At 35.2% G+C, this 72,089-nt stretch overlaps 2 protein-coding genes and 1 long non-coding RNA gene across 5 annotated transcripts; 1 reads left to right on the top strand and 2 right to left on the bottom strand.

Moving 5' to 3' along the window:
* Window positions 1-11,812: 11,812 nt before the first annotated feature.
* LOC104898466 (uncharacterized) lies at window positions 11,813-15,080 on the bottom strand. The gene is made up of 3 exons (XR_007276275.2): window positions 14,938-15,080; window positions 14,218-14,831; window positions 11,813-12,152 (listed from the first exon to the last, which is right to left on the bottom strand). It is a non-coding gene; the product is annotated as an uncharacterized LOC104898466 (long non-coding RNA).
* A 20,317-nt stretch (window positions 15,081-35,397) lies between these two features.
* LOC104898465 (growth-regulating factor 3) lies at window positions 35,398-39,567 on the top strand. Of its 2 annotated transcripts, none has more exons than XM_010685553.4 (4): window positions 35,398-36,028; window positions 36,471-36,674; window positions 37,113-37,467; window positions 38,922-39,567. In XM_010685553.4, the coding sequence occupies exons 1-4, from the start codon at window positions 35,770-35,772 to the stop codon at window positions 39,370-39,372; spliced, it is 1,269 nt and encodes a 422-aa protein (XP_010683855.2). In that variant the 5' UTR covers window positions 35,398-35,769; the 3' UTR covers window positions 39,373-39,567. The 2 variants fall into 2 exon arrangements, with proteins under 2 accessions (XP_010683855.2, XP_010683856.2); XM_010685554.4 differs by having other exon boundaries at window positions 35,400-36,028; window positions 38,925-39,567.
* A 160-nt stretch (window positions 39,568-39,727) lies between these two features.
* On the bottom strand, window positions 39,728-68,940 carry LOC104898464 (1,4-alpha-glucan-branching enzyme 2-2, chloroplastic/amyloplastic). Of its 2 annotated transcripts, none has more exons than XM_010685551.4 (22): window positions 68,625-68,940; window positions 65,822-65,971; window positions 65,015-65,253; window positions 63,972-64,070; window positions 63,528-63,570; window positions 61,827-61,886; window positions 60,410-60,490; window positions 59,117-59,233; window positions 58,921-59,004; window positions 56,207-56,328; window positions 55,965-56,084; window positions 55,417-55,546; window positions 55,222-55,332; window positions 49,843-49,971; window positions 48,890-48,993; window positions 46,514-46,658; window positions 43,055-43,202; window positions 42,850-42,950; window positions 41,954-42,031; window positions 41,016-41,171; window positions 40,563-40,637; window positions 39,728-40,367 (listed from the first exon to the last, which is right to left on the bottom strand). In XM_010685551.4, the coding sequence occupies exons 1-22, from the start codon at window positions 68,691-68,693 to the stop codon at window positions 40,188-40,190; spliced, it is 2,541 nt and encodes an 846-aa protein (XP_010683853.2). In that variant the 5' UTR covers window positions 68,694-68,940; the 3' UTR covers window positions 39,728-40,187. The 2 variants fall into 2 exon arrangements, with proteins under 2 accessions (XP_010683853.2, XP_010683852.2); XM_010685550.4 differs by having other exon boundaries at window positions 65,822-65,976; window positions 68,625-68,939.
* Window positions 68,941-72,089: the final 3,149 nt, after the last annotated feature.

The following is a 72,089-nucleotide window of genomic DNA, read 5'->3' as shown; positions in this document are numbered from 1 at the left end:
TTTTTTATTAATTTCAAAATATCTCGTGCAAAAAATTTATCTTTCCCGGACCATCGATATTATCGCCCATCTCAATGGGAGCATAGAATCAGTCTATCCGGTGCAATATCTCTATATGTTAAGTTATTTAAGTTGGGTTCATTTTTTTCTTTTTTTGGCAAGAAAGAGAAAAGAAATAATAAATTAAAATAAAGATTGTAGGCTTTCTCATTAAAATTTTAGTGTTGTTTTATTGATATAAAAAAAACATAGAAAGTGGAACTTCCTAAAAAATAATTAAGGACGTTACCTAGGAAAACCTAGCTGAGTAGAACTTCTCGCGAGAAGTTTTTAATTTCCATGAACAACCAAATAAGTTTTGACACTTCTTAAAATTTGAAACTTTAAAAAAAAATACAATTTTTTAGGAAAAAAAGAACTACTCCCATATTCGACGAAACAACATTTTTATAAACTAGAATGCTAAACGTCCTGGTCCCACCAACAACTTTACTCTTTCTTTATTTTCTTTTCTCGAACCACCACCTCCATTCCCACAACCACCCCCTCCACCACCCCAACCCTTGCAACCATCACAAGCAATCCCTCCACCAGCAGCCCCCTACCCCAATCCTTACAAGCACCACGAGGCAAGCCGCAAAAACAAAAAAAAATTAACGCCTCCACCACGGAACATCCGGCCAGGAAGTTTCCACTGTAGAGGAAGTTAATTTTTGTTGGTCTCAATGGTGGTTATGCGTGGTTTAGTTGGTGGTGTGTGTAATCTCGGTGGTGGTTTGCGTGGTTGTGCGTGTGGTGGTGGTTGTTGGGTAGTGAGGGGGGTTAGTAATGGTGAGGATGAAAGAGAAAATAAGGTAAAATTGTATTTTAAATTGTAATTTGGTGTGAATAAGACTATGTTTAGTTCACTTTATTTTTGCTTATTTCAGATCTAATCAGATCAGATCAGATCAGAAAAAATAAGTTCAGATCAGATCAGATCAGTCAGTTTTAAAAACTCATTATTATTATTAAATATCTTTCATTACTTATTAGTAAAAATTATAATAATTGAATGTTAATAAAGTACTCATTGAGACGAATCAAACAAGACCCCACATGACTATATTTTTTCTTATAGATTGAAAAAAATCTAAATTATAAGATCTTGTAATCAGATCGGTTCAGAAAAAATAAGTTCAGATCAAATCAGATCAGAAAAAATAAGTTCAAATCAGATCAGATCAGATTAGATAAGTTCAAATCAGAAAATTTCAGGTGAACTAAACATAAGCTAAGGAGTTGTAGACCTGTTCTAATTTGACAATCTCCTTCTATAAATTTAAAAAAAATTGATGACGAACTTGCAAAAGTGGGCATTGAAATGACCCAACTGCCAATCAGTCACACAATGAGTGCGGTGCCTGAGTTCGTCCAAGTGTGTACTTACTATACTACAAATATCATTAATTCAATTTGTTTCAGAACTTCTCAAAAATAATGAAAAATGTTTATGCATCATCCAAACACTACCTGACACAGAAACGTTAAGATCAAAATAGGAACCCAAAACTAAGTCCGTACACTATTCCTCAAGACATCTTGTATCTATATATCAACCTACAAATCAAGCTTGCTTGGTGGAGGTGGCGGGGAACTCACCTTATGACTTTGAAGGTCACAAGTTCGAACCTCATTACTTACTCGTGCTTGGGAGTAGGGATTCTCTTATATCCCCTTTACTCTCAAGCGTTGATTAGTGAAGCTAGGCTGGCCGACCTGCGATAGGTGCCGGTCATGTAGGGTCTTTCTTCTTACCAAAGGGTCCCAATGGGGGGGCCAAAAAAAATCACCGTACAATACTTAGAGCACACAACTTTAACGAAAACGATTAAAAAATTAAAATCGACATAATAGTAGGACTGTTCGTAGGTTAGATTGGTGCAGTTTGAGGTTTAACCCAAACCAACCACAAATATACAATTAAATTTTTTTTCAAAACTAACTCAAACCGCATTGTGAAACGGTTCATTATGGTGCGATTTAATCATTTTTTATTTCATGATATTAATTTTGAAATCTAAGAATTAATATTTTTAAGATAATATTTGTGGACTATGGTTTGTAATATGCTATACAAGTTGGAAAGTAACTCATAGATGACTAAAATATACATCATAAAGTTGTTGAAAACTCAATACATAATTCTTGTAAAACTAGATGATCAGGTAGGGCCTGTTCTCTTTGGCATAAAACAGCTGAACTGAACTGAACTGAACTGAACTGATCAAAGCTGAACTGAACTGAACTTATCGGAGCTGAACTGAACTGAACTTATCAGAGCTGAACTGAACTGAACTGAACTGAATTGAATTAAATTGAATTGAATTATATTACATTGAAATAAATTGAATGTAATAAATATATAAATAATATTTTAAACAATAATAATATGAATATTAATTAATAATTATAATGATAAGTAATAATAATGAATAATAATATAGTAGTATTTTGAATATCGTTAAATGATAGTTATAAATAAATAATATTAATAATCATAAATTAATAATAATAATTAATGATAGTAATAATAATTAATAATAATTATTTTATATTATTTGTATTAATATATTAATACTTGACGATGATATATAATAACAATAATATCTAAGAAGTAAATTAATATTATTTTAATAATTAGATTAATAATTTAAAAATATTTAGTAAAAAAATAATGATTGGGTTGGCCGCGAAAATTACATCATAAATCGTCTTGACGCGATTTGATTGGTTTATGGGCTAAAAAAAGTGGGTTTATTTGTGCTTTGACCTAAACCATGTTCCTCCTAATAATAATAGTAATAATAATTAGTAAAGCTATAATAAAAATATATATAGAAACAACAACAACAATATAATAATAATAATAATAATAATAATACTTAATAGTAATGATATATATTTAAATAATAATAATAATAATAATAATAATAATAGTAATTAGTAAAATAAATTATACCAACATAATAATAATAATATTTAACAAAATGGTTATAAAAGAACTGAACTGAACTGAACTTATTGGAGCTGAACTGAACTGAACTTATTGGAGCTGAACTGAACTGAACTGAACTTATTAGAGCTGAACTGAACTGAACTGAACTTATTAGAGCTGAACTGAACTGAACTGAAAATAAGCTGGGGAGAACAGGCCCGTACAAAGAATCTAAATATCTAATGTAAAATAAAAAAGGGCTTGTAATACACATGAGGAGAATAAGATATGTGAAAGATCTAAAATAAATGAGTAAACCCTACCTTAATCTTATACCTTTTGACTATTGTATTTTTGAAAAATAATCAAAATAGATATAAACTTTATTTTTTCTAAAAACATTCATCTAATAGTTTTGCGGTTTGGTTTCACAAAGATTCAAACCTAATCTTAATTGTAAACCACAGTTTGCTTGAAATCACAAATAATCTACAATTTTGAAACTGCAAACCAACCCAAAATGCGAAAAAACGGGTTAGTTGTGAGTGGTTTGCGGTTTGCGTTTTGGTGCAGTATTTAAGATCATAATGTGAACAACCTTACAACGCGGATCAAATTATTGAGAGAAATCCAAACATGATAGACTATGAATACGAAATGAGACAAACTAAGACGACTCAACCCAAAAGTGATAAATATATCCCATAAATTTAAAAATTATCATAAATTGAAAAATATGCCATAAACTGAAAAATATACCTAAGTTGAAAATAATGATTAAACTAATAAATATATAGCTTAAATTTATATTAAAAAAAATGCTTTAAACCAATATAAAATGTAAGTGTCGTAAACTGAAACTAGTGCATGGGAATTAAGTGAAATTAAAGAGGAAAAGAATAAGAGTGCATGTTACACCATAACTTAGCGTTTTTATGGTGATTTGATAAAGATGACTATGAAAATATAATGGATTAGAATGATTATAGGCCCACAATTTAAAACTTGAAATCAATGTGGACCACTAGGTCCATACGGTCATCTTTATATATGATCACCAAAGAATTTTCAATAACTTAGCCTCTACTATTATTTTGATTGAACTGAACTGAACATATTTTTTCTCAACTTAAGTGAACTGAGCTTGATTTGTATGCACTAAAGTGAACTTATATTTCATGAATTGAATAGAGATTTTGATTTGCTTTCTAAAATCATAAAAGTTCTTTAATTCGTTACTCCATGATACTTCCTTCAATTTGTTCAATGTACTTTTTTTTTGTTGCAAATGTAAATTGTAATATATAGAGTTTATGCTAATATCTATGATTATTTATAAGTTAAAATTATAAAAAACCGATTTATAAACAAAATTATAAAAAGTTATTGTATCATTCATTCAAGGCATATATTGAGATGAATATAGCTAGATCCTGCATGACCATATTTTCTCTTGTATATAAATCAAAATAGATAGTCAAAGACGAGTATGTTTATTATTGGATGGATTGAATTGGACTTTGTTAAGTCCAAATCCTATTCAAACTTTTTTAGACTAGAGAAATTGAGTTCAAATCCAATCCAAACTATTCATGAGCCCAATATAGTCCAAACTTTTTCGCTCAAGTCACAATCCAGTCTAATCCAAAATTTAAATAATGTTTCACTTTTATCATTTTGGAGCAATTAATTTTTGAAAACTAAATAACCCATCTACAATAGATGGGTAGCTGTTCAAATTGAATTTGAATCATGCTGATCTTAGAAAACTAAATAATACTTCATATGCAAATTGAAATCGAATAAGTATATAATAAATCACATGTCTCTTAAAATAGTTATACATGTAAAAAAAAAAGCATGTAAAATAAGGGAAATTTATCCTATAATGTAAAATTCTTAACAATTCAAAAAAATTGTAGCCAATTCTTCAGTGACAACTGAAACTTGAAGTCGAGATTTTAATTTGTAAATTTGAGTCCGAATTCAATCCTAACTTTTTCAGTCAATCGAATTTGTCAAGTTTGGACTAGACTATGGACTTCGGGCCTGTTCTCTGCGGCATAAAACAGCTGAACTGAACTGAACTTATTGGAGCTGAACTGAACTAAACTTAATTGAATTGAATTGAATTGAATTGAATTAAATTATATTGAATTAAATTGAATGTAATAAATATATAAATAATATTTTAAACAATAATAATATGAATATTAAATAATAATAATAATGATAAGTAATAATAATGAATAATAATAATAGTATTTTGGATATTTTTAAATGATAGTTATAAATAAATATATTAATAATCATAAATTATTAATAATAATTAATGATAATATGATAATAATAATAATTATTTTATATTATTTGTATTAATATATTAATACTTGATGATGATATATAATAACAATATATCTAAGAAGTAAATTAATATTACTATTTTAATAATTAGATTTAATAATATAAAAATATTTAGTAATAAAAATAATGATTGGGTTGGACCGCGAAAATTACATCATAAAATGTCTTGATAGTATGAAAGTAAATTAATATTAATATTACTCATTATTATTACTATTATCAAGCTCGAATGTTTATAGTATGAAAGTTGAAATATTGCAATATTCATAAAAGGAAAGAATTAGTGTTCCTTTATGTTATTTTTAAAAAAATGGATAAAGTATCAAGCCAACCAAGAAAGACAAAGGAAAAAAAAAAAAAAGAACGGCTACTTGACTACTTGGAGACCTCGTGTTTGCTTTGATGAGTTTACAAATATAAAATCATTTATTGCTTTCTTTTTGTTTAATGCCTATAAATATATGATTGGATCTGTCACCCATGCGAGGGGCCATGATGCATGAGTCAGGCTATGTTCAGTTCACCTGAAATTTTCTGATTTGAACTTATCTGATCTGATCTGATCTGATCTGAACTTATTTTTTCTGATCTGATCTGATCTGAACTTATTTTTTCTGATCTGATCTGATCTGATCTGATCTGATCTGATCTGAACTTATTTTTTCAACAAGATCTTATCTTTTATAAAATATATTATTACTATTTATTATTACTTTGTAAATCATTATTATGCAATACATTATAAGATCTTCTTTATAGTGTTACTATTATTATCATTTTATTTCTATTACAACTTTATACAACTTTTATTATTATTAATAATAATAATTATTATCATTATTATAAGAACAACAATAATATTATAATCATAATTATTATTATTACTAAAAATAATTATATAACTCAAGTCATTTTTTATAAACACTTTTACAATGTTTCACACTTTCCCTTAAAAAAAAGTTTCACACTTGAGAAGTCGACAAACTGAACTCTTTTTTTTTTCCATATAAAATAGAACAAGATATACAAACAACTATGACTTGAGCAAAAAATAAATAAATATCGTGCAACTTCAAATAGCTAGAGAGATTTGGAATTCGGTAAGAAGAGGTATACCGAATCTAAATTTATAATTTGTATGTCACACTTAGCTTATTTTGAAATGTAATCCGAAATTAGTAGTTTCGTTGTCATGAATTTGAGATATCATATTTTATATTTCTTATTTTTGCGTCAATCTTATGTTCTTAACAGTGGCTTTTAATTTTCTATTATTTAATAACAACAAAATAACTTAATATATAATAACAATGACATTTATAATGGTAACACAAGATTAATAATAATTACCATATTAATAATTAATAAGTACAACAACAACAAAATTAATTCTTTTGAACAAATGTACTAGTAAATAATAATACCCCTTTGTATTTTTTTATCTTTGTCACTTAGAATCTTGACACTATTCACAATTAGAGATAATCTTTTAGATTTTTCTTAATATATAAGAAAAAATATAGTCATGTGGGGTCTTGTTTGATTCGTCTCAATGAGTACTTTATTAATATTCAATTATTATAATTTTATTAATATGTAGTGAAAGATATTTAATAATAATAAGTTTTTAAATATAAGCATGATATGATCTGATTGATCTGGTCTGATCTGATCTGATCTGATCTGATTGCGATCTGATCTGATCTGATCTGAACTTATTTTTTCTGATCTGATCTGAACTTATTTTTTCTGATCTGATCTGATCTGATTAGATCTGAAATAAGCAAAAATAAGGTGAACTGAACATAGCCTCATTGAGTTGTAGTTTTATTCCCTTTATCTTTTCTCCGGCGGAGGTTTGGGGGCTTTTCCAAATTTTATCTACGGTTAAAGAAAGATGAATCCTCTAAAAAAAAAAAAGATGAATAAACATTTCTTAAATAAATAAGGTAACTGTTACGCGGTGTTTTCATTTTAAGTCTATCTTTCGATTATCTCTGATTGAGTTAAGTTTGTAAGTCTTTTTTTTCTGTTGAGTTTTAACCTGTTTGTGATTTGTCTAATAGTTACTTATGATATGTGTTACAATGTCTCACCCCCACCCTAGCATGTTTTAGAAGAACGGACATTGTAACACATAACATAAGTAATCTACTAAACAAGTCACAAACAAGTTAAAACTCAATAGAAGACAATAGACATACAAACATAACTCAAACAGGAATAATAAAAAGGTAGACTTAAAATAGGAAGAATGTGCAAAGTTAACTTATTTAAAATAATTTTTTCTTCAAAATAATAAAAAAATTAAGAAAGATAAATTACAAATCTTTATTAGACGGAAATTATTAATCAAATTACCAGAAGTGACTTGTTAAAAATACAATCGCGCCTGGGCCCTGGAGCACGATCTGCTTTCTCATAATTTACAAGGATGCAATTTCAATTTGTAGGCCCATAGGGCCATAGTCATACTCATATGTTAAGATAGAAATATCTTCTAATTTCAAGTTCCTATTAATTTTCTCTAGTCCGTCTTATCAAGGTTCTTTATATTGTGAGGAGAGAAAGGCTTGGTAACCAACGGTTTGAGTCCAAAAAAGACTCAAACACCCAAAATAAAACACAATGGTACCATTATAACCTGACATTGGTATCAAATTGTTATTAGGACTGGTACCAAGGTATCAATATTTTCGGAGAATGTACCATTATAACCTAGCATTGGTACCAAGCAAATGTCAGCCACACGCGCGTGAAATCTTCCAACGCATAAAATGACCAAATTACCCTTGTTTGAGTCCCCTAAGAGACTCAAACGGTTGGTTGCCAAGACAAGCTCATTGTGAGGAGTATGTTTCAATTTGAATTACTGATCATATCATAATAGTAGTATATAAAAGTGATATCATTTTAAATTAATAATTTATGAAAAATATTGAATTCGGATTCTAAAAGACTGTTTGTAAAGTTGTAATCTTGGCCTATTGGGTATCGAATTTCATGCAATCTCACACCATCTCAAATGTCTGATAAGTAATCTATTGAAAACCCACGAAATATCTATTCTCGCTCTAAATCATTCAAATGTAAAACATAATTTTATACGGTTTTTTCACCATATACCCCTAACAATTTTTTTTTGCACGGTATACCCTTTCAAGTGTCCAAATTCATCATATACCCCTCACTTTTCGAAAAATACATCAACTTACCCTTTGACTAACGGTGTTAGGCTTCCGTTAGTCATTAGGTCTTAATCCTCTCCTAATCCTAATTAACTACCCTAAATCCTAAACCCTAAATAACCCTAATAACAATAACAAACCCTAAAAACCTAACTAACCCTAAAAGCCACCAACCCACCCCGACCACACCACACCACCACCACACCCAACAATCCCAACCCCACCAGACCACCACCCCCCACCCCAGCCGCAACCTCGCCCACCCCCATCTCACCGAACTTTCGCACCTGTGACCCCCACCCCACCGGATTTTCACACTGTGAACCCCACCCCTCTATTTTTCGAAGCCCACCCACCACCACCACCCCCTAAAAATCCTCGCACAACCCTTGCACCACCCTGAGAATGTTGCACCACCCTTGCACCAGCCCGGAAACCCTTCGCACCACCCCGAAAACCCCTAAAACCGTGCACCATCCTCGCTGTGGGGAGGGAGTTGCACAATTTTGCAAGGGAGGGGGGGTTGCGCGAGTTTGCGAGGGAGGTGAGGAAGACTTTTACGGTATTGTGGGGTGTCGGAAGGTGGAGGGGGTGCGGTGCTGCGGGCGGCGGAAAGGGGGGGTTGCGGCGCTGCGAGTGGCGGAGGAGGGGCTTCCGGGGTGGTGGGGATGGGGACCGCAGGGGTGGGGTTGGGGGTGGGGGATGGGGTTAGGGTATTAGGGAGAGGGTATTAGGGTAGGGTTAGGGTTAGTTAAGTAGGATTAGAGGATGATTAGGGGTTAATGACTAACGGAGTTTAACGGAGTTTAACGTCGTTAGTCATTAAGGGTAACTGGATGTATTTTTTCAAAAGTGAGGGGTATATGGTGAATTTCAAAAGTCGAAAGGGTATACGGTGCAAAAAAAAATTTGTCAGAGGTATATGGTGAAAAAACCAAATTTTATAAGATACTGAAAGTCAAGTGCTTGCGCATTGCCAAATTGAGTTCAAATCGATTGAAATTCTACAAAGATACTATTAACACAAATGACGCGTTATAACTTATAATATAGTCTTTCACAAAATCTTCTTATATATGTTTTTCACAAAACATCACTTTCGTGGTGCATTTTCTTCACTTTAGTTTAAAGTTAACATATAAAATCTATCTTATAACTTTCTAGGTCTTTTCTGGAATATTTTAACTTAATAAAACCTATTAGAACCCTAAAAAAATTTGTTTTTCAAAACTTTTTTATCCTGAAAAATCTGCTTTTAAGATGAACAACATACAGCCTTATCTGGTAGTTTTTTACAATTATTTCCTTATTTTTTCTTGATTGTCCAAACATAAAAATGAAAAAAAAGGTAAAATCACCCCGCCTAACAAACAAGTGATCAATGAAGCCCAAACAAAAAAGTGAATTAGGCCATCAACTAAGTGAAAACGAGCACTTATGAGGTCCACCCAAATGAAAATCGAAAAAATCCAAATTGCTTGTATTTCATATTTCTTCTGTTTTTCTTTCTTCAATTGCATCACATAAGGTTTCACATTTGCTAATGCGCAATTTTGACGATTGATATTTTCAATTATCTATAGGTAAAAGTTGTAAAAATCGATATTTTAAAAGTAAATATTAAGACGAATTTAACATAGTCCTACGTATATTTTCTTTTAACGTATAAATCATAAAAGATAATAAAAAATGTCTAAAACAGTAAATAATGTAAAACTCTAAGTTATGTAATAGAAAAACACCATAGGAACTAGGAAGTATATGGTTGGAATACTCGCAAAGTAACAAGGTTGGGCCAATTGAAACAGTCTGACATGACAAGCCATAAAATGGATGTTTTCTTTCAGCCAGTTACTGAACCTTGGCTGGGATGGTAGTTTGGGCCAATGCAACTCAACTTATTGCTAGAAGTTTGTCCTTATGGGAATTTCAGCCTTTTCCGTGCCAATTTGAACGCTTCGTATAAATGCCATCCAATGCAATTAGTAATTTTTTTTCTTTGTCATACTTATCTATCTAGATGGGTTAAAAATATACAATCCGAAATATTTGTAAATCAAAAAATTGAATCAGATATCAAAAATTTCAAATCGAATCAACGCATAATCGGATCAAATTATTCGAATTAGATCTTTTTTGCACATTACTACTTCACGAGGGAGAAAATCCTACATGAGCAAATATTATTCTAAATAAGCACCTTAATAGTTCGAGACTTTGATTTGTACTTAATTATAGGTATATCCAGAAATACAATGCACATGTTGTTTACTTTTCATTGTCGTTACTCTCAAATGTTTATATCTCCTTGGGCACAATACCTAAAAGAACCCAAGTATTACTACAACAATAAAATTAATAAATAAATATAGAGAGACGTGCAAAATTTATAACCATGTAGAGTTAGTAAAACTGACCCAAATTAGTTTACCCGACTTGTAACATGTTTTTTAACCACAAATAAAGATTTTTAATTAAAAAAAAACCCGACCAATACACAATATATACTTGAAAATAACCCGAACATAATCCATTTGATCGATCAACATGTAAACAAAAAACCAAAACTACTCGAATTGAAATAAACCTGAACAAATAATGACCCAAATTTGACATTGAATTTAGTACGATTAGAAGAGAATTTGCACTTAAGTCCATGAAAATAATTCTCCTACATGACTAGAAATATACCTCAATTTTGCTTAGATGTAAACATTTATCTCAACTCAAAATGCTAACTTAGATTTTTGACTCTTTATTTGAAGGAATTCAAATATCAACTTAAACTATCCTGGCAACAAAAATTTTAACAACTAGAAAGAAACAAATATGATGGATTAAACACAACCTAATATAAAATAAGGGTGCATCTCCTCATTTTAGAAAAATAAGTTTCACTACTACAAAAAGAGTGTTGTCGCGATGCTTTTTAACCCATTTAGCGACGCTAAAAAGCGTCGCTAAATTTGCTTGCGACGCTGTCAAAAAGCGTCGCGCCAATTGAGTAGGTGATTCATGACACCTAAAAGCGTCGCCATTCTCGACGCCTAACATAGTCCCCAATTGTCTCGTCACGTAAAAGCGCATCCGTTCGCAATCACTTGCAGCACCTTGCCACGTCTAAATCTGGACGCTTTTTGGTGTTGTAATATTTGTTTGGCAAAATTTCATGACTATAAAATGTATTATTTCGATTTTTGTAGTCCCTTTTGCTATTTTTCCGAATTAACAAATATATATTAATATATATATATATAATATAATATAATATATATATGAACACACACACATATGTACATTTACTCTACAATAAAACAAACATTGAAACTTGAAGATATATATATATATAAGGTAAAAAAATACTTTGATCAATATATTATAAATGTATACTAAGATAATTAAAATCCCTACAAGTATTGCATATTCACCGAAATCCTAACCAATATTTTTCTATAAACATAATTGCAAATTGTATGTTTAATGAAAATATCCAAAGTGAAGTAACCTTGAAAATAAGCTAACTAATAAGATCTAGCGCGCTAGCAAAATAGATGACGATACGATGGTAACTACTTTGAAGCCATTCGTTCTTGATCTGTTGCACCTTCATTATTTTCGAGTACCTTCAAAAGGAGATAAAAAAGACAAAAAAAATATAATCAGTAATGATAATATAAAAGTTTAGAGTTTGTCAAATCGAGAACTATATAATGCAGCTCATATTCTAAACTTAATGTTTCCATATCTGCAAAACCTCAAAAGGCAAGTTCACAAGCTCACTGATAGAAGCAGAACATGATACTCCTACTTATATGCAAACCTCACTGATGGATAATACTCAAAGGAACAATACTGCTCTTTTGTATGACACAAGTACGGATTAGAATTCAGAGATCTCTGTTGTTAACATCATTCCATTTAACATTCACAGGTCAGTCATTTTTTGAAACCAGGAGATTTTCGGAAGAGTACCCAATCTAACAGATCAAAGGACAAAGATATGAGAAGTGATAGCCAATCACGATAGAAAGTCAGAAACAATTGAAATTGTAGTACATAACAGAAACTTAATCTGAAATGCATATACAACGAGAAAAGAAAAACACCAAATGAAACAGTGGTACAGACAGACAGATGCACAAAAAGAATCGGCCTCATAAATGTAAATACTGCATGAAGATCATTTTAGGCATATACCTTTTGCATTGAATGACGCGACAACCATACATCTGTAGGCTCAGTGGCAAGATCTCACCTGCAAGTGCCTTAGCTAGGTCCCGTCTCTGATCAGGGGTTCCATACTCAAAGAACTGCAATATATTGAAGGTAAAGTATTATATTGACGCATACAAACAAGCAAATTATCTTAGTGCAATGAAAAAAAGTAGCAACTCCTACCTTTTGAATAACATGATTTCCAAAAACATCCGTCATCAGTTTGGAAGCATGAGGGAGAACTTCTTGAAACACAGATGCCTTGTCCTCAATGCTACAGTTTTCTAGTTTTTGTTGAATAAATCGACTCCCGTGTTGATCAACATTGAAAAAGGAGTACAAAATCACTTTTATCCTAAAAAAGGTGTTAAAATAATATTGAATCGAAAGATTGCATACTGCAATGAACTTACCTAAATTCAACCACATGACCTACAATATCAAATAACTCAAACCTTCTACCTTTACCAGATTTTAGCTCTTCAAGGAAGGAGTAAGGCTTTTGATAATTTAAGTTATCAAAACCTCTTTGACATTGCCAACCAGTATAAAAACTCCCACTTCTACCAGAATTCGGAGAGCTCACATCACTTCTTCCTCCAGGAAGACTAGTACCGGCAATTGGAGATCCAGGCAAAACGAGGCTTGCAAGAGATATATTTTAGGAGTATCAGTAAAATTTATGGAATGTTGATATATTGTAGAAAACACACGGTCCAAGTTTTATTCATTCAACCACTGAACTGTAAATTGATAATACTCAGAGGAACAAATTAGTACTTGTATGAAACTTGACCTCCAACATGATTGTGAAATCAGTGTGAAACTTTGAAACTCAATTGAGTACCTCTTCTATAAGACAAAAATTGAGATAATAAAATTATAAGAGATAGAGGTCAAAGAAGGTTGTGCTCATAAAATGGTCTTGAGACAGTTCAAAAAAGAATTACAACCAGTTCTATATAATACTTCTTCTTTCTTTTTTATTACAGAAATGTAGGAAACAAGTTAGCCTGAAAAATCTAAGAATGCGTTGCACACATCTTTGAGATTTTGGACCATGTTATCTGAATGTCAACTCCCAGCAACTCGTCTTCATTTTAGGAAAAAAAAACCTAGTCCGAATTTATATCTCAGCACGTCAATCAACACTTAAATACGTACCCAGACATGACATACTCCTAGACATTCAACCCAAATATTCTAGAACTATAATACTTTTATATCATCAAGAGTTCAACCACAAAAATACATCCAGTAAGCAGAAAATGAAAATAATTTATTGGCAATTCCAACTCTATACATCCCAGAACCATTTATCATACTTGATAAAACTAGTATTGAGAAAAAGATGAACAAACAATGATCAGTGATCTACAATTTCAGCGCAAGCCCGACATCCCTGACCGGCCTACCGTCTCCGAAAAAAGAAGAACAAAGGTAAAGGATTAGCAATACTGAATGCAAACTTACAGGCAAAACAACTAGCTTGGCACCCTTTTGAGCAGCATCCTCAATAGCCTTTCTAGCATGATCAATGTTCCTTGCTTTATCTGCTGTCACAGAAAGCTGGCAAAGCCCTATTTTAAACTGCCCACCAAAGAGTACACCTACTTCTAACGTACCAAAAATCGGGCTAGTCCCTTGACTAGCTAACTAGTATACAAAAACCCCTATAACATTGAAAGTTTTTATCTATGCTATGCACATCTAAATTTAACAATTTTAACCTTTTACAGCTATAACAACAACATTAAAAATAGGTTTCTGCAAATTAACAAAAAGGTGAAATTTTAACATTGAAATTTTATAACTATGCTATGCACCTCCAAATTTAACACATTTAACCTTGTACAGCTATAACAACATTAAAAATATGTTTCTCCAAATTAACAAAAAAGGTGAAAATTTCACCTTAGTCTCTTCATCAGAAGAATCATCCGAATCTTCTTCAGAGCTACTGCTTTCAACCTTCTTAGGCTTCTTCTTCTCTGCCTTTTACTGCGCTACAACAACCTCATCTCTCTGAACCTTCTGCTTTTTCGTATTCACCGCCTTCTCAATTTCATCTTCTGCTGCTCTCTTAGCTAAAATCACAACAATAAAATCAACAAATTTAACCTAAATAATCGTAAAAAAAAAAAGATGAAATTAAAATCGAAAAATTTAATTCATTCAAGTTGAAGTTTATACCTTTCTTTCCAGATTGAACGACTGCAACTGGAGCAGCATCGACCTAAACAATAACAACAATACGTTAAATTTTTACTTTTACACGAATTGAAGTGAAAAAATACAAGAAAGATAAGAGAATTAAGAGAAAGAAACGAACTTTGGAGGCGGATTGCAGAATCAACAGTTTCCAAAAACTGGCCCTATTGTAAATCATAATGCAATGACTAGCTAGAAAATAATCATCAACACCATTCTTCGTAATTCGTCGAAACAATCTCATCAACAATACTGAAAACTGATATGCAAAATGGACGGAAATTAACTGAATAAAAAAAGAGAATTGCAACAGAAACTGACCGCGAGAATAATGGAGGAAAAGAAGCAACGATTTCTTGAAATTTCTGGAAAGATTTCTCCTATTTCAACCCATTTTGTTCACTGCGACCAGTTGAAACGCTAGAATCGGTACTACAAGCAGTCAACAGCAGTTTTCCACGATAATTTCTTGGACGATTAAACTTCAAATTACCAAAATCGGTTCGGAATTCGGTTATGAGCTCAATTCTGACGCCATTTGTGGAAATTAGATGCTGATTGAAGCCATATAACAACGAAAAACGTTCGATTTTATGCTAGATTTGAGACTGAGATTGAATTGTGAAGAATTAGGGTTCGTGTGTGCGTGGAGTACTGAAGTGGGAAGTTAGAGTAGGCGATTTTGCTTCTTGTATAACATTCCTAAGGTGATGCGCTATTTAATATAACACGTGCACTACACGTGTCATGAACGACGCTTAAAAGCAACGAAGCATCTTGACGACGCTTTAAAGCATCGAAGATAGGCGGGAATTTGCAAACCACCCAACACATATATCCACGCGTCGAGGACAAAGCGTCTCGAACGTATGGCTTTTGTAGTAGTGTTTCAGATTTGATAATTTTAAATAAGTTATAATAAGTTCTGACACCTTATATACTGAGCTTTGATAACTTCCAATAGTTTCACATGAGTTACAATAAGTTACAGTGGGTTTCCATAAGCTCCAATAAGTTCAGATAAGTGCACTTTTGATATGATCAGGGAAAATAAGGTGAAATGAATGCACCCTAATTAAATTAAATCCAAACACAAGGCGTGCACAAAATAGCATGTAATTTTCAAACTTGTCATGACTCGGCATTCACCCAAACCGAAATATCATGAACCTGAACCCAAATGCAAATGGATCGACTTAAACTTGACTCGAGGATGAAGTCCACTGGTCCGTTTTAGCTAGAAAGATTTGATCACTTATTGAAACACATCAGTTGTATTGTGGTTATTAAATGTTATTTTATTAAGAAGGAGATGTGATAGGATATGATAGGTTTTTTATTGACGGAGAAAGAACGTTGATTAGTTTTTATTGATAAAGATAAAGTGTGTGCCAAAGAGCCGTAAGAAAACTAATATAATAATAGTGAACTCATGCCTAAAATGAAAGTCTTCAACTTAGTTTGGCACATAAATAAAAGGAAATTGTTCAAATAATCATGGGATGATGGGAGTAATGTATAAAACCATCTACTTCCTTATCAATAAACCAACGAAGAAATTTACTTCACAATTTATGCATGCTCAAAGTTTTTTAAAACTAATAATGACCCATTTTAAGACTTTTTCTCATTTTATGACCAAATTTCACATTTATAAATATCGTTTTTTAGGATATCTCTGTACAAATAAGTTTGATGGGTTGAAAAAAAAAATCGAATAGAAACCTAAGTCTACAAATTTATCAACCCATAATTAAATTGCTCGAAATTCTCAACTCTAAAATTAGATCTATGATCGCCGATTGTCAAATCGGATCAATTTTTCCAAGTCCTAAGTAGATGGTAAACCTAGATAAATTATAAAAATAGGGAAAGGACGATTTGCAAGTGCTATGGTGCAAAAGAGGATCAAGATTGATCTAATGATTGTAAGACTCTTCTTCCATTCTAGTGACATGGGTTCAATTCTCACCACTTGCAAAAAAAATTCCTAAATTCTCCTATTATTGCAAGGAAGTTCTCCTCGACCAAAAAAAAATGCTATGGTGCAATTACCTCGTTAAACTAAGTCACGTGTAGGCACGTGCGAAGCCACGACCCCTTGCGTGCAGGTGTGCCTCAGCCTCACTTTATATTAGAAAAGGAAAGAAATATTATTTTTGTGGGGAAACTGGAAACTTAGCATGAAATATTAGTACGGCTTCTGTTTGAGAATGTATAGGTTGGTGGGTCCATGAGAGCCTTTGTCTCTTTCAGGATTCATACGTTAGATGATCCTCTAAATAATTGAACCAAATTTGTAAATAGCGCGTAACTGGCCCAAAATCAAGAAAAAAAAAGCCCACATGATAGAGGGTAAAAGAAAGAAACTATAAATAAGATGGAGGGGCAAGTGTTAAGATATTGAGAAACATCCATTTTTATTAAGTGATAAATGTATTAAGAAATAGAGGCAATGTAATTAAAAGTCATACTTAAAGAGTTATAGTTAGGTGATAATTGGATTATTTAGATTAGACATAGATAAAATAATTTCAGGTTGAGTCTAATTCTTATCTAGCTTATTTAGATCGAGTATGAGTCTATTGTTATAAAGAAGTTAATTTCGGGACTTCATTTTTGGGTTCAATTTATAGTCAAGTTATTCAATTTGGATCAGCTTTATTAGGTGTAGTCCTACCACGTCAACAATTATTGAAGTTCAAATACATAGATAAAAATTAATTTAAAGAAAGATTTGTTAGAAACAACCTTATAAAAAAAAATTGTAAGAAATTACCTTACAAGTAGTATCTTGTAATAGATCTTAATTTATTAAGACGACCGATAATCTAATTTAGTCTTATATGATTGTTTTTTAATTTGATTCTCATATATTATAAATAGTTCGTTTGTCTTTTAATTCTTTAGTTGCTCATAGATTATAAATACTTCTTTTGGCTTTTAATTCTTCATATCTAAAACGAGCATACTCACATAGTGTTGAATGCAGATCTTTGACTACTAATTACGATCTCTATGCTTATAATAGTAAAAATTACAAAAAGATGATACTTCGAAGTACATAATTAAACAAATCTAAGAAGATATTGCATAATAATTTGTTTTCTCTTCTTACATGTAATAACCGAATACAATCAACGTTTTGACATTTGGACTTACAAAAAAGGCAACTTTAAATGTAATAATAAGATCTCCAAGTTAGGTTCAAAAAAGTAATTCCTCCGTTTTAAAAGTGATGACACGATTTTACTTTTGCATTATTTATACGCTATCTTTTGACCCTATTTTGTGATTTTCTACATAAGGAAAATTATATTCATGTGAGATCTTGTAAGATTCGTCTCGATAATATCAACTTTTTATCATTGTTACTTGTAGTTAGATATACTAGCAATATATGCACGCTATGCGTGCGACAATATATTAATATTAACATCAAAAAGTGTGAAAAAACTAACTTAAGGGTGTAATCTTTATGGTAAATATTGATGAGCATTGAATTTTTAATTGCATTGCTCTAGTGTAAACTGCAATGTTTTTAAGATGGACTATGTCGAGGTAGGATATGTTATCTTGCAAAAATTATTAAAAGAGATGGTCTAATTTTAACATAAAAGCAAACCTAGTCACTAAATAGATTAAACTAGTCACCAAAAGAAATTAACCTAGTCACTATTGGACCAATTCTCTTTTTAATATTCGGCTTACTATTGCCTAATTTTAATTTAAAAGTAGGTGGTCTCTTACAAGACAAACTCATTATCTTGTATTTGGTAGATAAAAACTCTCTTTTCAAACAATAATTTATGGTTTTTTCATTCATTTAAAAATACGTATATTTTATATATTTTGGAACAAGTGTATTTTTTCAGTAGTAGTCAATTTAATTTTGCTAGGTAAATTAGTTGAGGTTCTTAGGCAAACTATGGTGAGTAGTGCTTCAATAAAATATTAAATTGATATTATCTAATGATGTATGTTTATCTCTGTAAAAATTTATTATCTCAATTGATCGCGAGCCTAAAAAAAATAATTCCTTAAGTTTCTTGCTCTTTTATGGTTTGTAATTGTGACATTGTGTTATTTGAAATTGTTATTGCAATTGAGAGTTTAGATAGTAAGAAACTATGCAAATCTGTGTTTTTATAATTGTTTGAAAATTGATTTAGTCATCATTTTATATTTTCAATTGTGAGTTTCCTCTCTTTACACATTTTTATGTATTTCTTTTTTGTAATGTATAACTTTTCTTATTACTCATATTTGTAAATGAGGAAAAAATTAAGAATTTATTATTATTATTATTTTATGTGAGATTAAGGGTATATAAGTCTTTTTAAGGGGGGACACCATAACTCCCCCTTGACTTATATAATAGAGATTAATGGTTATATCTAAGGGGTGATAATGAGCCTGACAAACTCGCGAACAGTTCGGGCTCGACTTGGTCAAAGCTCCGCTCTTTGTGACTGAGCTCGAGTTCGGGATCGGCTCGAGACATAAACGAGCTAAACTGAGCTAAGCAAAGCTTGGCTCAAAAAGCTCGTGAACTGCTCGATTATTATTATACTAAAAAAATATTTTATATTGGAATAGTCATTAATGATGTTAGAATGATTGAACTCACTTCAAACAAATTTTTCGCAAAATAAATTTTCGAAACGAGCTTGATCCCACAATTGAACCTGAGTTCGAGCGGAGCTTGAAAACGAGCTCGAGCCTAGTCGAGCTCACGAGCCGAGCTCGAGCAGCAAAAACTAATCACGAGCTCGAGCCTAGCTCGACTCCCCCAAGCTCGTCGAGCTCACAAATCGAGCCGAGCCCATAAAAAGTTAAACAAGTTTGAGCCGAACTCAGTGTTATTCGGGCTCGGCTCGTTTGATAAGTACCCCTAGCTATATCCACTGTCCACTGACAAACATAGACGGAGAAGTTAGCGAGTATTATTTTTGGTAAGTTGCGAGCTAAAACAGATAGTGAAATAGATAAGATTCAAACCCATGTTTTGAATATTATCATGCATTTAGAAAACATTACCAACCAAACTAGCTGAATTGTTATAATTCTAATAAAATCAATGATATTAAAGTGGGTGTGTTACACCCTTTTTTTTTTTTTTTTTTTTTTTTGGCTGCACAATGCTTATATTAGATGCAGGCCCAATTAACTCCAAATGGAACTCTAAAATATATGAGGCCCAATCCACATACGCGTGAACAGTCCAAAGCAAGTCAAAAATTTTTGCCGATCGGCTTACCAACAGATCCGCAGAAATTGAGAAAACCAATATTAAAGTAGCAAATTAAAGTAATGGGGACCAAGTAAGTGTTGGCCCAGTGGTGATGGGGACTGGCTTTGGTAGGACGGACTCGTGTTCGAATCCCCGCAACACCCTTGGGAGAGGAATGGAACCTAACCACCCCGAACTTGGCCTCGATCCGGATGTAGCCCGAAGGGTGAACCGGGTGCAAACACCAAAAAAAAAAGTAATGGGGATGTAAACCCAAAAAAAATAATACTCCCTCCGTCCCATAATATAGTGCTTGTTTCTTTTTTACACGGTCGTCAAGACGTAACTTTGACCTTTAATATCTTCAATTTCGTATTAATAAAAAATATAAAAAGTTGATATTGTGAAACTACACATTGAGACGAATCAAACAAGATCCCACATGAATATGTTTTTTTATATATACAAATGAGAATATTTGGTCAAAGATTTTAAAGTTTGACACACCAAAAATGAAATAGGCACTATATTATGGGACGGAGGGAGTAGTAATAGGGACGATTAAAAGTTTGGAAAACAAGGAACATGGGTTAAATCCATATATTGATGTACTGTTGAACTACTTATGACAAGAAAGGAGTCTAATAAATTATGATTGGGAGTCAGACTCTCATCAACTCCAATGGTATAAAATTTTAATTTTCAGTAAGTTTTTTGTGGATTGGGATCCCCTTCTTACTCCTTAATTCATAAGGATTGAGCCTGTTTGGACCAGTAAATTACCGTATCAAAAAAAAAGTGAAAGACATAATAATAACAAACAACAGTTACTCTCTGGTTTCATTAGTAACTATAGCTAGTTTTAGCCCGTGGATTTATCAGCCTAGATTAGGGTATTGCCGAGCTTAAGGTGAGTTTATCGCATGGTCTGGAGGTGAGTCTTTGGCAAAGACTCTGACAAGACCAATAGTATTTTGGCGATAAAGTAAGGTGAAGTCTTGCAAAGTCTTGAAGAGAGTCTTTAAATACCAAACTCTATTCAAGACTATGGTACTGTTTCAAAGAAAATTTTACTTTTCTTTGCCCAACCAAAAAATATCATTTGTCTCTTTTTTTAATGTTAAAGTAATGTGGAGTGAGTCTGGAGAAAGTTTGAGGGATAAAGTATAAAACTAGAATGAGTTTGAAGTGAGTCTGTAAAATTAAAAAGTAGTGAAAAGGTAATGTGGCATAGTCTGGAGTTTGGAGTTGAGTATGAAACTCACCTTTAGGCCTTAGGGTGAGAACATTGGGAGTGTTTTTATGGCAAGATTATACAAGATTCAGCTATATTTGGGTAAAGTCTTGGAAAGAGTCTTGATTTGGGTTTTGATATTCAAGCTCCTCTCAAGATTCTTGCCATGCAAAGGATAATATTTTGGCCAGTAAAAAAATATCATGTGTCTCTTTTTTGTGGAGGGAGTATGAAGAGAGTCTGAGGAATAAAATATAAAATTGAAATGAGTCTGAAATGAGTCTGAAGTGAGTCCTTATAATTAAAAATTGATGAAAAACTGATTTGACACAGTCTGATGTTTGGAGTTGAGTTTGAAAGATACATAAAAATTAATGAAATATGTTTCATCTTGCAAAATAAATTAGGTTTGTGATTTTTTTTTTCTGCAAAAAATACTTTAAAAGTTTTTTTTCCATAAAATTGAGCTTTTAAAAGAATTTTTTTTTGACAAATTTTCCTATTTACTTTTGTTAAATACTGTTTTTTGGTAATTCAACACTGAAAATTACCTGTAGCCGGTATGCTAACGAGACCTTGCTTAAATTAGTAACTCCGCAGGGGGTATACCACAAGTGACAGAATCTCATTTGCTCGTTGACAATTCTTTCTACAAATAGGTGTTTACATCACTTTTGATAAAAAATGTTCCTCTCCTATTGTGAGCTTGTTATTTCTTTTACACCAGACCCCAGTAATGTCCAAAAGTGTTTGTTATAATTAGTGGTGTCAAAATAAACAGGTTCTCAAACAGGTTTTGGGTATACCTACGATGAACTAGGTCATACCCGATTATCCGGACAGGTCAGGATTCTGATTGTCAGTGTTCCAGGTCATGATTGGTCAGGTTTTGTTCAACTGGGTCGAACACATTTGAATCATTGGATTCCCGGGTGTCGAACAGGTCTGAGTTTTCCATTTACAAACCGATCCAATCCCGGATATGATCATCCGTTGATATTTTTTTTGCCCGATTTGAGCAGGTCGTGCGGTTGCGTTAAGTCAAATGTACTTGGGTTGAATTAGTAATGACCTTAGTTCGATCACTGTGAAACATCGGGTCATTCGCTATTGAACGTCCATTCAACTTCTGGTAACTCCTGATCGGGCCATCTTGATTTTGTTATGTATTTTGTAAACGAATCATATTAATAAAAGTATTAAGATCGACATATATATACATATGTGTGTGTGCGATGAATATATGGATGACAACGAAAAACCAACAAAAATACTATATTGATTACCGTGATGTTTAGTGTATTCTCTTAGTCAACTCTTATTTCGAATAATCAACTGCGTAAAACCACTCTAATGAGTAAAAGACTAGAACGACTCTTCATATGTTTTAATATTATATACTATAACCAACGATAATAATAACGAGTAGACGATTAATTTCAAACTTTATATTGATGATTTATTACTATAAGCATTATGATTGATATATATAAGTTTGTAAATAGCTATGATGGTAATGAGAATAATAATACTAATAAACATAAAGCGACAATGATAATAGATAAAAATACAAATAATAACAGTAATAGTAACAAGGCTACCATAGCAATAGGAATACAAATAAGAATAGAATACTAACAATAACAATATAAATACTAATATGTTGAATCATTTTAATATAAGATTGATATCAAAATAATTGTAAAACCAATCTAATACTATATTGATTATAAATTAGTATAACGACTCTTAAATAATACTATAACAAATGACAATCATACATTCATGTGTTTACAACTACGGTTATGTGAGGCCTAAGTGATTACAACGAGGCCGGATTCATAAGTTGCACAACCATATTGTAATTTAACACTTAGTCAGTTACTCGGTTATTCCCTTGTCCATAAGCATTATCATTTTTTAAATCTCATATCATTGACCAAAAAACAATACGAGTATAATGTGATCATAATTGGTGATAATGATGATTAAAGTCGATCAACACAAGCTAATACGAGTATAACGTGACGGAAGCCAATGTAGGGGGTAATCACTAGGCTAAACTAAATTAGTATATAGATTAATGTATTGCATTTCGACTATATGTCAATGTATAGACAATGTATTACATTTCTAGCTAGTATACATTAGTATAAACACAAAGTAATACAAATGGATTAGTGTATAGATTAGTCAATGTAAGTGGGTAATCATTATGATAATCGTCCTCGAGTTTAATGCGTTTCATAAACAAAGAAATCTACTTGAATGATTCAAATTACATATTATACTAAACGAATGTGTCAATAGTAGTTGATAGGCTAATTAAGATGACAATACAATATTTGAGTTAATCGTCTTTATAAGAAATGCATTTTGAAACAAAAAACATCTACTTGAGCTATATGTCTTAACTTTGTATATAGTGACTATAAACAAACTATTTATCAGTAGACTTAAATACTTTAGTATGATATAATAATATTGAAATCATTCTAACTACTACGCGATTGATTATTAATGAGTATAGACTCTTAATATATTCTAATAGCATAACTAACGATAATAATAATGAGTATTATATATTAATTACGAATATACGATCAATTAGTGGATATGAGATTACTACTATAAACAATTATATTATTATTTGAAAAATTAGGTTATAAGGTGACTTAGGAAGGTTAGCGGATAAGTTCGATAAGGAAGTTCGACAAAAGGCCCTGAAATGATTTCTACTAATCGGGACAACGGAGTCCGATTGCCTATTGTGATACCTTTTCGGAAGCGGAACGGGCCAACGAGTCAAACTCACCGCTATGCTGTGATGTATAGGCTTTTTAAGCCACCCGAGTTCGTTTAAGGCCCGAAATCAGCATTTTAATATTTTCGGATTTTATTATTTCCTTAATTTCGTATTAGGGTTTTGTTTTAAGTATTTAAACATTATTAGGTCATTGTTAGCAGTCAATTTTTGACTTTTAATAATATCACAGACTTCATCCTCTTTTCTGGTGGATTCCGGAATTTTTGTAGATTTATCGCTTGTAAATCTGTCTGTTCTTGATCGAGATTAGCGCTTGCTTTTCTCCATAATTTCCGACTGCATCATAAGGTATGAGATTTGGGGTTTAGGAATGTGAAACATGGAGATTAGTTGTTATGAATAATAATTTGGTAGGATTATTTGTTTTCTTAAGGAAAAATCAAAAATCATCTAATGGGCAAAATCTAAACCGTTAGATCATCATAATCAAGGGCACACAAGAAAATAACATAAAGCACACGAATCATGAATATTAACCGTTGGATACATGTCCTAAAACAAACTGAACCATTAGATCCTCTCCTACCCTATTACCTTCTCCCATCTCTCCTCCAAACCTAAAAAATCCTATTTCTCTATGTTCAGCCGCTGCTCTTTCCATTGCTAAAAAATCCTATTTCTCTATGTTCAGCCGCTGCTCTTTCCATTGTGCTGCTCCTTCCTTCCTTTCTCTGTCCTTGCCGGAATTCGGCCGCCGCCACCACCCTTCCCCCCTTTTTCGATGCTCTTTCTCTCTCATCTCTCACCCTCGTCTTTTAGCCTCTCTCATCCTCCACAACCAATGTGTTCGTTTTCCACTCATCATCCTCGCTGAACATCAACGTCATTCTCGCTGCGCATTGACGAAATCTTCGCTTGACTCCACCAAGTCCATCGTCATCGTCGGAAGGAATGGATTTCACCCCTCAGGTCGGTCTTCTCCAATATAGCATAATCGTTTGTCCCTCAATCGCCACCCTCATCCTCGCTTGTCCCTCCTCGAAGGCTCTCCACAATCTCTCATCCTCGCTCGTCGCTCGTCGAAGAATCAACACCTAAAGTCACTGTGTTTTCGCACCAACACCCTCTCGTCTTCGTCGTCGTTAAGCTATGATTTTTCAAAGTCGAAGCTCCGGTCAAGTTAGGGTTTTGGATCTCTAATTTCATTTTAATTCTTGAATGATTTTCGATTTTTATTTTTGTAGTTGTTTTTGTTAGATCTGTCAAATGTATAATGCTGTGAATTTTTCCTTGAATTATTTTTGTAATTACTCATTTCAGTCATGTTTCCCTTTGATAAGTTAGTTTATATATTCTTAATTTATACAATTTATGAACAATTTTTTTTCCTTACTTTAACTACATTCACTTGATTCAAATTGCTATAGTTTTATGATGAATTAATTTGGTATAACAGAGACATCAATTTCTTTTTTTTTTGTTGTGAGTAATGTTTTTGTTAATATGGTATGCTGTTGAATTTGAAGCATGGGAGATATTCCTGATTCTTTGTCAACTTCATTCCTCTTCTCAGAATTTATTTGATGTAACGTATTCCATTGCTTCTCGAATGCTGAAGAATTGAAACTTGGCTTAAGATTCTTATGGCTACTTTTTGCAAGACTGGTGTTGAATGCCCATATTGCTCCCACCATTCTCCATATGTTAAGTAATGTTGTCGATTAGCTTTTGTCATTTACTTTAAATGTCAAATTAAAAGAAGAGAGTAATGTACACAAATAATTCAAAAATAAATAAAAATAATAATATAAACCAATACATGATATTGAAAGTGTAACCCTCAAATAGTCAAATTGAATGTAATTTAATTTTTTATTTTATTAATTATTAAATGTAAGCAAATTTATAAATTAACATATTTAAATGATTTTGTAGATATAAAAAAATAATTGAATTTTAATAATATCTTGTTGATAACAATTGGGTTCAAGTTTGAAAGCAAGCTGTTTTAACAGGTCAGGACATAATCTTGTCAGGTGCCGATCAGGTCTGGGTAATCTCAGGTCAGGTTTCGGTCAGGTCTGGGGACTGACCCTCACAGGTCGAACCAGGTTCAAGTCAGGTCAGAATCAGGTTGACCCAGCGGTCAGATCTGTTTCTGACACCACTAGTTATAATAATAATTCTTAAATTCAGCTATTTAGAACCAGGTTCTCTCTCACTCTCAAATTCTCTCTCCTCTCTCTCTCCTTCTCCCTCAACGAGTCCTTCCTCTGAATCTCATCAAAGTCGAGGCAAGCAAGGGTGAGGATCGTGGTTCGAGGTGTGCGAGAGGGTTGTGCGGGCATCGAACGGTGCGACGCTGCAGTGTGTGCAAGCGAGAGCGAGGGTCGTGGTTCGAACCTGTGCGTCTTGTGCGAGCAAGGAAGTCGACGGCGAGGTTGGTTGAGTCGTGCGACGCGTTGTGCGACGAGGGGGTGCGACAAATCATGGTGTCGTGCGAGCCGTCAACGAGTGCTGCTGCTGTCGTGTTTGGCGTGCGCGAGTGCTCCGGTTGTGCGAAGCAAGGGTGCGAGACTTGAGGTTCGTGATGGTGTGTGGGCGCGCAGTTTGTGGTTCGATACTCGAGGCTACTTGCGTCGGTTGCCGGTGATTTTCGCCGGCAAGTTTAGTGGTATAAAAACCTAATATGTATAGTATGATATTATATTAGTTTTAATATAGTATATTCTGTTTTTCTATTAATTTAAGTTGTAATTAATTGATTTGTAATTTGAGTAAATTAGTAATTAATTAAGTTGTATAATTAGTTTAAGTTATTAATCTGATTTAAGTTGTAAATCTGATTTAAGTTTTTGTAATTAAGTAAGGTGTGAAGTAAAGAAAGTAGTTTATTGATTTTTAAATGGAAAGTTATAATGACCTTGCTATTCAAACCTGATTTTAGGAGTATTGGACCTAAGACTTGAATGGAGTTGGAAAAGGTGTTATATTATCGAGTTAACTAAAATCAGTTTGGCTCACTAACAATGACTCTTAAAAGACGCTAAGCTCAATAGAGTAGGAAAGAAAAGGAAGTTAATAAACAATGAGATTAGCTATCGTTTATACTTCGAATTACTAAGTCGATAGTGTTAGTCACGTATTAGTTGATGATGTTATCAATGACGTAGCACTGAAGTACTTCCTTACTCGTTTAGGTCCCAATTTCATAAGTGGAACGTTTATTTAGACAGCAAAAATTATCCGTTACAAGGTACGTACGCGTACCAGTTTAGTTGCAAGTACTAGTAGCATGTTAGGTTGTGATTTATTCTATGGGAATCTAGAATCATGATAGGGAACGATTTTGATTGCTGAGATTGTTTGGTAACATGTTTATGATTGAAAATCGATATGTGGCATTGTAATGCGTAATTCTATCGTATTATGAACATGAGCATTGGATTTGTATTATTTGATCCATGGTGTAACAAGAGTGTTACAAGAGAAAAGATTTGAGTATCTAAGAAAACATGTTAAATGATTCTATGTTATTGTGGTATGAATGGACAGTACTAAGAATGGACTATGGCAATAAACTCGTAGTTAGACTCCCTACAAGTGATGAACAATGAGGGAGTGTGGGACTTGTTCTACAATCCTACACAGGCCTACTGTAACGACAATGGTGTCTTTATAAATTTTGATAACTCAAGTAGGTGGAAGGTTCCGTACGATCTTGGGGGTATGCTTACTAAGGTGATGGATGTGAGACGGAACGAAATCGTGTTTGCATCTTATCTAATAGACCAAGTTGTCTATTAAGGATTAAGTAGCCCGTATGATTCTAGTAAGATGACGGTGCCCGTTCGCTGCCAACTATATAAAAAGTAAAGGATGTAATACTATTGTAGTATCATGTCTAGGAATGTTCATTATTTCTTTGTTTATGTTTGTATGCATTCAATAGTTTACTATGTACTCAGCATAGTTGATTGTGTGTTATTGTGTGTTTGTTGACCTGCGATGAACCATTGATGCTACAATGGGGAGCAGACTAGGTGCACTGGAGCTGCTGCATGATACTGAGCATTCGAGGGAAGTCCTTAGTCTTTGAACGTTATAGCGTTTTAATTAAGTATTATAAGAATATTAGGATTTACTTAATTAGTTGTGTTTTGAATAAAAGGGGTCGTTGATGATTCCCGAGTTGTAGTTACATTTTTATTCCGCTGCATTTCAGTTTTCGAGACAACGTTTTGAGTTAATATTCCTTTTTAATAAGCCTTGCGTTTCATCGTGGTGGTAACACTCCCAAAGTCGATGCGACGTAGTCGTAGACGTGTATGGATTTTGGGGGTGTTACAACAACCCTCCTAACCCTATAGCTCGCCGGAGATCCGACGCCGCGCAGGTTTCTGTCGGGTCTTCGCGCGAGTTCTCTTGTGTTTTTTTCTTCGTTTTTTTTAATCTTTTTTCAGTTTGTTTTCCTATTTTCTATTCGGTTCGTCGTCACCATCCTCGCCCCCTTCATAGTTTCGTCGCGGCTGCCCGGTTTCGGTTCGTGTTCCGACGCTGCTGCCCCTCCAGCCTAATCGCCTCCTGGACGCTTCTTCCTTTCACCACCGTGAGTCAATTTGTTTGGGCTTCCCCTCCCCTTCCCCATGTGTCGTGGTTTCCCCCTTCCCTTACTAGTCAGTTTTGGGTTTCCCCTCCCCCTCCCCATCCCCCTTCGTGTTGTGTCAGGTTCAAAGAAAGTTGTAGGGCTTCCCCTCCCCTTCCCCCCTTAGTGTTGTGTAGGCAGTAATTTAAGTTGCAGGGCATCCCCTCCCCCTTCCCTCTTAGTGTTGAGTAGTTTGTCCTCCGGTGGTTCTTCGAAGTGCGTTCTTTACTTTTCTGTTTTCGTTATTGAGTTCCTGGTTGGACTAGTATGGTGTTGTTGTTCGTTAATTCAGTATGCTTGGTTTTTTGTTACTTGGAGGTAGTCTTTGTCTTTAAAAGGTCGGATCTGGTTCATGTGGTTGGTTAGGGTTTGTGTGGCAAATGATTTCATGTTTGGGGTTTGTCTTATCCGATTTTAATAATCGGACGGTTCTTTGAGCTCTAACCTTGGTTAGATCTCAAACTCGCTTGGTAATGATTTTTTCAATCATTGCCTTAACAAACGAAATCTGAAGACGGCTCCCCAATTTGTTAATTGAGATTATAGCGCGTCAACTCATTTGCGTTTCTCCTTAAAGGAGAAGCCAGAGATACCCTTCCAAAAGGGTATTGAGTTACATAGGAATGTGACTCTTTCAGGGAACATGACCATAGAATTCCATGTGACAGGAGGTCATTGGTTTTGGTCCTATTGCAAGATCCTACTCTCGCTGGTACTTGGTTGCCCCGCTTATGAAAACAACTCTCTCCACCCACTACTTTCATCAAGGTTTTGGGGATGGAAGCGATGATCGGTCTATCCCATTAGGCCTAATCCCGTTAGCCAATGAAATGAAATGACTACCTTTCTTGGACTGTGAGCGACGACACCAGATCAGAGCGAGAGACGAGAAATGCGATTAAACTGCTTAACCTTACCAATATAGCCAATGTAATTGCCTTACTTCGCCCCAAAGATGAGACTAGGAGCGTTGCATGCTCAAATGTAAACAATTGTAAACAAGCTCTTGTACATCCAAAGCTTGTTCAAAGTCCGAAAAAAACCACTTCTCGGAGGTGAAAAGACAAAGACACCGACGGAGGATATGAAATAGATCGACCAACCCTTGAACGATCGTCATTCACCAGAAGAAGAGGTTCATTACAACTATCTACCAATTCAGACCTCCAGATCAAGTAGTCTTATCCTAATTTAAGTTTTTTTTTATGTTTTTGTAGTTGTTGTGTAAGAGCGCTTATTGCTCATTTTAGTTTTATATTCGTTTGTTTGTATTAGCCTAGGTTGTACTCTCGTTTTCTAATTAATGCACACTTTCTTGATGTCAAAAAAAAGAAGTTTTTTCCTTTAACTCTAAAAATGACGATAAAGCATATTTTAAAACAGATAGAACTATTTTATTTTTCTGTTACTATCTAGCATTTACTGGGTAACTCAGAGGTTGTAGCAAAAAAATTGAAGTAAAAGTCGAATGGACCTTTTCATTCCTCCACTTTCTGTGGTCATGGAAACAAGAAATGTGAGAGATCTCAAACATAAAAGGAAGCAAAAACCAAAAATGCCTTACTTTGCTTTGGGAGATTAAAATGGCACACTTGCCGCTCATGAGATGGTGTGCCATGTGCTTTGGTAAAAAAATAACTAAAAAATGTTCTACTATGACAGAAAGCAAACAGCAAGCACTTGCAAAACTATCAATGTGTTGGGAATATCTCGGTTTCTATAAACAATTTTAGTACTAGAGGACTGGTAAAGGACACATGAATACATGATCTAGTAATAAGACAATATAATAACATGAAATTTGTAAGGTAAGACTTGGAAATTTGAGAAGCTTAATTAGTTTGTGAATAAGTAAAGTAATTCAAGAAAAGGGCTTTTTGATTTTTGAAGTGAGACTTATTATTCCCCATCATTGGATGCTCAGAAGGCTTCAGCTGCTGCTCGTTTTATCTCACTCACCTAAAGAATTGTGCTCCAGTCTCCAGTAGGTAATCATCGTTTTTACAGGAACCAGGCACTCTCGCTCTGTCATAGAGCTGTTTGTTTCAAGCGGCTTGATTTGGATTGTGTGCAATTAATATTAGGTATGTGTGCGCTCCAAAATGGATGATGTCAAGTAATTGTTGAAATGGCTGATTTTGAAGTACCCTGTTAGACCACATACAATGTCTTAAGCCCTGTTTTTTAAATTTATTTTCAGTTCAATTTCTCTACGTTTAACTGAATGGGAAATAATTATAGCATTGAGTTGTATTGTTATATGATCTTATCATATATATTTCCTCCGTTCTTAATTAAATGCAACAAAGTTAATTTTACGCATTCGAGGCATGATTTTGTCCACAAATATCTATAATTACATATAAGTAAAAAATTATAAAAATATATTTTATGAAAGTGCGTCACAACATGAATCTATCAGGATATCGCTTGACTATATTTTTGTCATTGTGTATAAATCACAAATCTTAGTCAAAGTGAAAAGTGTGAATAGTGAAAAAGTCGATTTGTTGCATTTAATTCGAAACGGATGAAATATATATAAAATCCTACCGTGTGTTCTTGTAGCATATTATGTTACAATCATAATAAATTATATTATTCAGATATATGAAGATATTGAACTCTACATAAATTTTAGTAAAAATTTATTATTTCAATCTATTTGGTTCTTTTTGTTTTTCTAAATTTGAAATCATTCTGTGTGAGAATTTTGGTCAAAATAATTTTTTTTAAAAGAGCGTTTTGTAGATAAGTTATAATTCAATTTTGAAAGAAGACTACCCTAACTTTCATGTACCTTGACAGGAATAATCCCACCTTCAGCCGATCTGCCAAAAATAATCCCACTTTTGGATTATTCTTGAATATCCTACCTTTGCTTACTAAATTGAGTTTTTGGCCCAAGAACATAATGACCGGTAATAACAAGTTAACACCCCCTTTCCCTGTTGCCCACCCCTACCCCACCCCACCCCCACCATCACCCCAGCAGCTCCCACCCCACCCTCACCCCAATTCCTTGCTGCCCCATCCCTCCCATTCGCACCATCTCACCACCATCATCTCACCATTTGCAGCCCCCACCCCCTCCCATTCGCACCATCTCACCACCACCATCTCACCATTTATAGCCCCCACCCCCTACCATTCGCACCATCTCACCACCATCATCAACATTCACATCACCATCTCTACAATTCGCACCACCTTGAAATATGCAAATAGGAGAGAGAAAAAGAGAAGAGAGACATGAGGAAGACAGAAGCGACGACGGGGAGAAAGAGGGGGTGGGGGCCTGGTGCGTGGTTCGGGCAGGGTCTAGGAAGAAAACTAATATGGAGTTCGGTTTGCCAAGTTACAGGTTATTGGGACCAAAAAATCAATTTAGTAAGTAAAGATAGGATTATTCCAAAATAATTCAAAGGTGGAATTATTTTTGACGGATCGGTCAAAGGTGGAATTATTCCTGTCCAATTTTCCTATAAAGAAACAGGTTGATAAAAAAAAAGGAATTGATTGTTCAGATACATCAAGATATTGTACTCTACATAAATACTAGTAAATTTATTATTTCAATCTATTTGGTTCTTTTTGTTTTTCTAATTTGAAATCATTTTATATGGGTAAGCTCCTTGATTATATATTTGTATGGTTAATTTTTGTATGGGTATATTGATCATTTTGTAAGGATGAGGGATGTTAGAGAAGACCGGGGGAATTCTAAATCACGGGCAAGTAAAAAAAATCAAGTCAACCATTTTGGTGGTGATTCCATTTGGTAGAAAGGAGTAATAGATTTATTTTTAGAGTACAACTAAACATCATAAAAAAACGGTTTTTAAATATATATTTCATACAATTTTTTTTGCACCATATATACTCTTTCAACTTTCCAAATTCACCATATATCCCTCACTTTTCGAAAAATACACCAGACTACCTTTTGACTAACAGTGGTAGACTTTCGTTAGTTATTAGGCCCTAATCCTCTCATAACACTAATTAATTAACCTAAATCAAACCCTAACCCTAATCGAATACCCTAACCCTAACCACCCCTGCCCCACCCCAACCCTTCCCCGCCCGACCCCCTTCCGTTCCCTCCCTCGCTGACGCCCCTTCCACCGCAGTATGAAGCAGTCCCGTATCCATCCACTTATCCCGCAACCAGAAGCCCTCTAAACGACTGGAGCAAAGGAGTGCGTGAGGGAAAAAGGCGGAGCAGCAGGGGGAAAGCTACGCACGACGCAGTTGTGGACGGGTTTCGGTGGAGGCTGCCGACAACAAGGGTGTTGGTGCCACAACTGATGTGCGAAGGTGCAACGAGAGCAAGGGTTGGGGGTTGCGTTTGCCGCAAGGGTGCTGGGGTCGGGGTGGTGGGGAGGGGGCTGCTGGGTTGGTGGGGCAGTGGGGGAAAGGGTAAGGGGTGGGGGATCAGTGGTTAAGGAATTAGATTTTCGGGTTAAGGTTAGGGTTTGACTTAGATTTAGACTAGCTAATTAGGGTTAGGGTTAGGATTTGACTTAGATTTAGACTAGCTAATTAGGGTTAGAGGATTAGGGGATTAATGACTAACGGACATTGATGCTATTAGTTATTAAGGGCAAGTTGATATATTTTTTGAAAAGTGGAGGGTATATGGTTAATTTGAAAACTTGCAAGGGTATATGGTGAAAGGACCGTAAAATTTTTAAGGTAGTTTATTTTCCTATCTTGTTTTCTCTTACAAAATTAGACATCAAAATACGATCAAAGTTCAGTCAAAATAATTGTCCAGACATAATAGACTAGAAAGATTTAGTGCATACCAAAATACCAATAAATTCATACCAAATTACCTGATATTAGATGAAGAAAACATTGCCTAATATGAATAACATCTTAGAGTTTTAGGTACAACATAAAACTTTTTTTTTTTGTTTGAGATCTAATAATGTCCTCATAGAGACTAAATTAATGTCCATCAAAAAAAAAAAAAAAAAAACTAGCACTCCTTCTTTGTTTTTCTTCATGTAACAACTCTTATCTAATTCTATCTTCGTTTTTTATACCTGTAATATTTTTTTGGCACAAAATAAAGTTCTTTTTTGTTACACATGTAATTAATTTTTGTTGGATACCATAAATAAGGGTACACAAGTCATTTTAATGCTAAAAACATACTCTATCCGTCCCAATTTAGGCTATGTTTAGTTCACCTGAAATTTTCTGATCTGAACTTATCTGATCTGATCTGATCTGAACTTATTTTTTCTGATCTGATCTGAACTTATTTTTTCTGAACTGATCTGATTACAAGATCTTATCTTTTAGATTTCTCTCAATATATAAGAAAAAATATAGTCATGTGGGGTCTTGTTTGATTCGTCTCAATGAATACTTTATTAATATTCAATTATTATAATTTTTACTAATATGTAATGAAAGATATTTAATAGTAAAAATGAGTTTAAAAACTGACAGATCTGATCTGGTCTGATCAGATCTGATCTGATCTGATTAGATCTGAAATAAGCAAAAATAAGGTGAACTGAACATAGCCTTAATTGCTACATTTGCTTTTTCACAGTTTACGAGATGCAACTTCAAACACCAATATCTTGAGTTATATATATGTAAAAATTATATATTGGAAAAATATAAATTGGGACGAATCAAACAAGATCCAACATGACTATATTTTTTCTTATGTATATGGAGTAAAAAATAGTCAAAGTTATGACGTGAATAGTGCCTACGGTCAAAACGTAGCAACTAAATTGGGACGGAGGGAGTATCAAATAGGAAAATATTACGTGTATTGTAAAACAACCCAAATAAGAAAATGTTATATGTATTGAGAAATTGAGATGGTAGAAGTGTTAATTTGGGGAGGAAATGAGAAACCAGGATAGATTACAAGACAATTAGACAAGACAAACAATAATGATGACCATACATACATTGTTGGTTGATATAGATACCTTTAATGCATTACTCCTAAAATAGTAGCTTTGAGTTAACAGTTCAATGGAAAAAAAAACCCTGCACTCTCAAAAAGGCCATTTTTTAGAGTTGAGGTTCAACTGTCAAACTAAGCATAGGTCTTCCTCTCTTGCTACTCCTATATTAATAGTAGTAGTATTGTAGTAGTCTTTCCCTACTCCTGATTTTATGCCTTACTTTGTCACATGTTCCAAAGCAAGAAAAAGGATATAGAGGGAGCAGCCTGCAGGAGTTATCTTCTCTGAATCAACCCTCTTCCCATAATAATATTTCTTTTACCCAAAAAGAAAAAAAAAACATTACTCCCTCCGTTTTTTTTTTATTTGCTACATTTTGTCAGTAAGGGGTATTTCAATTTATTTGCTACATTTGCAAATATTTCCATATATAGTACATAGGTCCCACACTTTATTTACAAATTTGCCATCACTCCCTTCTTGATTTTGTAAATGTTTCCATATATAATACATAGGTCCCACAATTTACCTATTTGTTTTTTTGTTAATTCCATTTATGTCAATGATCCCCATTCTCTCTTTGGTCTTTGTAAAAAAGTGCTTGTAGCAAATAAAAAAAGACGGATGGAGTATATTACTAGTAATACTTTAACTCATTCTATCTCTCTCAACTGTCTTATCTGACTATCTACTTCTCAAGTGCTCAAGGACTCTCCCACTGGAACCTTGCAGGCCTTCTCTCTCTTAAATTCCTACCCCATCTCTCCCTCTTTCTGTCTACTGTTGTTGTGTATTTTACCTGCAAAAGTTATAAAACCCATCTGCCAGAAAGAGGAAAAAAAACTTGTCAAAGAAAAAAAAAACTCACTTCAGAAATCCAAACAAAGCCTTCATTAACACCCTACCAAGTACCCACCAATTAGCATAAAAAGCATCTGATTATATCTCAAAAATCTTCTTCTCTTCTTATTTTTCTTATTTTCTCTCTCCATGGACTTCAATCTGAAGCAATGGAGAGATCAGCAGCATGAGTCAGAGGAAGAACAACAACAAACTTCTGCAAAAATCCCAAGACAACAACTGTTTTTTGAATCACCCCAACAACAACAACAACAACACCAACAACAAGAAGTTGCTGCTTTACCTTTGTTTGTGTCTACTGATTCACAACCCAACAAAATGTCTGCTTACTCAGATCACTCTTCAACTCCTACTGCAATTCCCACTTCTACTACCAGATTTCAAACTAGTAATCTTTTCTTCTCTCTCATCTTTGTTGCATATTTTTCTTTGATTGATGTATATATTATTGTCACAAGATTTAATTATTGTCAGAATGAACAGCAAAATCTTGCACTAATTATCATTCATTCCTCTGTCTCATCTCTTACTCTGTTTTTCCTCTGTTTTTTTTTACTCTCAGTATTTGTCTTAAAGCTCAAAACTTTCATGTTTCAAGCAAATTTTTCATTTATTTCAAGATATGCATCAACATTTTCTAGTACATCTTTAACTACTCTGTTTTCACCTCTTTTTTTCCCCCTTCTATCATAGAAGTATCTTTTATGTATCATACCAAATTTGTGTCATTTTTGTTGATTTTTTGTGATTGATGCTCTCATTGTCAGTATCTGATTTCTGGGTATTACTCATATTTTGTTATTTTCTTTTAATTTATGGTAAAAAAAAAGGGGTGGGAGGAAGATATACATTCAGTTTGGCACAATGGCAAGAGTTAGAGTTGCAAGCACTGATATACAGGCACATGGCAGCTGGTGCTTCTGTCCCTCCTGAGCTACTTCAGCTGGTGAAGAAGAGCCTTCTTACTTCTTCAACTGCTCCTTATTATCTCCATCATTACTCTCCTCATTTCCAGCCTGCTGCTGCTGCTGCTTGTGAGTTATTTAACTTATTTCTTGAATAGGTAGCCAAAAATTATTGATATTGTTCCAAATTCAAAGGCTTTTTGTTTATAAGGAAATCCATGGCTTTGGTTAAATGCATCCTTGTATAGTTGTATTCTAATGGGTAGCTTTAAATTCATGATGATATTTTGGTTATTTTTTCTTTTTTTTTGGTTTTTCTCGGTTTTGATATATGCAGCCCTAAATACTAACAATAGATGTTAGTATATTTCTGAGAATGATGTAGTATTTGTTTAGAAATTTATGATATAATAACACGGCTCATTGTAGTATTTTACTTGGTTTTAGCTAGTATTAATGCTTGCTTCTTGAATATTGTAGTATTTTACTAGGGTTTAGCTTCTTATACACAGCTCATTTCCGTTTCATTTTAGTATTTGATTGTTGTTTTTGTATTCCAAAACTTAGTGTTGCAAGCAGGGTATTGGGGAAAAGGAGCAATGGATCCAGAACCAGGGAGGTGTAGGAGAACAGATGGTAAAAAATGGAGGTGTTCAAGGGATGTGGTGGCTGGTCATAAGTATTGCGAGCGCCACATGCACCGTGGCCGCAACCGTTCAAGAAAGCCTGTGGAATTTCCTGCTGCTGCTGCTGCTGCTGCTGCTGCTGCTTCTTCTTCTGCATCTGCTGGTGATACTCTTGTTGGGTCATATAATACTAAGCCATCTCCCACTTTTGCTGCTGGATCTGTTGCTGCAGAAACCCAATTTTCTTTATCTAGATCAGGAGCTTCTTCTCTTGATGCCTTTCAGCTAAATCAAGGGTATGCAATTTCCTTATCCATTTGATTTCTTGTTTTTCTTAGTCCACTTGTTATGTTCATTTCTTTTGTTTTAACCATTTAGGATGGTTTTAACCAAGGATGTCTTGGTCTAGTGGTTAAGATTTAAGTGCTGTGAACGATAGGTCATAGGTTCGGATCTCCTTCCCCTTGTACTATGTACTGCCTTCGTGGCTCATATGGATACAAAAAAACTTTTAGGATGGTTTTTACTAGTTTTGATGATTAACTAGAACTGAATTTTGCCTTATTTCTCATACTGCTTATCCCGTGCATAGCAGTTCTAGCAGTAGCGTGCATAAATCATTTTCTTGTGCTGTAGCTCTCGATGATTTCTATGTGCCAACATTAATTTATTTCATCTCCTGATATTTAATATGGCTTGTTGTGTGACATGATGGTAGAAATTTTAGGTGTCAGTGACAGGGGCACAGGGCCATTATATTTATTGATTGTGTTTGGTCTATAGTTTCTCTCATAGAATGAAGTTGATGTGATACCATTAACAGGGCCATTAGTTGCTTGGTTGAGGTAACTTGGGTATGATGATTGATATACTCACAGTCACATACTCCATATTGATGTCTTGACCTAGTGGTTAAGTTGAGGTACTGTGAACAATAAGTCACATGTTCGAATTCGAATCCCTCCTTCCCTTCTTTGTATGGATCAAAAAAAAAAAAAAATACTCCATATTTGTTTATGTAATGGGTTCTAAATTTATTCTCTGACCGAAAAATAATAATGGATTTTCGATTCATGGACATTGGCTTCTCATTCTCTTTTCTTTTAATTTCAATTATTTGGAACCAAGCCTTTTTGATGTTCTTGTCTAGAATGTCTCGGTTAGAGAGCTAACTAACGCATTAAACCTTAAACTTTCACCAATGTATAAGACAAAATCATTATCACGTGGATTATTAGCAGAATTATTCACCATTTTTACTAATACTTGATTAAAAGAATTGATGGTCAAAAATATGTGTTGCAGATTACGGAAAAAAGTGACCAAGAACAACAAAAAAGGAACTAATGTTGATGTATATTGCAAAAACTAAAAGATAAAAACACCACTTGTTCAAAAAAAAAAGTATGGTGAGGGAGGAAGGCTTTGTTTAGGCAAAACTTTGCGAGATCTATGATCTAACAAAAGGAAGTTTGATTCTGTATCTCACTTTTCATGACCCACGCAAGGAAAGAGAGAGGGGATGGTGTGGGGGAAAAGGGGTTGTGGCAACTGGCAAGGCTGTAGAAATCTATGCTAAAATCTACTCGACAAGAAATTTTGATTCTGAAGAAACCTGACCTAAACCATCTCTTACAGGAAGCAACTGACATATTGTATGCTTTACTTGTACTATTAGATTCCTCTTAAGATTTTTGTTTTGTTCCTTGCTTTAACATATGTCTATAATGTCACGTGCTTTTGTTTTCAGTAGGACATCTGACAAGAAAACTTTGTTTGGACCTCAACTTGAATCATCAGTTTCTGGAAATGGTGGGAAATCTAATAACAACGGGAGCAGGGTGTTGATGCACTTATTTGATGATTGGCCAAGATCTGAAAACTCCCAAGGCAACGATATTTCATCGTCGACAAGCCTCTCGATTTCAACCTCTGGAAACCCATCGTCGGATTTCTTGAGGTTGTCAACCGGAAATGGCGACGAATTGGGTCTTAGGGATGGGAACAGGAACGGAAATGAAGAGAGAGAAAGGGCGCAACAGTTGAGTTGGAGTGCAGGTGGGTGGGGAGCAAATCCAGTAGCTTCAATGGGAGGCCCATTAGCTGAAGCATTGAGATCATCAAGCAACTCATCTCCCACTAGTGTTTTACATCAGCTACCTCGTTGCTCTGCTCCTGACACTAGCTTTGTCAGTGCCTAAAATTGACTTTAGATGTTTTTTTTTCCTCGAAAATAAAAGTGAAGAGTTTAAATTTTGAGCATATCAGTTGTTCTTTCCTTTTCCCTATTTCTTGTTTGTTTCTAACTGTATAACACTGATCTTACCCCCACCCCACAAACAGAAGTGTTTTGCTTACCATTTCAATGAATTAACAAAGCTGATATTTGTACCTTTTATGTGCTTGTACATTTTCGTTACATTTCATTGCCATGTACTATGAAAAAATAGAGCACATATATAATTTCATGAAGCTCGTTGACTAAACTTCAGCTTTTATAAGGGTGAGAGGTTTACTGCGACCAGAATATATGATACCATGAACAGAGCCTTAAACTGTAACGAAAAACCTGGCATAGAAAAACGCCTTGTTTACTGCGACCACAATAGTTGTATGTTAAGATGAACAATTTTCGAACTGTAAAAAACACCTTGCATAGGATTTCTTATATCTAGGATTTATCATATTCGGTTATTTCCAAGACCTATTTTTATTAAATTATACTCGACACAATTTACATAAAGATACTATAGACATTTACAGAGGCTTATAAGTTATTAGGGCAGAATTAGCTTACTAAGCTCTTGTCCATCCAGCTAATTTGTAATTTTGCTTATGCTTTCCTTCATTCCATAATTACGGACCAGTTTGTTAGTGGACTTGCAGCACCAGTGGTGGTAGCTAAACATAACTTTAAAATCACAAGCGGTGCCACGAAAATGCCCCCAACAGAACAAGACCCTTCTTCGCCAGACCCAACACATCGTACTGAGAGAAGTAATCAAGAAATAGAGAATTAATCTTCGGCTGGTTCGACTTCATCTTCTAGTAGAGCATGCACAGCTGGTTCTGCTTCATTTTCTACTACAGCATTCATGGTTGGTTCTGCTTCATCTTCTGCTAGAGCGTACACCACTGCTGCCCTACTAGGAGCATAAACCAAGAAAGAACGAGGCCGATTGTCATATGTACCCTCCTGCAAACAATTTTTAACGTGTGACAAGATGGCATGAGTAATAAGTTCCGTGTACGCAGTTATGCATTGATATGCTAAACCATAGTGGTGGATATTACCGGAGAACGCAAGCCTTAGTTATCATATAATGCTCCATAATTATGGCAGCACAGATATGCTTTCAGAAAACAAAAAAGAAAAGAAGAAATTTCTTACAAAGGTGAAGTGTTCTGCAGTGTGGTCAAGTCTATTGAATCCACCAAACAATGCATCATCTGAATCCAAAACAATCTGCAAGAGAACAAAAGGTTAACCATCCAGTAGAATGCCAATACAACATAATCATCTTGGTTAGGGTTTGATCAACTTAAATTATTATCTTTTTCTCCGTGGTACCATTTTTTCTCTTTCATCATTTTCTAGGAGGAATATTTACAAGGGTATCCTTGTACATTTGGGGGGTGGGGGGAGTTGAGAAATAGTGAGATGTTTCCCATATTCTTGAACATACTAATAAGCTCCGTTTCTTTTAGGTCAAAATCAGGTTCACTTATCCCAAAAAGCAAACAGTGGAGGAAAAAGAGGGAAGGAGGGGTGAGGGGGGGGGGGGGAGGAGGGTGGGGTGTGGAGTGGGAGAGCCCTTCAATGAGATAAAATTCAGAGGCATACCTTGTACTTTCCTGGCTTCAAGCAACCAACCTGGTAATCGAAGTAGCTATTGGACCAATGGAAATTGAAAACAAACACCAGGTTCCCTCTTTCAAAGACTATGATCTTATCATCTTCACTTTTACGTGAAATATACTGGTGCTCTGAAGTCATAAACTGCAAATGATACAAAGAGAATGTTCTGATGTTAACTTCATAAAGTCAGGTAGTTTTCTTATTCTAGATATGCATCAAAATTAGATAGAACAAGAAACTAATATGTTCCATCAGCAGGACATAGGCACCAATATGACCATATCACAGTTATTATACAACAAGCCTCTTCAAAGAAACTCCAACACAACAACTTCTAGCTCATGAGCTATAATCCACAGAACCTAACTTATCAAAATTTGCCTAATACAACATGAGAATAGTGTAGTAGTAAATTATTTCTATGTGATCCTTTTTTTCAGTTACTTCATGGTAATCCTTTTGAAAGATTGACGCTGCAAGGAAAAAATTTGATTACATTTTAGTCGAAATGAAATACTTATTAGTTAAAAAAGATTCTTAATGTTCTCGCATTCTTATACGAGTAGTGAGCCTACTGGTACCAAACCCTATATATATAGAATAGATCGAAGATAAAGCTGAAGAAAAACTACATCTTCAGAAAGATACTTCATCCGTTTCTAAATAAGTGCAACACTTCTTGTTTTCACGTTTGCCAATGCATTATTTTAACCATTAATATCTTCAATTATCAATAAGTAAAAATTATAAAAAGTTGATATTAAAAAAATTCACATTCAGACGAATCTAACAAGATCTCACACGACTATGTTTTTCCTAAAATGTAAAACACCAAAGCTAATTAAAGTTTAAACTGTGAATAGTAAACACTATGCAAATGTTGCACTTATTTAGAAACGGAGGAAGTATATTGCAAAACATACACCATATTTCTCTTCCAGATGCTGCATTGCGCGATCGAATTCTTGCATTCCATGATATCTAAGATATTCTGCATCTCCCTGAAGACAGAAAACAGAAGCTATAAGATGGATGAATTATAGCTGCAATATTGGGAATTGTAGAGATTATATACAGTAATAAGTGCCCTACAAACAGGACCTGACAGTGACGTGATAAAATCTCCTCGTAACTTATATATGCTTATGCTTTTCACCCCTGTGACATTAGAAACAAAGATCATCCGATTCCCATTCATTTACCTATACTGCAGTCAAACCCTAATCACAGTTTCCAATTTCTTGGTTAACAACTTGCACAAACCTTTTCTCTTCTCTCCTCTCTTATTTAGAGGCTCCGTCCAACTTTCCACCAGGCAAACTTCACAGAAGTTCTCAGAATTCATTGTGGATGTTCAGTATATCATTCAACACTCTCCATTTTAGTAAAAGGAAAATGTGCCCCTTCGACCAGAGACTAATGAGGATGGATCGTAAAAGGATTAACTACTGTTTAGATTTCAAACTATTTTTGACCAACAAATCCAGCATATTTCCTACTCACTCGAGGAAAAAAGTACACATGTTTGCATCTAAATTAAAAATGGATTGTATCACCTCCAATGGACTCACATCACAAAAATCAGACAACTATCTAATCTATCAAGGAACACCACGTGAATTCAACCTACTTGTAAAAAGACTTCAACATTGTTGCTACAGTTCCATTATTTTAGCTAATCCAAGTACGAGAGCTAATGTGCATAAGCATGACAGGTAGTCACTCACATGCTTGAAATTCTGATAACCTCGTGGAACATAATTGTCTCAAAATGGTACCGACAATCATTAAATGGTTTTCTATAACGTCAGAAACATACCAAGTCAAACCTGCGCCGACATTTATCATAACTGTTATTGTTTCCTGGGACAATTTTGCCACTTGGAAGATGCTGATCACCTCGTGGAAAATCTATCCATTCTGACATGCATCAATCTTATATCAGTGTCCGAACAACATATACGATCAAATTCAGATAAATAATCAATACATGTTGATGAGGTCAGCAACATAATCAGTTATACCTGGGTGCCCAAACTCATTTCCCATGAAATTTAGATATCCTTCTCCACCCAATCCGACTGTAATCAGTCTGATCATTTTATGCAGTGCAATTCCACGATCTATGCGTGGAGTTGATGGTCTATCCAAAGCCATAAAATCATACATATCCTGGAGCCATGAGCAGATGAATTGAGTATCAGAAACTACCTTTTAAGCCAGCTAATTAAAGCAAATAATAACAAAGAATCACAAAAGGAAGGGAAAATGAAAGAAAGCGGAAGAATATAGACAGAGAGAGAAAGAAATCACGAGAAGAAAATGAGACTCTACAGCTGCAAGAAAAGGCTCGCAGCTCAAGTTTTAAATGACCTTAACCTGCTGCAACATTGATAGCGTAACTTTCGGAGCATCATTTATCACAGTATTTCTAACATCAATGAAGGTATTTACTGATTAGCAACAGATATTTACCACCTAGGATTTCCTTTTCGTATCAGTGTAGTCTAAGATTACGTTTTAATTAGCATAAATCACATCGTTCCATAAAACAACAATAAATAAAACAATCAATCAATCAATTGATAAAGAGACAGTGCACAACTGCAAAGGGAAGAAAAGGAAAAAAATGAGCGTGAAAAGAAAAAAAACCCACCCTGTTCACCTCCCCAAAACCCCAAAAAAGTGCTATTAATCAACTAATAAATGTTTCATGGCAGTTCCATCTCAGTTGATTGTGAAAGTGGCCAATTCTGCCAGAGGCCCATAAGTACCTCCATATTTCGTTACTAAGAACCTGCAAACCATCTAAACATATAACATCTTCATGAAAAAATAGCTTCATTAAGACAGGCAACCACAGCGTAATTTGACTAGAAGAACGAAGAGAAAACAGAAGACCAATGACGGCAAGTAGTGGTACAGTGTTCTATGAAAGTTTAGTGTTTTGCGTTCAGTCAATCCACTCTGATAATAAAACCGAATTTGGGATTTTGGGGAAGGGGGGTGGGTACTTAATAGAACACCAAAGGAAACAATAGAATTGAATGTTATTAGAATATTTGACATCATGTAACTAGTTTCTACAGTGTCCATGAGATGTTTTAAGAAAATCAGCCCAAAAAAGGTTCAATAATTCTTAATATTTGATAAAATAGGGGTTTAATTTGGGCCTAAAAGGGGATTGGATTGGACCAGTCTTGTAAAAAGTTTGGACTACATCTAGTATCAAATTTTCGAGTCCATAATATTTTCAAATGGACTTTGAACTTGGCAAAATCCAATCCATCCAATTTACGCCACTAGTAGCAAGGGGACACATAATTAGGGGATCATGGGTGATAGCAAAATGGACTAATGGACTAAGCTTGAGCTTTGTTAGGTAGCTCGACTTGGCTCTAGCCAAGTAAATCTAGTTGAAACTCATTTTTTTGTGGAAATGAGAAGAGATTGGACCTTGAATGGGGTCAAAGCTGCATTTAATCTTGGACACAAATTACTAGATCTAGGGGGATAATGTGATATTTAAGCGGGACATAGACGTCAAATCTAAAATTCTTGGAAAATCTGCAATAGTATCATCTTTTTACAAAAACATATACCAGCAGTAGCCTTAGGTATAGACTAATATAATCCAAGTGCTCAAAAATTGAAATATTTCATTCACGTACCCTATAAAATTACCTTTAAATTTTCCTTATGATTAGTATTATCCTTCTATCAACCATTTGATATTTATATGTCCCCATCTTATTAAAACTCAACCTTCCATTACAGCAATTATTTCTCTAATCATTTAAAATATGACTATATGAGCAATAAAACAATAAAGGAGGGGTGAAAAAAAACAAATTTAATTACAATAAGCACTTAAAAAGATCATTTTATAGACATGCAATTTTTCTTCTATCGTATTTCCAAATTTTAGGAGAGGTAGATCTCAAAAAGAAAAGTGATAAATCACAAAACTTATGAAACACAATCTGTCATTTAACTATGATCATTATCTAAAATGTGCCAAATAGTTCCTTGAAATAAAGACGAACTGAAATTTTGTTTACTAATTGAGTTAATGATCATAAGGATTAGTTTGATGTATATTTATTTGCTACTATTACAAAAACTTCGAGCAGATATAATAATACCTAGCAAAAATTTCTCCATTTCCAAGCAAGATGTTAACTAGTGCTCTAATAGGATATCTAAATAAAGGGAACCACAATATTGCTACATGGAATAATCTTTCTAACATTTGGAGGATAGTATTGAGCAAGAGTCAAAGTGGTGACAACCACACATTCAGAGAAGATAAAAGGACAGGTAGTGGTCAAAATTATATGCAGGAATGCTCTGAGAATTCAATTGTGCTCTACATGTTAAGAATGACTAGCAAGAAAAGGCCCCTAACAGCAGGACTTAGAAACGCTCCAGTAGAGTATATATCAACTGCATCCCTCTGATTGACAAAATTGATGCAAGTCAACAGAATCATAGAACATTATATCAAGCAGCATGTATCATGCCACTGCGTTGGCAGTACAAAAAGCACAACGATATAAAAAATAAAGAAAAGGGATAGGCAAGCTTGAGTTGGCTTTAGTGGAGTTAGTGGTTTTCTTTTCTACTATTTTACAATTCCTTCTACCCACACAACTCCCCTCCTCCTTTGTGTCAGAATATTAGAATGGAGTTTAGTCAGCAGCTACTCCAAAATTCATGAATTTTTGTTCACTGGTTTGTCTAGTGAGTTTGATTAGTTGTGTTAGTAATTTAGCAATTTTTCTGTACCCTAGTCGATTTGCGATCACATCCAAAAGAAGATGAGAGCAAAGATGCCGAAATAGTTAAAGTTAGTAAACAAGTCGGGTTGGTTATGTGTCAGGTTCACAAGTAATTGGGCTCAATCCTTTCCACCCTACCCCGACCAATCTATTAAACAGGTCACATGACCCATATATAACCCCTTTATCAAGCACGCACATACATATAAATCAAATTAATCAATCTGGTAATCTTCTTAAGACACTATCTATACATAAATAACATGCCTCGGTGACCAAAAAAATACAAACACAGAACAGATCTCAAGTTCTCAACTGAAAAGAAAAAACTTTAAACCATTACAAACACTAATAATTTTGATACTAGTCTTGCAATTAAAGAGGTTAATGTGTCAGATTCGCATTTGAAAGTTCGACAATGGCAGGTCAACCCCCTTATACGGGTTGAAAACCTTAACCCAAACGGCCCAAGCCGCTAATTCTGTGTCGGCTTAGGAATTAGGATCGTGTTGGTGGGTCATGTTAGTGTTTATCACCACTAGGTTAAACACCAACAAAGTTTGTTTCACATAGGCACATACTACATATGGACCCTCAATAACTGAGGGTCAAGCTTCCATAACTGCAAGTTCGATATCGTACGATGGATCTGCATGATATCATAATGAAACTGAAACACAATTGAAAGCGAACTCATCTAACCTTGTCCATCAACCAAAACGCAATTGTTTTATCACCGACGAGAGCTTGGTCATGACTTTCAGCATAAGCTACACATTTCTCAGCCCACCTTCGGTTGGTCAGTGTGTGAATGATGTCACCCATTCTCCAATCTTCATCTCTTAATCTGTAGAGTGCAGACAGTGTTATCATACACAAAAAGACAATCTAATTTCTCAATTCATGTATTGGAATGTGAAGAGACGCATCTGAAGCTTTGCACCTTTCTAGGCCTTCTAGCATAAACTAATAATATTTGTTAGTAATAAAAAAAGCTTAGATTTCAGCAGAAATTAAACTGAATGTGGTTGCTTGAGTTTTCCTAGGAAAGCACTATCTAAATACAAAAGAGACCCCTGGGATGGGAGACTAACAAGGTCCAAAGAGATTCTGTGTTTACAAGAAGATATAGAGTAGGTTGGAAGGAATAATTCTAAGATCAAATACGTATTTTTTGTTCTGGACTGACACTCAAGATTGTATGACAGAACTCCTTGCACAGTGCTGAAGCCTGAAGATGTTTGTAATTATAACATAATATGACCTTTTTCCTAGCTATGGTTCTAGATTATATGAGTTTACTCCATTCTCCAATTTGTGTGCAGTTGGAATTCAACATAATGATAGTTCTCCTCGTGAACCAGTGGCCAACTCTCATTGCCAACATATACTGCTAATCACCTTGCTTACTTTGATCACTTCAAGATTTGGAATTTCCTTTCATAGTTCTTGAGTTTCTCTTCATTTTCCATTTTGAGATCAATCATATTGAGGACATGGGATGACTTTCGTCCTCACAAGCTGAAAGAGTAATGTATCAATTCCCAATCATAACATCTCAAATTGGACAGCCTGATAATGTTTATACGTATGCCACACTTGGAAAGAAATAAATGTATTACCCCCGTTATTGAAAAAAGCATCATGGCTCTGAAGTACAAATGTTTATACTGAAAGCAGTAGGATTTTTTTTACATGCCAAGACAGAGCAAATAAATCAAGTTCCTGTAATTACAAGAACGGAACTATCGTAATTGAGAACTAAGTCTTATCAAATACTGAGTACATGACGAGGATAACAAGTGAAGACCGAACAGATGAAACATTGTTTCAGTAGATGTTATGGTAATGTTCATTATTTTATTTTCAACACTACAGTTAACAAACATTAAAACATTAAAATACAAGCAGGTTTATCATTAACACCTACTCCCTCCGTCACTAAACAGAGTTCCCATTTCTTTTGAGCACAAGTATTAAGGAGAAATCATAAGTAAGACCTAATTAAAAATTAAAGTTGGTACACTATTCATGAATTGTTTATTGAGGAGAGAGAATGTGATCCACTTTACAAAGTCATACTCCTGCTTATGGAGAATTGGGTACTATAATAAAAAATGAAAGCTAAATAATATTATAGTTGGTGGACCCATACCAAATAAGAAAATGGAAAATCTATTGGTACAGACATAAAATGGAAAAATGGGAACTCCATTTAGGGACAGAGGGAGTATATTGGATGGAAACGAAAAGGCAGAAAAGGGAACAAAACTGAGTCTAATTCAGATGTATCATACATTTTTCTGGAAAAGCAAAAATAATTACAACGGTAATTTAATTATTTTGCTAAGAAATCTAAAATTGCTTTGTTTCTCATTAACAAAAACATGTACGGCCCGTTTGGTAGTTGGTTATAAATGGTGGTAATAGGAATGAATTTGTGTGTAAATTTGTGAAAAATATCATTGTCCATTCCCATGGTAATGCTAATTTATTCTAAAATGTCCACTTTGCTTCTTGAATTTTCATTCCCATCCAATACCACCTTGTAGGTGGTAATGAGTGGTAATGAAAATTGCTTCCCCTTGGAGACAAAAACATAAGTTTAGGGGTGATATTGTTTGCCCATGGAGAAAAAATGCCTCCCCATAGAGATTTTAAGGGTGCTTCCTAAATAAAATTACACTTAAAATTCATTCCCATTACCGCATTTTATTAACAACTACCAAACGGGCCGGTAGAGTAAAGAGGGTATTCAAGTTAGTTTGGTTAATTGAATGAGATTATACGAAAGAAAAGATCATTTTTTGACTCAATTTAACCCTTGAACAATAACTTGCTTCTCATTCAAAGATCAGGTTTTCCCAAGGGTTTTCAAGATCTGGAATGGAAAACGTCACTTTCATGAGAATTCGTGCATCAAAGGTCAACACCCCTAGGTTACTAGAAATAAATAAAGTTCAAGCAATTAGTAAATTCAATCAGGGATCAAGGTTACTAGTCAAAATATGACGATGTATGCTTCTTGCCAACAACTGACAATACATGAGGGATACAAGGTCATTACGGTGAACATACTTGAGAATCTCTATCCACTTATCAGCAATGGCCATATGAAGACGGTAATCAAAACCAACACCACCATCTTGCGTTGGGAGACAGAATGTTGGCATTCCACTAACCTGTAAGCAACAGACAATAAACATCTTCAAAATATAATATGCACATGCCAGAAAAATAGTAGATATACGTTCCTTGGATATCTCATAATAAACTATATTGCTAGTTTCTACTTTCTTTCTTCAATTGGTCCTACAGGCCTACACTCACCACACTTTTTTCTTTCCAAAATCCTCATGCAAATTGCTAAAGTATAGTCTTCTACGGGAGAGAAAGAGAGAGAGTATATGTTAACGTAATAAAATATCAAAATTTCTAAGATGAGCAGAATCAAAATTGCAGCTCCTCACCCTTCCCCTCTCTTCTGCTGAAGGCAGGCACTTCCAAGTTCCAAACATACATAACTTGACAAGAAAAACGTGCTGATAATCTGATAAGCATTATTAAAAAGGTTTTTGGTTTCAGAAGTGCAAGGAACCATAAAAACATAGCCATCAACTACAAACATCAGAACAGACTAAAACGGAAGATACAATTTTGATTTCCTACAAAAGGGGGGATAATAATATATTTGAACTACAAAAAAGTATTAACATTTGAGCATATACAGTTTCTAGCTGACTGTAGAGATTGCCTACTCAACAATCTAAAACTAATGAAACGCAGTATTAGCACTCTAACATTGAACAGTGAGAAAATGAGTGATATCAGATATGTAAGTGCAAGCTCTCCATAATCTCTACAAGTTAAAAGAGTAATCAGAACAAGAGCATGAATGTCCTAAATCAGAATTTTTGTTGGTTATAAGAGGTGAATCATAAGCAACAGTTCAGACTTTCAGTCACCCACAAGAAACGTTGAAACTTAACAAAAATACTAAGCAAAGATCTCAACTAAGATGAGTGGCATACATCTTCACCAATGGTCACAGCTTCAGGGTACAATCCGTGTATCAAGTCATTCACCAGCATCAGGTAAATCACAGCATCAACATCAGTTGCAAAACCAAAATACTCATTGTAATTTCCAGTAAATGCTACCTGTACACAGAAAAGAAAAAGAAATGGTTTCAAGATTTAAGGAAAGGACATGAAATGCAGGGGAAAAAAAGATATGAGATTGACATAACAAGTGAACATTTCCTAATTTTCATGTACCATTGTTTCATTTCATAGTGGCAGAAAGAATCATAAGTTTGCTGCTAAAAAGGTGACATAAAATTTTCTGCTCTCTCAGGAAGATTTGCATTTGCCAGAACTTTTGGCAGTTAAAATGTTAAATATACAATGATTATCTATAATTTCAGTACATGATGCTTTATTTGTTGACAGTTTACTAATCCTCTCCCTACCTTCGATGCATTTTACTAAAATAAGGAAGAGAACACTTGAATTCGTGGCAGCAACAAAATCAAGGGGGGTGGTATGGTTGGGCTTGGCAGGGCCAGCCCACCATTCCCCTATCCTACAACACCCAACTGGCGTGGGTTTCCTCAAGGTATGTGGAATTTCGGGCCAGCGTCCTCCTCAAGCCCATGCCGTCACACTGGGTCAACAACCTATGGGCACTCCAACTCCATCCTCTTTTGCACCCACTGATATTCAGCAGGCTATGCATACTCTCATTCTTACTCCGCCAGATGAACAATGGTACATAAATAATGGTGCCACCTTTCATATGACTGCGAATCAAGGTGTAACGTCCTATTTTAATTTGAGCAATAAACGTAATATTATTGTTGGTAATGGTCATGATATTCCAATTTTAGGTTATGGTCAATCATCCTTGTCTCCCCCATCCTCCCTTGTCCTTAAAAGAATGTCCTTCATGCTCGTAAACCTATCAAAAACCTCATTTATGTTCGCCTGTTTATTCATGATCTATGTTACCTGGACTTGGCTAGGAGTGTCGGATATTGGTACGGATCCGAGTGTCTGGTACGACACTTCCAAAAAATCAGGACACGGGGACTCTGTCTGATATTTGAACACAGATACGGTATGCGAAATTAATATTTTATAATATAAAATTTAATAATTAATCTGCTAATTCATATTTTATGATTGTCTATTTATAGCATATTTATAAAATTAAGGTATTTGTTAATAGTCATAAAAAATTAAGGAAAGCATAACAGAAGAAGGGAAGAAGAGAAGGAAAAAGAAAAAGAAAAAAAGAAAAAAGAAAAGAAAGAGAAACAAAGTCACGTGAACAAAGGATGAGAAGGAAAAGAAAGAAAGAAAGAAAAGAAATAGAAACAAAGTCACGTGGACTTATGTGCTTCCCCATCTACTGTATAAAGGACAACAAAAAAGAAAAAGAAAAGATGAGAAGATGAAAACTGAAGAGATAGAAGATCGAAGAGAGAAGAAGAGAAGGAAGAGAACAGAAGAAACATGAAACTTAACGGCGATACTCCGTCGAGGAGTCAGATGAGTTATCCACTTCTCCTCTTCTTCTCCTTTTCTCTTCTCCTTTTCACGTTCGAACTCCAGGGTTTGAGTATCTAGGGTTTAGGCCACCGTATCCGAGTGGAGGTTGTCGGATCTGATATCATGATGATTGGGTGTGAAATTGATCTTTTTGGGTTTTCTGTGAAGGATTTTCGGACGAGGATGGCTCTCATGAGCTGTAATAGCTTGGGTGATCTTTATCCTATCACTACCACTCCTTCAGCTCGGCCTTCGTCGTCGGCCACCACTTTTGCGGCTTTATCTCCTTATTATGGCATGATAGATTAGGTCATCCGGGATCTCTTGTTTTACGCTCTCTTAGCAAGGATAATTTCATCAAATGTAATAAAATTCCGGATTCTTTCTTTTGTCATTCTTGTCCTTTGGCAAAGCAAATTAAATTGCCATTTTATGACATTGTCTTCTACTTCTTTGCCATTTGATCTTATACACAGTGATATCTGGACATCTCCGGTGTTAAGCTCTTCGCGCCACCACTACTATGTGTTCTTTCTTCATGATTACATTAACTTTCTTTGGACATTTCCCATCTTTCACAAATCAAACGTAGGTGATTTATTCATTTCTTTTCATACTTTTGTCAAAACTCAATTTGAACGAGACATTAAGTGTGTTCAATGTGATAATGGTAAAGAATATGACAATCGCCCATCTCATTTCTTTATCGAAGCAAATGGCATGACTTTTTGTTTTTCTTGTCCTCATACTACACCACAAAATGGCAAAGCCGAGAGAAAAATCCGCACTATTAACAACATTATGCATACCTTGCTCCATCATGCCTCCATGCCCTCCTTTTGGCATCGTGCTCTTCAAATGGCCACTAATTTGCTGAAACTCCTCCCTTCTAAGGTTATTGTGAATAAATCTCTCACTCAAGTTCTATATCAACGGGATCCTATATACTCACATTTGAAAATTTTCGGTTGTTTGTATTACCCCTTATATCCTTCCACTACCATCTATAAACATCAAGCTCGATCCACTCCTTGTGTGTTTTTGGGATATTCTAATTATTATATGCAATGATATCTCGAGTCGTAAGATCATCATCTCCCGTCATGTGTTGTTTGATGAGTCTAGTTTTCCTTTTGCCAAAACCCATACCCCCCATACTCATATGTATGATTTCTTTGGTCCATGCACTATTCCCTCCTCTTCTTTGCCTTCACCTGATTCTTCTTCACCCGCCCAGCCCATTTCGCCCAGCACCTGCCGCCTCTAGTTTGGAGGCATTGTGCGCCTCGCAGCACGACCAGCTCCCTCAGATTTGTTCCCCACGTTGCGGTTGCCGTTCCCGTTTTGGGCCCTTCCCTCTCTTAGCCCAGCCCCCACACCTGGTCCGATCCCCCCTCCTCTTACTCAAACTCCTACCCCAGGCCCACTCCTCTCCTCACACTAAGCAGACCCCCTCGTCACCAACACCTTCTCCGCACATTACCCCTCTCGGCCTAATTTCCATAGTGGCCTAACCAACCCTCCCCTCCCCTTCTTATTCCTCTCATATTACTACAAGGCTCCAAAATGATATCATTAAGCCGAAACAGTTTTTAATCTCCATGCGTGTCATAAAATCTCTTCTTCCTAAAAATCCCATCACCGTGTTCTGTGATCTAAACAGCCATGCTAGATGAATGTGATGCTCGTATTAAAAATAAGACGTGGGAGTTGGTGCCCCTTCCTGCTAATGTTAATATTATTCGGTGTATGTGGATTTTCTCTCATAAAGAAGATTCTAATGGTGTCCTTCAGAGGCATAAAGCTCGTTTTGTTGGTGATGACAGGTCTCAGCACGTTGAAACGTTTATTTCAGTTGTCAAGTCGACCTCGATTCGCTGTACTAAGCTCTTTCTAAATCTTGAGGTATTCATCAATTGGAGGTTAAAAAATGCCTTCTTACATGGGCATCTCCCCGAAATTGTGTACATGCATCAACCTGTTGGTTTCCGGGACTCTACTCATAGAAGTCTATTTATGGCCTTAGAGCTTGGTATCACTTACTTTGCAGATGTTGCCACCACGGGTTTCTCCCATAGCACATCTGATCATTCCTTATTCATATATCACAAGGGTAAGGACATGACCTATCTCCTTCTTTATGTTGATGACTGTTATAACGGACGTGAGAGAGAAACAAATTATGAATGCAAAAACAATAAAAATAGACAACAGATTTACGTGGTTCACCAATTTGGCTACATCCACGGCAGAGAGAGAGAGAATATTTTATTATGTGAGGAAAACCAGATTACAGAGAGAAAATAGGTTAATTCGGCGCTTAAAACCTAGGTACAAATAACCTATTTATACTTAGCGCTCAAAAACGCGTTTCCGCGTTATCCGCCGACCCGCCCGGGCGAAATCCGCCCGACCGGGCGGTCCCCAGCTCTTCCAGAACAGCTTGCGCGCCCGACCGGGCGAGGCGAAAACAGTTTCGTCAGTTATTCGTAAAACTGGCATAACTTTCTCGTTTCTCATCGGAATTGGGCATATGACCTATCGTTGGAAAGCTCTCGGAACAAGCTATCACCTCCACTTTGAATCACCTCAAAATAATTTATAGATTGAGAGATATGTCCATTCAAAGTCAGCCTTATGTCATTCCTTCTTCACGCATTCTACCAAACACCTTCAAGGCACCATTCAAGTCACTATTCTTACAATGACATTATTTTCACTGCCTCTCTTTAGATACACTCAATTACTCATCCTAGCTCTGAGTTTGCCATGAAAGATCTGGATCCTTTGAGTTAATTTTTCGAGAGTTATGTTCAGGGTACTTACTTTTCATCTTGGGTTACACTTGCATCCCTCCTTTATCACTCTTCATCTTGGGTTACACTTGCATCCCTCCTTTATCACTGGTCTTGTTTCTTATAGAGATGCAGATTAAGGTGGCTACACCCGACGTTCAACATCTGGCTATGTCTCTACTTGGGTAAAAATTTGATATCTTGGTCCTCCAAACGTCAAGCCACCTTGTTCTAGTGCCGAATCTGAGTACCGCGGTGTGGCTAATGTTGTTGCTGAACTTGTTGGATTAGGAACCTTCTTCTGGAACTTCATTGTCCCATTAAGAAGGCCACATTGGTGTATTGTGACAATATTAGTGTTGTTTACCTCTAGGGTAATCCTGTCGAACATCAATGCACCAAGCACATTGAAATGGATATTTTGTTTGTACGTGAAAAGGTGGCACGCGGTGAAGTTTGCCTCCATCCCGTTATCAGATCACTGATATTTTCACCAAGGTGCTTCCGCTCATACTCTTCACTGATTTTCGGGACAGTCTTAGCATCCGTCTTCCTCTCGCTACGACTGCGGGGGTATATTAGAGTATATGTAGATATTATTGTATATGTCAATATTCATATTTTGGGATGTAAATATTTCAGTCAATCTTTGTATTAGGCAAATTTAGCTTGTAAATATACTATTCTATATTAATGAGATAATCAAGGGATTCAATTATCTTACATAAACAGCTAACCAAGGGATGAGACAAGGAGGGGGGGCTCAGTTGTGTCGATTATTCAAGTTAAATTTTGGTGTAAAGGATGAGATGTGGTGCTTTTGTATACTTATATCAGGTTAGAGACGACAAAATCAGCAGGCATCCACAATCTTTTCGTATGAGCTTTGACTTCTTTAGAGCAAAAAAACAGTATACAGAGAACTAAATCTTTTATCTTCAAGAAAGAATTTGTATTAAAAGAAAAACATTCTAGAGATAATTTAGCATCTATTAGCAAAAACAAACTCAATTATATGCAACGTAAAATATTTGGAGTATTAAAAGGAAAGATCAAATACTACCTGCAGTCCATGGTGAGTGTACATCATTGAGGTTACACCATCAAATCTAAAGCCATCAAATTCATATTCTTCAAGCCACCATCTTGCGTTAGAAAGAAGATATCTGAGCACCTATTGACAATGACAAATAAATTTACATAGAACATATGTGAAAAAACAAAGTGTGTTACTTGCTATATATAGAAAAATACGTACTTCCCAACTTCCATAATTGAAAAGGCGAGAATCCCACATCCAATGATAACCTCGTGATCCAGAGTGAAAGTAGTGGCTATCAGTTCCGTCGAACATGTTCAGACCATCTAGTACGTTATTGGATGCATGGCTGTATTTCACCATACATTAGAAAGACATATAGGGGTATCCCATTATAAAATTAAGTGAAAGAAAGATGCTAAACAAAGATCAGGTATCACAATGGAAGTGCATTAAATAAATGAACATGCCAGCATATGAATGAACATGGTCACAGCACACTTCAGAGGTTCAAGACCAAGTATAATCACCAGATATCTTTAGGTAGAATAAAACAGTGACATAATCTATACTAATATTTTAGATAGATAGAAAAAATTTGCTTCCTTCTTAGATAGGAGTTACCTTCTTCCTTGATTACTACAATGCTAAAAATAGATCTGAATTTTTTTTTTAAAAAAAAAGCTTTACACACTCCGAATAGAACTAGGAAAAGAAAAGAGGTCGCAAGTTCCATCCTAACAACGCCTAAAACTATACAATTTTACCTGTGCACAAGATCCATAAGGACAAGCAAACCAAGCTCATGAGCTCTATCTATCAAGGACTTGAGATCTTCTGGAGTACCAAAACGGCTGCTTGGTGCACAAAAATTCGTTACGTGATACCTATGGAACCAAAATATGTTATATCAGCTGAGAAGTGGAGACAGATATTGATGTATACATGATCACGTTACCAAAATTATAATTAAAATATTAAAAAGTCACCATAGATGAATGAGATATACCCAAAGCTGGCATAGTATGAATGTTCCTGAATGGCCATTAGCTGAACCGCATTGTAACCAAGTTTTTTAATTCGAGGAAGGACTTCATCTCTGAAGTTTGCATATGTATTAATTTTAGGTTCCTGCATGTCGAATTGAGGATACAAAACTTATTCAACTTTCAGAATATCAAGAAATATGAAAGAAAACATGAAAAGAACTTCATTTTGGACAAATTTCAGATGATATATCAAGATCCATTTAGAGGATGGTGATTTCTGGTGGGAAATGGGGATCTTCTGTCAGACGACTTAAAAGGATAAGGGAAACCAATGGTAAGTGGAGGTTCATGCTTGCAAAACATCCACCAGTAATGATGAGATTCTCTAAGAAGCGGACAAGGTTCCCTCTCAAGCAGACTCAAGGAATCATCAAAGAGACAAAGACCCATGGTACTGAGAGTAGAGAGCAACCTCCAGATGATGTGAAGGGGAAAATAATTTCACCAACTTCAATTATTAATAAGCTTTCTCAATGGCAAGCTCCACAACCTTCAGCATTATAAGGCAGATGATTATCTTCGCAATCTTCTGAAAAATGGAGCTGAGGTTTGGAAATAGAGGATGAAAGATTTAAGGGTGTGTTCTTTTCAAACTGCTAATGGTCAACTGAATTAGATTATGCTAGTTGACTATGCTAAGATGAACTGAACTAAAACCAAAGGTAAGGATATATATAGCCTAAGAGTTTTTGAAGAATAAGAAATAAATTTAATGTTCAATTGAAATTCAAAATAGTAGATATATTATTAGATTAAGGAAAATTTGTCAGAAACAACCTTTTAAATACAAGATTTTGCGAGAAACAACCTTTTTAAAAAAATCTGGCAAAATAAGGCCTTAAGAATAAAATATTTTGCGAGAAATTACCTCGACCCATTTTCCGGCATTGACCAAGCACTTTTCAATGTTGACTCGTTAAAACCAAACACATGGAAGGCACGTGAACTACATCTCTTATGTTCCAACTCTGTTTTTTTCCATTTTTCAACATTGACCAAATATTTTTCAGTGTTGAGTTCATCAGTTTATTAAGGTAAATGGATTTGAAACATAAGAAATGTGGATTACGTGTCTTGCCATGTTTGGTTTTAGTGAAATCGAAGCTGCAAAATACTTGTTCAATGCCCAGAAAATGGGTCAAGGTTGTTCCTCGTAAAAAAAATTATTTTTTAAGGTCTTATTTTGCCATAATTTTAAAATGTTGTTTCTCGCAAAAAGTTGTTTCTAACAAATTTTCCTTAGATTAATTTTAGTTCTTATATTGCTGTTTAGTTCATTAGGTAAGTTGAGATCCTCAAAAAAAAAGCCAACTGCTAACAACAGCCCAAAACATTGTATTATTGACCACAGTTTCCATAAGGTAAAAATACTTCGTGCAAGAAGTCCCATCTAACTTAACAAGGTACAAATACGTAACTTCGTCCAAGATGGATGTTTATGGAACTTTCTATGAAGTATTCCCGATGTTTTTTCCCTTCAAATAAACTACTATTAAGATCTAAATACCTAATGAACTACCCCCATAAATACCTACAAAGCATTCTCAATGATGCACAAATATTTTAAAACTACCAAATTGATAGAAAAAATATCCCAAAATTCATAATTTTCTTTCTTAGAATCTGTTCCAATAGTTCCAACTTACACAATAGTGGTCTTAAGAAGGATGACTCCCATCATATTAGATTTATGTTCTTCTTTAGGGTTCTGTTGTGCCTTATGAGGACCATTTTGACATCTAGATCCTTGCTTTAATATTTAAGTGTGGTGAGCAGCAATTGATATAAACCATGAATCGGGGATAAGATCTCTTTTTATATAAGTTGGATTCATAACAAATAACACTGGTTTTTTCAACTACGACAATCATAGCGGACTGAGGATATCATGCGTCGCCTGAGAAAAGAAGATCTCATCAACAAATCTTATATAATGATCAAACAAAAAAGATCATAAGATAAATAAAGCCAAACATTATAGAGATATTTCCCTCCTCTTAGCCTTCGATTTTTGACACATACTAAAGGGTGGAAGGACCATCTCTTTTGAATTTCCTAGACTTCCTACGTTGTACATCAACTACATAATAGTCAAAGCATCCACACAGAAACGCATTCTTTTGTAAGAAATCATAATACTAATATAACAAAAGAGGAGCAACAGTCAGCCAAGAACTAGTTGACGCATATACAGTTTTCATATATATTTGAGCAACAGAAAGATAGAACCCTGATAAAAGCATCAATATTCGATTGCTCCAAAAATATGCTCCTTCATAGAGGCATGGTGCACTGCTTCATGGCAGACCTTCCTACACATGGATTGACTCTATTTCAAGTTTTCAAACTACAAGACATCTGACAGATGAAAAAGCATACTCATACATGACATTAGTCTGTCTCACAATATCATAAAGTACAAATCATTTAGGTATATACATGTCAAATAAAACTAAACCTTCTCTACATTTATGGAAAAAACATTCTGCAACCCACGTGAAAGACACAATTATATCCAGATCAAAAAACACTTCAAAGCACAGAGAACATCTAGTAAGTCATCACGAAGACAGCTAAAATACAGCACACCAGTGAATACAAATTAAGTTCCAAATTAAACCAAAACTATATCAAGGTGTAACTAAGTGATTCTGCAGAGAGGAGAAATGCGCACCGTGCTACTCATGCCAACATGTGACTCATAAATCCTTAGTGATTTTGGTCTCTTTGGTTTAGGGTGCTTAAAAACATACTTTTCCTGTCAAAAACCCACACGGAATGAAGACTTAGCATATGAAAACAGCAAAATAGAGATGTTATAAATAAGCAGTAACACTTTACCAAATATAACATCAGACAGTATCTCTTACCTCCTCTGGTGGGTCATAATAAATCCCATTGTACGGGATTTCACCAGGTGCCTGTACAGAAAATTTAATCCAAGCGGGGATAGAATCTTTCATTCCAGAAGGAGTATCCATGTGAATCTATAAAAGGAAATCAAATACTGAGAAACGGTCATGCAAAATTGCAAATTTAATAAAAATCAGAAGTACATGCTCCGCACCCACCAGACCAGGGATTGAACATAATCCCCCCCCCCCCCAAACCCCTGCCCCCACCCCCATTGGGAACACACGATATAGCACACAAGCAAGGAGCTTCTAGAAAGAGTTACATTAAAACTCAGCAACGACAGGGATGAAACTGCATACTTTTTGACCTTTCTAGAAACACTTCTGACTGTGTGTGTTAGTCTGTCAAAGGTTACTGACCATGTAATAAATTTTGAGGGACAAGTAGAGAGTTATAACACTAATGAAGACACCATGAGATGTCACCATTTCCAGTTTTCCACGAGGACCTTCCCCAGAGTAACTATCCATTATGAAGCCACACTTCCCGAGACACGCTGCCTTCCAGATAGAACTTTGTTAATTAGCTGTTATTATTCTACTCCTCTTCAGTGCATCAACATATAATTCCTACCTCATTTCCCAAGTATTATAAATTAATAGTTTATATGATAGAGCCCATATTTGAATAGCTGAAAAGCTCTAAACTGTGTGGAGGTTTACTAAACAGAGGTCCCTAGTGGTGTGGTGAGCTTTACTTCCTTGCGGAACAAGATTTCAAAGAATTAATTTTGAAGGACAATATACATGATGAAACCTTCACAGACAAAAGGGAATCAATTTTACCAGCAACTGCCATCCATTTTCTCCCTTCCCCATTAAGGTATCTTTTCCTGGAAATGACTTTCCAATGAGAATAAAAACTGATATTATCCCAATGATAAACACTTAGAGGACAAAATCCACTACACTTTTATGGTTTCCCGTTAGCTACTTTAATGAAGCTTGCGTTAGTATCTTGCCCATCTTAGAGTCTTGAAGGGACAAAGAAGATGCTGGCAGGACAAGAGACGAAAGACTAATTTACAAAAAAAAAGACATTATTGTCTGAACTGTAAGACAGGAGTAAAACTAGAGAAAAAAATTCCAGTCGTGAATTTTCTGGATACTTCAAGTTCTATTACTATGATCCAGAGACTAACGCCAAATGGCCCCGTCTCATATGAGTTGTGTTTCTCCCTCTCTCCAATTCAGGTATGTAATGGACATTCAAGATAGGATCATATAAATTTTCTGCAAGAAGTTTACCTTCACCCGAGAGCCATGAGGGATAGCTGGTGAACCATCTGCATTATTAGGCAAAAAAATCTCCCAAACACCAAATTCATTCTGCATTCGCATAAGAAATTGCGTATGTTAAACGTAAAAAAGTTGAATAAACAATCCCAAACAATGAAAAAGAAAAGCATCAAACTCAGTCACAGGTACTAGCCAAGATCACACATTAGCATCAAATGCCAAAAGACCACATTTATAACGCCTTGTCATGCAAAGCACAAGAACTATTCACCTTCCAAAGGAACAGTCGATCTCATATCAGAGTACCTAACATATCTTCAAACTAAAACTATCTCAATCCATAGCAGGACAAAAGTCGGAAGGTTAATATAAAAAACAATAGATAACTAGAATAGGCAGCAGCTAATCATACAGCCCACTCACCATGATTAAAAACTAGGATTCGCTATGATCTAAGCAAGAAGCTCCTCGATCATAATCTTCATACAATTAATAATTTTCCTTTTCCTTATTATTTTATTTGGAGGGGAAAGGGGGAGGCGACTAGTAAGGAAGTTGATGATTCAGTGATCTAATCTTATGCTGTTCCTCACTGGAATCCATATAGGCAATTGGCATCAAATACCGACGTCGCCACTGTAAATAAAGCAACTATAACAGCATAGAAGTCAATATAGAGAGGCAACTTTGCATTATATGCGTCATCTGTGGTTCATCAGACAGGTGAATAATCCATCACGATTCCTACTTTTTTCTGGAAACGAAGAGCATATATTGAACCATAACACAGAAATCCATACCATAAAAGCAAATTCACCAAACCCAAAATTTCAAATTCACAAATGGAATTAGGACTAATTGCAGCATACATATGCAGAAAGGTGAATAGTAATATGTTCTGCATTGGGTTTAGGTGTAATATGGGAGTACAATATACTCCCTTCGTTTCTTTTAGTTTACTCACTTCACTTTGAGGGAGAACCAAGGAGGAAGTACAAAAGTATGAGTGAGAAACAGTGGAGAGAGAAACTACTGAGTCAAAATATTAGAAAGTGGATGACATGGGTGAAAAAAGAGGAGAAACTAGATAGGACATATTACCAAGAATAGAAAAAGCAACGGTGTGTAGTTTAAAAAGAAACAGACCAAAAAGAAAAGTGTGTAGATATAAAATAAACGGACAGAGTAATTAGGTAAGCTCAGAGAGAAAGCATGTAAGTTGGCTCTATAAATAGAAGAAATTAGTGAGAGAAAGAGGTAAAAAGAAAGTATCTGGAGAGTTACTTAGTGTTAGCTTTGGGAGTGTGTCAAGTCACTCGAAAACTAGGCAAATTATCTTTTATTTTAATTTCGGCTTTATTAATGAATATCATCTTCTTCTTTAAATTAATCTGTCCAGAAATTCAGTTACAACAGAATAGCATACCCGAGTCATGATGTCAGCACTCGGATTCCAATTGTTGAAGTCTCCAACCAATGATGCCCCCTGACAACAAACAGTCGAATAATATTTATTAATTACGAAAAGATATCAAAGTAACACAAATTTCGTTATGCCAATCACTCCCTCCGTCTCAATTTAATTGCCACAGATTTCTTTTGAATCGTCCCAATTAATGTGCCAACAAACCCTTTCTGGTAATTTTTTACTCTATAGTTGGGCCTCACATATACCAACCCACTTCTTTTTCTCTTCTTTTGCACTTCCTGAAAACTAATGCAAAATATGGCAAATATATTTTGATGCAGGGAGTAAGTAACAACAAGAACCAATAAAAAGGACAATTTTCACCATTGTTTCTTCAAAACAATTCTCGTACTTGCCAAAAAGTAAAACAGGAAAAGAGAAAGCAGAAAAGAGAGGATAAACACAGTACAGATAGATCAAATAGAATGTCGTCACCAAAGCAGTCACCAAATGGTAAGCAAACTGCTGACGTATATAATTTATGGTTGCAACTTGCAAGCATGATAATGACTAAGAAAGCAATTGTGAGAAAAACATGGAAGAGTGCACAAGTCCAGGTCCAAGAGTGGAACTTATTGCTTGTGAATTATAATAATTCTCCAATGGTCAAATACAATGTTGTTACCAAAGCCGTCATCAAATGGCAGGCAGAGTGCCGATGTATACCAGATGTGAGAAGTGAAAGGCTCCAAAGTCTAAACATTGTTGATATGATAACACTTTGTGTATAACATAGACTATGAAGTTTTAAACATATTCTAACACCTCATAGGACTTCGTAGGAGTTTCTAGGTAGGATAAATAGATAACAGTACCTTGCTGTTAATCATGAAATGTCATTCGTAGCCTATGGCTTGGTGGCATACCATTAAGTAACAGGTGTTAACACTCTGTTTGGTTTACCAGAACTTCTCTGATCTGACCTGATTAGATCTGGTCTACTCGGATTTCAATTATTTCTAAACTTTGAAGATTACTATAAATCTAACTTTTCTGACCTAAACTCATCTAAATTTCTCTGAATCGTTTTTTCTGAAATAAGTATAATTAAAATTAACCAAACATAAGTTATCTCCATTCCCTCTAGTGAGTACTGAAGCATTAAAAGTTCAGCACAGGAAACCCAATCCTTCCAATGTCTGTGACTAATAGTTAGTAGGCATTTTTCAATATAAATGTTTCCTAACCCCAGCTAATATTCCTATTGCAGCTGATAGCCAATTACTACTTTGTCACTGAAAAAAATTCTCCTAACTCCTTTTCCTGAGGACAACATGCGACAGCAAAGAAACATAAATTACTGTTTGGAGATTGTCACAAAAAAAAAAAATCTCAACCTGTAGCTTCCAAAAAAAAGCAATTTCTACAACACAAGCTTTCTCAAAGATGCCAACAAGAAACCTACTTCTCTCTTTGTTTGCATACTGAGCTAATATTATTCACATTACCACAATTACTAATGTGGGATTATTAGAAATAAAAAAGAAGTTGCTTGCCACAAGCCCAATTATGCACACTGCAGTTTAACACAACTGGGCAGAAATCTTTACGGACAAGTTATCAGCTTAAAATACTAACAAATTATGCACATCGCATTTTTTATAACTGTTAAGCAACAGCCGATACGATGCAGCATACAGAATCAAGGCTTGAACAAACCTTTGCACCGGGTGCCCATTCTCTGTATGTTATCCCAGCAGTACTGCACAGTTATTGACATGAAAGTTAGAAGATACAACCAAAAGCAAGCACACTACTGCAAATGATAACTTCACAGGAACATTTGCTAAACAAGATGGTTTGCCGGTTCATGAATAAATAGTAATCAACTTTAACGGTGTAAATGTGATGAATTTGGCAGCAAAACAACCTGTCACTATTCCAGAACAGATGTCAAAGCAGCAACGTTATTTTAAATTGAACAAGACCTGATTAAACATTATATCAAAAGGGAAGGCCATTAAGCTATACTTCACAGAGCACTGATCAATGAGTATAATTTCACTAGATAACTAGGTCCAGTTAACAGGTCTTAAAAGCACATTGATCAACGTTATTTAATGCCTATTAAATTTTATCAAGGTGATCCATGACTATCCTTACCTGCGGGTGAAACCCATCTTTTCATATCCACGAGAAAATTGCTCCAAGCCACCTTCATATTTGTCAATAGCTTGTCGCAATCTCTTGTACTGTCCATAACTGCAACATAAAGTGTAGTGATGAACATGTAAACTTTAAATTTTATTTCAATGTGCAAAAGAAAAACAAAGCCGAAAGGAAAACCTGATAAAGACAATTTATTTTCCTTTCAGACATCATCAGGCACAAGGGACAGATGTGGAATCAGAGGAAAAAAATAGTAAATTTGCCATGCAAGTAGTAAGACAAACACAATACTTCAATTGAAGTGCCCCTAAAAAGTCCATCCCCCCAATAAAAAAGTGCAGATGAATAAGTCCAATATGTTTACATGACAGAAAAAGAGGCATCCAGTTGGCTGTTGGCCAAAGCCTAATTAATCCTATAAATCATCTCGGCGTCCTCTAAATAATCATGACAAATTATGGAAAAGAAAATTGCGTAATTCTAAACAAAACACTAAAGCTGATATGATTCCAGCGGAAAACACTCTCCATGGCAAGACAGTTGTCTTCTTTTTGGGTTTCTGATGCCATAATATATGTCCACTTCAATCCAGCAGACTTTTATAAATTAGAAATTAAAAGGCAAACGGGATATGTATTATGACTTTATGAGCTAAATAAAAGTGAAACTGAGTAAATTCCGTATATAAATGATCTTAGATACCGAAATCGAAGTAGAACTAAATTAACAAATAATGATTTCATATTTGATTATATAAACAGCTAAAATTAGTTGGATGTACCATGTTTATGAAAAATTTAGTAATCCCACCAACAGTTTCTTTGTATACATATGGCTCCAGAAAGTGAGTAATGAGATTCAAAAAAGGGGGAGAGGGGAGAACTTCCGAAACCATTCACCATTCGCCAATTGCCCCTCTTCTTTTTCTCTCTATCTCTCTATCACTCTCAAATGGATCATATGTCAACCATACTGCCACTCTTCTCTCAAGTGACACTTTCTACGCGATGAGTAGAGCTGACAGAAAAAGATCTCACCGATAATCAAGATGTTCTTGGTGATTTCTCAGAAGTGGATCTATCTCATATATTCTCTGCCCATCACCAGGTGGAGGAACTGATTTTCCAGTGGTTTGCATTTCTTTATCTTCATGAATATGAGTTGCCGCCACAGAGTCTTGCTTGTCGTCAATGGCAACTCTAGATTGTATAATTTTTTCTTCACCCTCGACCTCTTTGCTTCCTTTCATGGATTGTACATCTAAATCATGTACACCCTGTAGAAGGATCAAACAGACGCATAGTAAATAGAATTAAGAGTGCTTAGGTAACTGAAATAGATATGACACAGTGGTTTGAACCATTATAACGCCTATTCAGCATCTACTAGAGCAGAAAAGATTGCATACAAATTAACCAAAGGTGCTTGAGAGCAACTACATTGGAATGCTCGGCAGTCAACAGGCTTTAAGGCAGCTTCATATAGTTGGGGATAACATACGCCATAACAGCTATATAGATAGGCAGATAGCAACCAAATATAGATAGAAAAGCTTCAAACACATCAAGTTGTTGCTTATATTGATTCACATTCGGGTATAGTTTTGTAGGTTCCGTACAGAGTTACAGTAAGGATGACAAATGGTTCTGGTTTACCCTGATTAAATTAAAATCACAAGTGCGTTCTCAATATCATCTAATTATCAACTATACTCACTACTGCGGATGATTCTTATCATCATATTCCAACCACCCAAGTAAATATTAAGAAGCAAAACCTTATCATACTACCAGCTAGACACTACATGGAGAACACAATATAAGACAATGAAATCAAGTCCACACCTCAGGATCATTTAGATTTGCATCATCAGAATTCAAGCCTTCATCAGATGAAGACCCTTCAGCCTCACAACCAGGAACAAGTACTTTTTGAGATTCTGTCAATGTTGCTGATGGAGAATCAGAATCGTAAGAGGACTTTTGAGCAAAAATCTTCCCTAGAAAAAAGGCCAAAGATCAGAAATTAAGAACCAGTCGATAAGATAGAAGGATTACATCGAAAATGATGGCACCAAAACAACTAAGCCCCTGTCCCCAAAAAAAAAAGACAATGTAAGCATGATATTGACGGTAAATAAACCAACATGATTAAAATTAAAAACCAATTCATTGTGCCTATTAGGAACGTAACCAAATCTTATAAACTTAGCCTATGTCTCTGATTCCCCTGTCAAAACAAATGATGGTTGCACAATTTACTCACTTAAGCTAAAGACTGCACCTTAAATATACTTGGTAAAATACAAATAGTGCCCACAAAAGAATCCTATTGATGCACTTCTGCAGTCTCCGAAAACTCATAAGTATATTTCCCTTGATGTGTATGTCTAATGCGGAGTAGTTACTAGTGAGACGGGGACTGATCCTTCTTGAGGACTGATTCATTCTTGCCAGAGACGGTTGCATCTCTGTGGAACAGATTGTTAGAAACTATAGATACAGTGCGTATGCTGGCTTCCATCTTAGCAAATTTAAATGTTTTCTATGTGAGATTTAAGAGGAATAAGAGGACACTTTGATGAAGAATAGATTGTTCCCTCTTCTTTGATATTTTGGCAGGAGAAACTGAGAGAATTCTTTTGGCATGAATCCATTTGGTGCTACTATATGGGAAACTTTCAGCAGATGCTTGAGTGCTTCTCAATGATGTAAAGCAGGCGTCCATTGACTTTCTTTACATGGTTCTTCCTCCTATGGTATCAAACATGTTTCTTCATTTTATTAGAACACTTATAATATAAACAAAAATAACTGAGGTTTGAGCTTCACTAATACCAGAACGAAATTCACAAACCTAGAACTTTTCCAAAAAAGAAAGCCACTTATTTAGATGACATCACCGTCATAAAACAGAAAGATAGTAATGCGGTGTCCAGCCTCAACCTCCTTCACTCTCCTCCCCTCTCACCCCCAAATAGCAAGGAAGAAAAGAATTACCACAATAACTCTCCACCCCTCTCACCCCCAAATAGCAAGAAAGAAAAGAGAAACCACGATAGCTGTATTGTGTATGAGGCAAACCTATCTAGACTTTGTATTACAGGATAAGAGAAAAGGCTACAGGGTCAGCAAACTAAAATGGTAAAACCAGTCAAACGTATTAGCTAAATTGTGGCTTTGATTGTGAACACAGCTCTCTTTTTCAGCAGAATACAAACATATTTCATTACCCAAGCTAACCCCAATCTGGACCAAGAAGAGGGGATGGAGATCGCAATATGCAGACTTGGGCACACATATTAGGTCCTCCCTACTAAAGCTAATAAATAATGTATCGTTTCCAATATGTCCACCAAAAAGAAAAAAGTAGCCTGCAGACACTGCTGATCGACGAATGTTCTTACCGTGTAGAACTGTAGAAATTCAAATTTTCAATTGTGGCAGATATTCCAGCTATGATAAAATTTTAGACTATCAGCATTCACGAACCACCGACAAAACTATTTACTGATATAAAGTTTCTTGTAATTACATAAAAAAAGATTGTAGAAATTTTCTATATAACCAATAATTGATGTTTCATCAGCACAGCCACAAGAAGAACTGATATAGACAAATTCAAGATGACCATGACCCTTTGCACAAACGTTGTTTTACAAATAGGCACCTCTAGCCAATGACTCAAACATACAGGATCAGATATTTAACAGAAAGGTTCATCAGATAACACAGAATACAGATATCATAATAAAGCCAATTTTGACGAAATCCACGCAGAATCTACATTGATGTCTCCAGATATTTTGAGGTCTCGACTAATAGATATATCTGCTACAACGGGTCACAGGACTCAGACTGGCACTAGTGAAGGAAATTGCGACATTGATGATGATGCCCAACCTAGTAAGCAACTCAGATGCATCAAGCAGCCAATCTGCCAGCATCAGACAACCTAGCTTCTCATTTCATCAGCCAATCAAACACGGACAGGGACAGCTGCTTCCAATTACCCCAACCACCATTCTCATCATCTCCAGTTGATTATCATACGACGCTAAAAACTCTAGTACATTCGTTTAGACTAGAACTCTTAATTGTACACTGTCAGAAACATTACTTCCTCCAAACATGTGAGCCAATTTTTCTTCATGAATTCCACCAATAAACTCACACTCATCCCAAAATCCTCATAGAGTTACAAATACAAATGATGAAAGTAATTATCATTTATCCATATACATTTGGTATTGCACACCAAAAGTGTTCCCTCTCCATATCATAAACCAACCAAACACCAAAAACAAAACAATGCTTCTCGATTCGCCAACATCAAACATCATTCAATGATATCCCAAACTTCCAGAACATCAACGCATTATTGAATTTCATCACAATGCAAGTATGACAATGGAATAACGAAATCACTGACATTCAATTTCATCAAATCACGCAACAACTCATCATTCACAAATTACAAAGGATATAATATACATTGTCACAAAAATTGCACCTTACAAGTAACAAATCAATGCATAAGATCAAATTTCAACAATAAAAAAACACTCTCAAAATTCAATCAATAAATCAAACAGCAAATTACAAAGCAAATTAAAATATAGATAGTTAAGTAAAGAGAGAGAAGTACGAGAAAGTGAGGTGGAGGAGTTGTTGTTAAGGAGGAGAGAGAAAGGAGGGGTCCGTCGATTTTCACCATGAAAGCTGGACTTATAAATGGAAGGAACACAAGGTAGTCGTATACCAGAGATTGAAAACGCCATTGTTTGTTCTCCTTCTTCCTTGTTCTTCTTCCTTCTTCTTCCACCTTTGCTGTTTCTTTTTTTAGGGTTTCACAGAAAATCTCGAGGAGAGAGAAAAAGAGAGAGCAGAGAAGCTCGGTTGGGACTTGGGAGTGATGACTGATTAGAGGAGAGAGAATCGATAACTGCCAAAGAAGGGAGGGAAAAATCACAAAAATAATGAATGAATGAGGAAGGTATACTATTTATTTATTTATTTATTATTTCTAGGAGATAGTACTTAAATACTACTCCATCTGAGTCCTCCGTCCTAATATTTTGATCGTAGGCACTATTTACGTTATAACTTTGACTATCTTTTACTCCATATATATTAAAAAACATAGTCATGTTGGATCTTGTTTTATTTTTCCCGATTTATATTTTTCAAATATATAATTTTTTCATATATGTAACTCAAGATATTGGTGTTTGAAGTTGCATCTCGTAAACTGTGATAAAGCAAATATAACAACTAAATTTGGACAAAGGGAGTATTACTACCCGGTTAGGCGGTTAGAAAATATATGCATCATTTCTCATTTCGGCTCTGTCCGTCAACCAACCTCGACCGTCTTTCTATCATAATATGTAAAAAAAAATATAGTCAAGTGAAATTTTGTTAAATTCGTCTCAATACAAATATCCACTTTTTTATATCGTTTACAAATATGAATTAAAAATATTAATATTAAAAAAAAAAACATCTTACGAATATGTGAAAAAGCAAATCGTACATATATTGAAAAACATATGTAACATTATTATATACTTGGATATCCAGTGAATATGGTACATCAAACGTTATATGTCCTCTGTTTTTTTTTTTTTCATGTTACACTTTTCAAATTATGGACTAATTTTTGGAAAGGAGAGAGATAAAGAGAAAGAAAACAAAAGGGTTTTATGTGAACATGTGATAAAAGAGAGATATAGAGAAATTATTACCCAAAATAAAAATATAACATCTAATTTGAAATTTCCTAAAATAGAAAGTATAATATGTAAAAAGAAAGAAGTGTTTGGATCCTCTGAAGTTGTAAAATAATTCTATAAGGTAGAGTTTGAGCAATATCAAGCATTGAATAAAAAATCAATGGCTCATATATTTTCTTTCTAAAATCCCTCTATTTTATCTCATCAAAATCTACTGCTAAATCTTTCCCTTCAATTATATGAGCCTTTGATTTTTAAAATTTTTATGGCTCAAGTACAACTTTATCTTGTAGAGTTTCATGAAAACTCTAGAAAATCCGGACTCTAAAAAGAGACGGAAGAGGTATGTTAAAACTTGCACAAATAATATCATACACTGATACACATGATACAACAGAGTATGCAGATGACTCGATATAAAAGATCTTTTAGGTGTTGAAACGTGTGCAACAGAGATTGCGTGGAGATTGGGCGGCTTGGGCCCCACTCACCTTGATTTCACCTTAGTTCGTCTTCCATCGTCAATTTTTTTCCATATATTGTACACAGATTTTCGATTTTTTTGGGTAGTGTAAAAATGTGCTGGAGAGCTTTATTTTTTTTCCTTTTATTGAGAGGTAAATGGGATTTTGGGACGTGAATCATGTGGACCCTCACATGAGTCAATTATCACGAGTAGAGTGAGTGAGTGTATGCAAACTGCAAAGTGTTGAAAGAAAAGATGTTTGGGGTTCACTCTCTTCTTTCTTATTCGGTGTCGTATGTCCTTTCTCTAAAAGGTATCTTCTCCCCTTCAAAAGAAAAAAAAAAATTATCTTCTCACTTTTTCAGGTTTTTTTTTCCGTTCCCTCATTGATCTTCATTTTTTTATATATAACTTACTCTTTTTCAATATATATACTAGTTATTAGGTTCGAGTTATGCTTTGAGTAAGAAAAAAAATTCATTTATTAATATAATACTTTATAATAATAACACTAAATACAACTTAGTCTAGTGGTTAAAACTTTCATATATGTACTTGAGGTCTCTGGATCAAACCCTATACTCTGCAATTTCTGTCACGTGACACAGTTTCTTGTTTTCGCACGAATAAGAAAATACTCAATTAACTAAAGTTAATAATACATCTGAACCCTTAAACTCATCCCCATCGATAAACAAACCACCACGATGTCTCCAAAATATGAAGCACTGCCACCATCTCCCACATAGAGGTGATCATGGACCGGGCCGCGGCAAAAAAAAAATTTGTCCATTGGTCGGGCCGGGCCGGGCCGAATTTTTGTGTCCAAAGCCCTCTATTTTGGGTCTAAATTAGTGGCCTTTTGCGGGCCAAAAAAAATAGACTAAAAAGTCGTTTTTGGCTTGCCCAAAGCCCGCCCAAAGCCAAAAAAAATACGGGTGGGCCGGGCCGGACCCAGCCCGCGGGCCGAAAAATTCTGCCCAAAACCCGGCCAAAATGATCACCTCTACTCCCACACACCACCACTCATTATATTTTCGTTTCTGGACTTACCTCCATTTAGAGGTGGGCATGGGCCGGGCCGGGCGTGTTCACAGGCTCAGCCCGCGAGCTTGAGTAAATGGCGGGCTGGGCCGGGTCAGTCCCAGGCCCATGAGTGGCGGGCCGTGCCGGGCCGGGCTTGAAATTATAAAAAATTGTCCACGGCCCGGCCCAGGCCCACGGGACCGCGGGCCGGGCTCGTGCTTCCCGCGGGCATGCCCATGTTTTATGTTGTATTTTTGTATTTTTAACAGTTTTAGGGTAAAAAACAAAGAAAAGGAGCGTTCGGCCCGCGGGCCGGCCCATGCGGGCTCGTGCCGTTGCAGGCCGGAAATAAAATTTATTGACCGTGATAGGCACGCGGCCCACGTAGCGAACAACGGTCGGTCCGGGCCTCGAGCGGGCTCGTGCCGGGCCGGCCCATGCCCACCTCTACCTCCATTGCCTACCCACACCCATCCTACCATTGCCGCCACCACCTGCAACCAATCTAATCCCAACCATCACTAAACCACAAAACCAACCACCACCACGCACCTAATTACATTTTTCAATATAATGAAAATCAAAATCCAAAAAAAAATTACAATTTTCAATATAATTAAAATCAAAATCCCAAAGAAAAAAACGTTTACAAGAGAATTTCAGATAATTCAATTTGTATGTTTTATGGTTAGCAACCTACGACGGTGGGAGAGAAAGAAGGAGAGCGAGAGAGAAATTATTGGTAACGAAAAAAATCCAACCACTTATGTAGCTTAAATGGTCGAATTTGACCATGAAAGTTCCAGATCTGGAGAGCTTTAATGGTCGAGTTCGACCATGAATGCTTATCATCGATGTTATTTTAGCTTGAGCAAGTAAAGGTGGA

The sequence above is a fragment of the Beta vulgaris genome, chromosome 7 (genome assembly GCF_026745355.1).
Source record: "Beta vulgaris subsp. vulgaris cultivar EL10 chromosome 7, EL10.2, whole genome shotgun sequence".
NCBI classification, from domain to species: Eukaryota; Viridiplantae; Streptophyta; class Magnoliopsida; order Caryophyllales; family Amaranthaceae; genus Beta; species Beta vulgaris.
This window is presented reverse-complemented; position numbering and strand designations above follow the sequence as displayed.

What these genes read in the sequence shown, in the direction of transcription:
- LOC104898465 (XM_010685553.4), top strand. Translation starts at nt 35,770, where the DNA reads ATGGACTTCAATCTGAAGCAATGGAGAGATCAGCAGCATGAGTCAGAG. An exon ending in GCCTGCTGCTGCTGCTGCTT is followed by an intron (nt 36,675 to 37,112) that starts GTGAGTTATTTA and finishes TCCAAAACTTAG; the next exon opens with TGTTGCAAGCAGGGTATTGG. An exon ending in GCCTTTCAGCTAAATCAAGG is followed by an intron (nt 37,468 to 38,921) that starts GTATGCAATTTC and finishes TTTTGTTTTCAG; the next exon opens with TAGGACATCTGACAAGAAAA.
- LOC104898464 (XM_010685550.4), bottom strand. Translation starts at nt 68,757, where the DNA reads ATGGCGTTTTCAATCTCTGGTATACGACTACCTTGTGTTCCTTCCATT. An exon ending in CTCCTCCACCTCACTTTCTC is followed by an intron (nt 65,977 to 68,624) that starts GTACTTCTCTCT and finishes CCTTTTTTCTAG; the next exon opens with GGAAGATTTTTGCTCAAAAG. An exon ending in AATGGGCACCCGGTGCAAAG is followed by an intron (nt 61,887 to 63,527) that starts GTTTGTTCAAGC and finishes GTTTGTTGTCAG; the next exon opens with GGGGCATCATTGGTTGGAGA.